The 72089-nt window shown below is 37.5% G+C and overlaps 1 long non-coding RNA gene across 1 annotated transcript; it reads right to left on the bottom strand.

Moving 5' to 3' along the window:
* Positions 1-50924: 50924 nt before the first annotated feature.
* LOC131611567 (uncharacterized) lies at positions 50925-52776 on the bottom strand. Its single transcript, XR_009286999.1, has 3 exons — positions 52358-52776; positions 51598-51717; positions 50925-51488 (listed from the first exon to the last, which is right to left on the bottom strand). It is a non-coding gene; the product is annotated as an uncharacterized LOC131611567 (long non-coding RNA).
* Positions 52777-72089: the final 19313 nt, after the last annotated feature.

Raw genomic sequence — 72089 nt, 5'->3', positions numbered from 1 at the left:
CACCATCCACTCAATGGTCATGAATCAACCAGTTTTGACTTTCCGGACGAGGACGTCATGTACCTCAAGATGAAAGACTACGACAAGCCACTACCAGACGAAGGACCTGAGATAGGATCACAGTGGGGCTTAATTTTTGACGGAGCTGTCAATGCTTATGGACGAGGAATTGGGGCAATCATTGTTACACCTCAGGGTACCCACATTCCATTTACCACCAGATTAACTTTCAAATGCACAAACAATGAGGCCGAATATGAAGCTTGCATCATGGGTCTCGAAGAAGCCATGGATCTAAGGATCAAACACTTGGATGTATACGGAGATTCTGCTTTGGTCATCAATCAAATCAAAGGAGAATGGGAAACACGCCAACCAGGGCTAATCCCTTACAAAGACTACGCAAGAAGATTGTTACCATTCTTCGACAGGGGTGATTTTCATCACATTCCTCGTGAAGAAAATAACTTGGCTGATGCATTAGCCACACTCTCTTCCATGATTAGGATTAATCATTGGAATGACATTCCTCAGATCGACGTCATGCGCCTGGATAGGCCTGCTCATGTTTTCACAGCAGAAGCAATTATCGACGACAAACCGTGGTATCACGACATTAGGAACTTTCTTCAAAGACAAGAGTACCCTCTTGGGGCATCAAAGAAAGATAGAAAGACTTTGAGAAGGTTAACTGGAAGATTCTTCCTGAATGAAGATGTTCTGTACAAGAGAAATTTCGACATGGTTCTGCTCAGATGCGTTGACAAGAAAGAAGCAGAAACACTAATGAGAGAGATACATGAAGGTTCCTTTGGTATTCACACCAATGGACATACCATGACAAGGAAAATACTAAGAGCAGGATATTATTGGCTGACGATGGAGTCAGATTGCTACTAGTATGCAAAGAGGTGTCACAAATGCCAGATCTACGCCGATAGAATTCACGTGCCACCATCTCTTCTCAACATACTCTCTTCCCCTTGGCCTTTCTCCATGTGGGGAATCGACATGATTGGAATGATCGAGCCAAAAGCGTCCAACGGACATCGCTTCATCCTGATAGCCATAGACTATTTCACCAAGTGGTTTGAAGCAGCTTGTATGCAAACGTCACAAGACAAGTTGTCGTCAGGTTTATCAAGAATCACATCATATGTCGCTACGGCATTCCTAGCAGGATAATCACTGACAATGGGTCAAATTTGATTAACAAAATGATGAAGGAGCTTTGTGAAGAATTCAAGATTGAGCATCAAAACTCATCTCCTTACAGACCAAAGATGAATGGGGCTGTAGAAGCAGCTAACAAAAACATCAAGAAAATCATTCAGAAGATGGTCATCACTTACAAAGATTGGCATGAAATGCTCCCATTTGCTCTTCATGGTTACCGTACATCTGTACGTACTTCGACTGGGCAACTTCTTTCTCCCTTGTATATGGCATGGAGGCAGTCCTACCTATAGAGGTTGAGATCCCATCAATGAGAGTCTTGATGGAGACAAAATTAACAGAAGCCGAGTGGTGTCAAAACATATTCGATGAGTTGAACTTAATCGAAGAAAAGCGCATGACAGCTTTATGCCACGGACAGCTATATCAACAAAGAATGAAGAAAGCTTTCGACAAAAAGGTCCGACCTCGCATAATCAAAGAAGGCGACCTTGTACTCAAAAAGATTCAATCTTTTCTTACAAAATCGAGAGGGAAATGGACTCCGAATTATGACGGCCCATACGTGGTCAAGAGAGCTTTCTCTGGAGGAGCCTTAATACTCACGACTATGGATGGATAAGAATTCACCCGTCCTGTGAACGTCGTCGCAGTAAAGAAATACTTCTCCTAAATAAAAAAAACAGCTCGCTAAGTTGAAAACTCGCAAAGAGCGGCTTAGGCAAAAAAGAGCGTCTCGGTGAATCGAAAACCCGAAAGGACGATTCAGGCAAAAATTAGAGACATAAAAAATATATAATCAATCCCGGTAGACTTAAAACCTGAAAGGGGTAGTTTACGCAAAAGTTAGGGATATATGGCAAGTAACTGTGTTCAGGACAAACTTGATCATTCGAAATCCATAACGGAGTATTCATCATCAGTAGGTCATCTTCTATGAAGCACGAATGCAGCGCAATTCAGAGTGGAAGGGAGAGATAATGGTCGTCACGTTTCATCGTAGCCCTTTTCCCAAAAATTACCAATTTCCAACTTTGTAAATACTCTATGGAATCAAGCGTTTGGCTGGTTACCATTCCATATATAGTAATTCGAGCCTTGTGCTTTTCTTTGCAATCAAGTCTTATTCAGTTTCTTGAAATGCATTTTAAGTTTAAACAGTCATTTTCTTGAAACAAATGTTTTCATAAAATAAAATGAATTTACTTGCAAAAATAAAGGTGAAATTTCTTTCTAAGGTTTACAAACAATAGGGAGAATGCAAATAGTTGCTCCAAGAATGGTTGAGACTCCGGGAACCCAGATTTCCCCATGAGGTCGCTTTGCGAACATATCCCGATGATGGATCTTCATTTAAAATCATGTCACTCACTTCCAAACAGCGGTCAGTTGATAACCAGATATCCCCAATGGATTGCATCTCTCAAGAAGAAGACATCCTCTGATCATCACAAAATTCAAGTCGTATCCCAGGATTTCACATCCGCGACAATTCTATTCACATTCACTCTACATTTTATAATTATCATGATTTTCATGCATACATCATAATTGCATAGTCTAGTTAGTGCCCAAGTCATTAAGGCATGTACTCGAGTTTCCCCTGCAAGTTGTGGAGAAACTTTCCTCTTCGAGAGGACGTTTCATACACAAGAATCTCCCTGAGCCGGTCAACAAATGGCAATCTCCTTTAAAAATATAGTTTGTTCACTTTTGGAGTTCCCTAGTTGAGATTCACCCGCAGAGCGACACTCGACATTTTTCTTCGGATAAGATAGTTTGTTTCGCATTTGCCATTCCTCACAGAGTCGTTGAATATACCCAATAAGGTCAATGGATGATAGTTTGCATCGGGAAAATAACTTTGATTTCCCGGCAAAGTTGACAAGCGACAAGTTTTTCTCCCAGGAGGATGTTTTAACAAATCCCCAGTGGAGTCAATAAATGATGATCTTCTTCAAGAAGATAGTTCAGATTCCTCAGCACGAGTCAATAAACGACAGTTTTCTACCTCGGAAAACGACTTGTTTCCACCCCTGCGGATCGACAAATGATCCCCAGCGGAGTCAGCAAATGGCAGTCTCTTTCAGCAGAAGACATTTTGTTCACTTTCTTTTCACGGCAGGGTCAGCAAATGGCAGTCTCTCCTAGTAGAGGACAGTTTGTTCCCCTAGCAATTGGCAAATGAAAGTCTTTCCCCAAGGAAAGACAGTTTGTCTGTTAAATACTCAAGAGATCGACAAATGGCAGTTTCTTTAAACAGTTTGTCTGTTTCTGAGATGTTTCATCCCCTTCAGAGTCGACAAATGGCAGTTTTCCTCTTAGGAAAACAGTTTGTTGATTCCCCGGCATAAGTCAACAAATGGTGGTTTTCATCCCGAAAACAGTTCGCCCGCTTTCAAGCAAAGTCATTAGCCCCTCAAAAGATCATGAGGCCGTATGACATTCTTTCAAAGACGTCAAGTCGAAAGGAAAGATGGTGAAGTTTCTTTATTACCATCAAATGGCGTCTCATCTCCAAGTGCTGATGAGAAGTTTGGTGAGGAAACAAACCTTTGGAAATTTTCTCTTTATCTGAGATATTGTCCAAATATAACTGAGACCAGTTCCGAGATACAGACATCCGGATCGAGGGGAGGTTATCACAACTGAGACCAGTTTTAGGATATGGACATCCGAAACGAGGGGAGGTTGTTTATCGTCATTATAACTGAGACCAGTTCCGAGATACAGACATCCAGATCGAGGGGAGGTTATCACAACTGAGACCAGTTTCAGGATATCGACATCCGAAATGAGGGGAGGTTGTTTATCGTCATTATAACCGAGACCAGTTCCGAGATACAGACATCCGGATCGAGGGGAGGTTATCACAACTTAGACCAGTTTCAGGATATGGACATCCGAAACGAGGGGAGGTTGTTTATTGTCATTATAACTGAGACCAGTTCCAAGATACAGACATCCGGATCGAGGGGAGGTTATCACAACTGAGACCAGTTTCAGGATATGGACATCCGAAACGAGGGGAGGTTGTTTATCGTCATTATAACTGAGACCAGTTCCGAGATACAGACATCCGGATCTAGGGGAGGTTATCACAACTGAGACCAGTTTCGAGATATGGACATCCGAAACGAGGGGAGGTTGTTTATCGTCATTATAACTAGGACCAGTTTCGAGATACAGACATCCGGATCGAGGGGAGGTTATCACAACTGAGACCAGTTTCAGGATATGGACATCCGAAATAAGGAGAGGTTGTTTATCGTTCACAACTGAGACCAGTTTCGTGATATGGACATCCGAAACGAGGGGAGGTTGCTTACCTTTTTCTAAGTATCTACAATTAGTTGAAGAAGATGGATTGCGCATGTTACTTTGCCATCCATTCACCCGAATCCACATTACGTGTTTCTACAGGAGTTTGTCTCCCTATCCCTCGCCCAGTGCGACAACAGGATCAAGTCATACAAAGATTTTCATCATTGCAACATCTCAGGAACGCCCAAAATTCGGGCATTCTTTGGTATTTAAGTCTCTTTCCCTCTGAAGCAATCGAGATATTAATCTCTCTCCCTCCAGATGAAAGAAACTTAAATAGGGGCATCTGTCATACCCTAATTTTTGACTCCCTGAGATGTCATATCTTTTAGACTTTTCATCAAAGACAAAATAAATACTCAGAGCAGTCACTTGTTCATCTGATACTCAGTCTAGGGTTTTGAGCCCCATCAAGGACTAAAATCAGGGATTACATTTGGGAAACCCCAGAAAACCCCAGGGGATCATCCAAAGACATCAATCATCTTCAAATAGCTCATATGACAATATCCATTGGGCATTACACTCCAAGCCAAGATCCACAGTCATCAATTTCATCTGGTCGACAATTAGGGTTTTTGACCTAATTCACCAAAAAAGTTGACTTTTAATCAGGACATGGATCCAAAACTCAAGACATGGTTCAAGGACTTCTACTACCTCAATATAATCCATTTACATCACCCATTTGAGGAGAAGATCTTGATTCTACACAAAAGTCCAAAATTTTACTTTATCAGGAAAAAGTCAACTGTATGGGGTCACCCTTGACTTTTAAGATTTTTGGTCAAAACATGACTTCTAAAGATCAATATAATCAATATATGGTTATTAAAGTCATTTGACCAAAGAAATTCAAAGAGATTCATCAAGGAGCAAAAAGTCGGGAATTAGGGTTTTTGAGGGCATTGTGGGAACTCAAAATTTCACCTACACAATCAAAAAACTTCCAACATGAAAGTTGTAGATCTTGCAAAATAAAACAACATCTTACAATGCATTTTTTTTAAGAAATCAATCATTTAAGAGATTTGGAAATTTTGAAGTTTTAGGTCATAAAAACTTAGAAAATTTTCTAAGTATTTTTAACCTAGTTTTCTTCCAACTTTGGCCTCATTTTTCACAAACTTGCCAAAGGATTCTGAAGGAACCATAAACTAATAATTTTAAGTAGATGTTTAGGGCTTTCCAAATTGTGCTCAACCTTCTCCAAATTCATTTTGAGCTAGGAGTTATGCTTGTTCAAAGTTGGCCTCATGAAGTGAAATTATAGTTCATGCCTCATTTTTGAACTTTGCAATTTTGTGCACATGACCTCACTTATGGATGCTACACGACCCATAACACATCTGAAAACATGCCATGCATTCATTTTCACCATAGCATAAGAATTGAGGAAGATTCCCAAAACAAGAACATGTGATTATGTAATGATTACATTTGGGAATTAATGGCAAATTGATGAATCACCCAAGGAATCTTCTCACCAACCAATTAGAGCTCATTTCTGTCTCAGAATTGTCCCCTAAGATCAAGCAAAATCGAGGACTAGGCGATTGATCAAATGGAATCAAAATTCCAATCATTGCATTTTGGATATTTTTGAAATTCCTTCATAGCCAAGAAACCAAATCAACCTCATTAAGCAAGCTCACTCTCTCAATCAGTACTGAACCATTTGCCTATAAATAGAGGGCTCTTTCTCATTCAGAAAACACACCAAAGCAACCATATTCCTTGCTTTCTCTTTCTCTTCTCATGCTTATGGTTTTTCAAAGTTCTTTGGCAAGAAGAATCGTTTTCTTCAAACCAGAGCTTCTCTTTGGAAAGTAAGCATTCTAACATCTCAAGGGGGCTCATTTGAGGTGATCCAAGCACCTGGATCTTTTCTGTAGGTGGAAGAACACCATTGTTGCTCTCACTTTGGAGTTGTTGCAGTTGGAGGTCCATAGAGCAATTCAGAAGTTTTCCAACAAAGCCAAGCATCCAGACACGTTCCTTAGGTCATAGTGAAGCTCTTCAGATGGCTGCAGCTCATTTGTAACTCAAGATTCATCACCCTCCATGTCCACTTGAAGCTCAAATCGAAGGTGTCTGGTAGAGCAATTCAGAAGGATTGAAGTCACAATAAGCATTTAGTTAGCATCACTGAGTCCCAAGGAAGCTTTTAGGATCACTCATACAAGCCCAGGTGTTCTCTATCATCCTCACGACCTCCATTTTCAGAGGTAAGTTTCTCAACTCCACCTCTTTAATTCGTGTACCTTTTTGGTTAAAGCTCGATACCATTTCATTCAGCATCATCAGAGGATTAAAAACCCTCTATCATCAGTCATTTATACTTCAGTATGGTCATTTAATTTAAATTTCAAATTTTAGGGTTCTTCACGTATTTTAGATAATTCAGTAGATGTAGTTAATATAAATTCATGTTAGTTACATATTTGAAATCGTGAGAGAATTTAGAGCAAGTTTGGTCTTTACATCTTTGCAAATGGTTGAGAGTTGAGAGAGTTCAGAATTTCAAAAATCCAAAAGCTAGAGGTTGAAGATGACAATAGTGGTGGCGCGCAAAATTCAAATCCATTGCTAAAGTTTATTTTATTTTGAATGGTAGTTGTTTCATAAACGACTAAATCGTTATAGCCCAGTGGTAAAGAGTGTTTGTGTGTTGCGCGTGCCCAAGGTCTGGGGTTCGAATCCCCCTCGCCCCAGACCTTTTGATTTTATTTCTTTTTTTTCTTCTATGCACTTGAGTAATATATGAATTGCAATGGAACCATTCATTTCTCACCAAGCGCGCGTTGGCTCAGTGGTGTTGTTTTGGACTGGTAACATAAAGGGCGTGGGTTCAAACCTGGTTGGTGACAAAACCCTATTTTTATCACTTTTTCCACTTGATTTCTTCACAACTTTAAACAATTATTTAACCTATCAAATTAATTCATTTTGATTTCATTTTTTACACACTTGTCATTTAATATATCTATTTTGTGAATAATAAAAAAAATCATAAAAATATTATTTATTTCATGTGTTTTTATTAAGTTTAAAATAGTATGTTTTAAGTGTTTTCTTAAATACTTTAAATATATATTTTTATCTTTTTTTGACCAAACTACTTTGTGAATAATTTTATGATAAAATCTTAATCATATAGGTCTTAGTGAGGTTAGATTTTGTCTTTACCTTATTTAAGTTGAATTTTATCAATTTTCAAAACTGTTTCCAATCTCCGATTAGACGGATGATTAAGGTTTTCAAACAACCAAACCTTATATCATTTCAATCATTTTCCTAATGTTTTCATAAACAGTAAATCATTTTTTTCATTGGGCCTCTATTAGAATGTAAGACCCAACACCTTTTTCTTTTCATAGTTTGTTTTCAAAAACTGTATTTACAAAATCTCCTCTCTGTTTTCAAAACATTCTTCTGGTATTTGAAGGGCATTATTCCCGGTGAAACTCTTCAGATACCTATGTGACCTTTGTCCATATTCACTTCTTCTGTTTTCAAAAACCTTTAACTATTTATAATAAATACACAAGTGTTATCAATAAAACAACACAAATTACTGGTAAGGCTTTGTACATACATCTTCAAAGGCCTCCACTCCATCCAGGTTAGGCTTTACAAGCTTTCCATTTACAGTCTTTATTTAAATTACTGTCAAATATAGAACTGTTTATATATATTAGAACTACGTTTGAGTGTAAACCCTAGAACAGTTAAACTATATATATATTATAGGAATATGGCCTAGGATTGAGAATGTCTTCCCGGTGAAGGCTCTTTCCTAATTAGAGATCTGTAGTTCAAACCCCCAAGATGAATTATTCCCGGTGAAACATCTTGGCAAAAATCTTAGAACCCAAAATAGGGCACATCCACCCAAAGAGGAATTATTCCCGGTGAAACCTCTTACCCATTTGCTTAAAGCCAAAATAAGTTCAAAACCACATAGCTTTCTCTTGTGCTATAACAAGGACCCTCGATTAGCCTCCTCTTGGTCTTTGTACAAGGACCCACAAGCTTCTTAAAAGCATTCCCAGCTTCCTCTTGAGCTTGTATACAAGGACCCATCAGGTTTCTTATAAACATAGGAACAGGTCTTTAGTTACCTTTTAGCCTATCCTGGTGAGTTTCTTCCATTCTTTAAACCAGACTTTAAACAAGCTAAGATTGTCTCAATCTCATATTGAGTACACTTTTTGGAATGAGAGACATGGACAGTCTCTGTCACCCTTATCTTCATCAATCTTCCTTAGCAGAGTCTAGGATCCATATTTGCTTGTCCTCAGCAAGTGTCAGCCTTAATCTTGGGCTTTAAAACAAGAAGTCTCCACTAGATAATCTTTTTGCCATTCATTTTTAACAAAACCCCTGGAAAGGGTTAGCCTCCATACCTTCCTTCATTTCAATAAAAACCCCTGAAAAGGGTCAACCTCCAAAATTACTCCTTCAAATCCAAATATTTATTCCTTTAAAAGATAGATCCCCCAAAAGAGTCAAAACCCCTGGGAAGGGCCAGCCTCCAAAAAAACATGAAAAAAAATCAGTCTTTTAACAGACAACTTCTCCAGCTAAGTCAAAATCCCTGGAAAGGGTTAGCTTCCAAAAAACATAAAAATAAATCAGTTTGTTAGAACCTCTAGCAGAATAAAACTCCCTCAGTGAGTCCTTCATTTTTAGTAGCCACAACCTTGGGCTTTGTACAAGGAAGATAAACCATATTTCCCTGTGTCAAAGATTCCTAATCTCAAGGATCTTTTCCCCATAGAGTCTTCCATACTCAGTTTCTTTAAGAGTCCGCCACAACCTTGGGCTTTGTACAAGGTAGAAAATAATCTTTCCCCTAGCTAGAGTAGCCACAACCTTGGGCTTCATACAAGGCACAAATTAATAACTTCCTCAGTTAAGAGTCAGCAACAACCTTGGGCTTTGTACAATGCACACAAAATAGAGTCATCCATAGTCTTAAAAGTTCAGTTATCCTCAGCAGTTAGCCACAACCTTGGGCTTTGTACAAGGCACACAAATAGAGTCTCCCTAAGATAGAGTCAGCCTCAATTCTGGGCTTTGTACAGAACACAAAAACTCTTTAGTTTGAATTCTCCTCAGTAGAGTTATCTTTCAATAAGTCAATAAATTAATCAAAAAGCCTCAAGCTTGGGCCTCATGCAAGCCAGCTAAAAAATCAAATCTTTCAAACAATAGATAGACATAGCTCATCTTCATAGGTAGATATTTCTCTTATCTCACCATAAACAATCATCATTTCAAACAATCATCATTTTAAACAATCATCATTTCAAACAAATCATTATTTCTCCCATTTAGGACACTGAAAGGCATGCTCTAGCAACACACCCAGACTTGTACGACCCTTTCCCTAATTTGGTTGAGAATCTTTCATTTTAGAGGCATGACGGCTGTCATACTTGATCAACCAAGTAGACTCCCCTCTTAATGAAACTTTATTTTTTAGCTTTTCTGTCACTTTTAAAATGTTTGTGGTGGAATAGTAGAAATACCTCTCTATAAAGATGATTTCATGTCTCTTTACTGTAAACAGAGATTTAATTCAAAGCTTCAACCTTGAGCTTCAAGCAAGGCACAAAAAAATAATTAATTTCCCTAGTTAGTTCCCCGAACAACATTAAGCTCTGACTTCCACTAGGGATATGTAGGCATGAGGTTCACAAGGAATCTCAGCGAGCTAATAAAATACCAAAAATAGTCAGTTTGTCTATCTGTCTTTTTTTAAATCAAATCAATTCTCTCTCCTAACACAAAGGAGAAACTTTCCCAATCATTAGCAATAAACACAATCACAATGACACAGAGAAGGTTCCCGTAGAGTACTACGGATATGTAGGGTGCTTAAACTCTTCCCTATGTATAACCGACCCCCCGAACTCCAGAATTTCTAGTCTAGGTGAAATCCCCACACTTAGCAAACTCCTAGGGTTTAGTTGAGATCTTTTTTTTTCCTTTCCTACTCGTAGGACAAATAAGAAAGTTTCTGTGATATTGTAGGAAGAACTGAAACAAAATTCATCCCATCCCGGGCGCATTCTCCTTCCAAATTTCGCGTGAAGGGTCTAGCGTGCCGTCCTCCCAAGTGAAACGGGGAGGTAAGAAAACGACACCACAATGACGAAGTCTTTACCGTATCTCCTCAAATTAATCAAGGTGAACCAATGCAAGTTAAGTATGACAGCAGGAAGACAGCAATTGCTCCGTTAGTCATCTACTTACAAGGTCCTGTACCGTATAAGTCTAACAAGGCTATACCATATAAGTACAACGCTACAATCATTGAAAATGGTAAGAAGATACCATTAGCATCTGTTGTCAACATTGCTGATGTTAGTCGAGTCACCAGAAGTGGACGAGTGATCTGCTGCGCGCGGATCAAAACGAGTTGTTTTGAATAAAACCGTAGAAAGCGACAAGTGACTCGCGTATCGTATCACAAAGATTCTTGTTGATTATTAACCAAAGGTAAATCGAATTGGGGGGGGGGGTTGGTTTGGTTTTTGATTATCAAAAAGTGCTTAAAATAAGTGATTCTAAAAATAAGTTGTTTATAAAAAAGTGATTATAAAATTAAGCCAATCTACTGTTATCGGTTCCGGCTTATCATAGGTTTCTACCTTACCAACTCCCTAAGCGGATTCGATCTCTATTCGATTTCAATACCAAATGACAAGCGCAAAAGATATTAAACAGATTGGATTCCTATTCCGAATTAAGCAAACGGATTAATACAATCGGGAATTAAGCAAACACGATATAAAAATGCAATTTAACGATGAAGTGACGTAAACAACGATTAACAGTTAGGAATACAATCATACGAAATTAATTAAAATATTCCACGAAATAACAGATTAAGCAAATGCAAGTTCATTGAATATAATTGAAAGAGAAACGAAATTGAATTTATAAAATAAAAACCTCAAAGCATTTGGAATTCGATTACAGTAGATCGACTCTGGATGTTTAGTTCTCCATTCAAGCGTACAAAGCCAAAAAAAGTCGTGAATAGTGAAAAACGTGAACAGTGTTTTTGGGGCTGCTAGACCTATTAGGAATCAGCCAAAAATTATTTATGACCCAACTGGGTCGAATTACAAAACCCGACCCACTACTAGTGACCCGAAACAGAAAATATAGAGTGCTGCAGCTTCAAATGCAAAACTGGGAATTATAGGCTCCGAATCTGAATTTGGCTCCAACATGAAAGTCGTAGCTCTCTCTCTTAGCTTTCCGGTGATTATTAGAACGCCTCAATCGGACTCATGGAACTCCAGTTATGATCGTTTCCGTGCAGACTACTAAAGCTGAAAAATAAAGTGCGAAAATTAAATAAAGATAAAAATAAAATAAATTATAAAAACATATTAAAACATAAAAATAATTAAAGCAAATGGAAGAAATGCTTTAGTACAAACATGGAAGAACGTGCATCAAAATGCACTGATCAACGAGTCTTCAAAAGAGCAACAGAAAATGTGGAGAAGCCTTCTAAAGAAGCACAACATAAGCAAGACAATCATCCGACTAATCCCGTTCAAGCGAAAGAAAATGATGAGATCTTGAAATTAATCCAGAGGAGTGAATACAACATTGTAGACCAATTGCTACATACTCCGTCTAGGATATCTGTTCTCTCCCTACTATTGAGTTCTGAAGCTCATAGGGAAGCCCTACAGAAAGTTTTGGAACAAGCTTTCGTAGAACCAAGTGTTACTGTAGGACAATTCAACAGTATCATTGCAAACATCTCTGCATGAACTAATCTGAGTTTCTGTGACAAAGATCTTCCTAAAGAAGGAATGGACCATAACCTTCCAATTTACATCTCAGTTGGCTGCATGAATGATGTACTCACAGGAGTCCTAATAGACAATGGATCCTCTCTCAACGTCACGCCTAAATCAACATTATCAAGATTACCCTTCAAAGATTACCCACTGAGGGACAGTCACGTCATCGTCAAAGCATTTGATGGATCGAGAAAGTCAGTTTTTGGAGAAATATATCTTCCCATAACTATTGGACCTCAGACGTTCAAGACCACTTTCCAAGTTATGGATATCCCAGCACAATACAGTTGTTTGCTAGGTCGCCCATGGATTCATGAGGCTGGGGAAATTACTTCGACACTTCATCACAAACTGAAGTTCATAAGAAATGACAAACTGGTAACCGTATGTGGAGAACGAGCTTTGTTGTCAGTAACCTGTCATCATTCTCCGACATATAACCAAAAGAAGTCAATGGAACTAAATTCCAAGCACTTTCCTTGGACAAGGAAAAAGGAAAGGAGAAAGCAGCGGCTATTTCTTCCTACCAAGATGCAATCCAAGTTGTGAAGGATGGCACTACCAGTGGATGGGGGCATATTGATATTCCTACCAACAACAAGAACAGAACAGGAGTTGGATTCTTTCCAACATCATCAAAGGCTATTCCAGGAATTGAGGTAGTTCTTCCAATCCAAGAAACTTTTCGCAGTGGAGGTTTTCTTCAACCTGTTCAACAAATAGTCAATACCATCGGCACGGAAAACACCGATGAAGAGGAATGGCTATCCTATCTCCTTGGAGCAGGATACATCTCCCTACCAGAGTCTGATTCACCTTGCTGTTATCCGACTAAGGGATCTGAAAGTAAGACTCAACCAAGCAGTGATGAAGTTACTAACAGGTTTACCACCAGAAGTCATGGTTCATCAGAGGAAGTTCCTCTTATCCCCGAAGAAACTTGGGACACATTAGGAGAACCAAGCGGAAAATTCGACTACATGGTGAAATACTCCGCCCCTGAAAGTTCAAAAATCTCTCTTGAAGACATTGTTCCAACTGGATGGAACATTGATTACGAGTACCTTACTCAGCCAAAAGAGATATATAACCCTTTCTATTCATCATCATCGACTGGTGAAGTCATCATTGAGGATTATATCCCCAAGTCACCTTCCGAGGCTACAGATTTAGAGTTCACATACCTAGTCAATGCCATTTTGGGAGAAGAGCAAGACCAAAATGCAGAAGAGGATGATCTCGAAAGTGTCTCCGAAAATGAGTCTCTCCATTCAAAAGATTGGAAGTTTCCTCAAAAGAAAGTCCGACATACTCCACTTGGAAATGGGTATGCTCACACCGCTCAGTCTGCTGAAGTAGAAAAAGATCGTCTGAGTGTTGCGAAGACAGTGGTTGGTAAATCAAGACCTACCACAGGCCAGCTTAAGCCTAAGGTTCCAGATTACTTAGTGCACAATGGGGTTCGCCACTATTGGACAGTTGTTGAAGTTTCAACTGTTGTTCTCACTCCTAAGTAGGAACTTTCACCGTTATTTTGTCCTCTCACCATAGCCTTGGGTGAAGAGTTGTTTCATAGGGCTTTGCATTTTACTATTTCTTAGGAAAATGTTCCTCTTTGCTTCGCCCAAAGCAATAGAGTTTTGTTTTATAGGGTCTTTGTTTCAAGAAATGACTGTCAATAAATAAAAATGTCATTTTGTTCCTTCGTTAGTTTTTCCGTTTTCTTTTTTTTTTCCGGAAATTGGTAATCCTAAAAAAAACCCTTAAAAAACATCAAAAAAAAATTTCCATTAACTGCATACACCAAGTCTTCCCTCGTTGTCTAAATAAAATTTATCACACATATGCAGATTAATCATAAAATACCCCGTTGAAACATAAGATCGTATGACTTCTCCAAGCTTTGGGTTTCCTGTATTCGAGGCAGAGGAAAAAGAAGACGAAGAAATATCAAAGGAAATTTCATGGTTACTTCAACAAAAGGAAGAGGCCATTCAGCCAACGAATGAGCCTCTAGAGATCATTAACCTTGGTTCCGATGGAAACAGAAAAGAGGTTAAGATTGGAGCTTCGCTCAGTTCAGGAATCAGAGAGAGTTTGATACAGCTACTCTGAGAATTCTGAGATGTCTTCGCTTGGTCTTATCAGGATATTCTAGGGTTGGATACCAGTATAGTGGAGCATTACTTACCATTAAAAGAAGAGTGCTCTACGGTCAAGCAAAAATTGAGAAGAACTCATCCGGAGATGGCTATGAAAATCAAAGAGGAAGTTCAAAAGCAAATCAACGCTGGTTTCCTCGTCACTTCAGAATACCCTCTGTGGTTAGCTAACATTGTTCCCGTTCCTAAGAAAGACGGAAAAGTCCGCACGTGCGTCGACTACAGAGATTTGAATAACGCTAGCCATAAGGATGATTTTCCTTTACAACATATTGACATGTTGGTTGACAGTACAGCAAAATTCAAAGTTTTCTCATTCATGGACGGATTTTCAGGATACATCCAGATCAAGATGGCACCTAAAGACATGGAGAAAACAGCTTTCATCACCCCCTGGGGCACGTTCTGCTACCGCGTTATGCCTTTTGGACTAAAGAACGCATGGGAAACATATCAAAGAGCCATGACTACACTTTTCCATGACATGATGCATAAGGCAGTGGAAGTGTATGTGGATGACATGATTGCCAAGTCAAAAAATGAGGAAGATCACATACAGAATATGACAAAGTTATTTCAACGCTTACGGAAGTTTCAGCTTCGCCTGAATCCCAACAAGTGTACCTTTGGTGTCTACTCAAGAAAACTTCTTGGTTTCATCGTTAGCAAACGAGGAATTGAAGTGGATCCAGACAAAGTCAAGGAAATTCAAGAAATGCCTTCACCCAGAACCGAGAAACAAGTTAGAGGATTTCTTGGACGTCTGAATTATATCTCGAGATTCATATATCTCATGACAGCAACTTGTGCTCTAATTTTAAAACTTCTACGGAAAAATCAAAGTTGCGTCTGGAGAGACGATTGTCCGAAAGCGTTCGACAGCATTAAGGAATATCTGCTCGAACCACTCATTTTGTCTCCTCCAGTGGAAGGAAGACCTTTGATAATGTACTTAACCGTCTTAGAAGATTCCATGGGTTGTGTCCTTGGACAGCAAGACGAGACAATGAGAAAAGAGCATGCCATCTACTACTTGAGCAAGAAATTCACTGACTGTGAATCTCGCTACTCCATGCTCGAGAAAACCTGTTGTGCTTTAGCCTGGGCTGCCAAGCGTCTCCGCCAGTACATGATTCGACATACTACTTGTTTGATCTCCCATATGGATCCAATCAAGTACATTTTGAAAAGCCTGCCTTAACCGGGAGAATTGCACGTTGGCAGATGCCGTTCGCACAGAAAGCCGTAAAAGGAAGCATCTTAGCTGAGCACCTGGCTCACCACCCACTCAATGGTCATGAATCAACCAGTTTTGACTTTCCGGACGAGGACGTCATGTACCTCAAGATGAAAGATTACAATGAGCCACTACCAGACGTAGGACATGAGATAGGATCCCAGTGGGGCTTGATCTTTGACGGAGCTGTCAATGCTTATGGACGAGGAATTGGGGTAATCATTGTTACACCTCAGGGTACCCATATTCCATTTACTGCCAGATTAACTTCCAAATGCACAAACAATGAGGTCGAGTATGAAGCTTGCATCCTGGGTCTCGAAGAAGCCGTGGATCTAAGAATCAAACACTTTGATCTATACGGAGATTCTGCTTTGGTCATCAATCAAATCAAAGGAGAATGGGAAACACGCCAACCTGGGCTAATCCCTTACAAAGACTACGCGAGAAGATTGTTGCCATTCTTCGATAGGGTAGATTTTCATCACATTCATCGTGAAGAAAATAACTTGGCTGATGCATTAGCCACACTCTCTTCCATGATTAGGATAAATCATTAGAATGACATTCCTCAGATCGATGTTATGCGCCTCGATAGGCCCGCTCATGTGTTCACAGTAGCAGCAATCATCGACGACAAACCGTGGTATCACGACATCAAAAACTTTCTTCAAAGACAAGAGTACCCTCTTGGGGCATCAAAGAAAGATAGAAAAACTTTGAGAAAGTTAGTTGGCAGATTCTTCCTGAATGAAGATGTTCTGTACAATAGAAATTTTGACATGGTTCTGCTCAGATGCATTAACAAGAAAGAAGCAGAAACACTCATGAGAGAAATACATGAAGGTTCATTTGGTACTCACACCAATGGACACACCATGAAAAGGAAAATACTGAGAGCAGGATATTATTGGCTGACAATGGAGTCAGATTGCTACCAGTATGCAAAGAGGTGTCACAAATGCCAGATCTACGCCGATAGAATTCACGTGCCACCATCTTTTCTCAACATACTTTCTTCCCCTTGGCCATTCTCCATGTGGGGAATCGACATGATTGGAATGATCAAACCGAAAGCGTCCAACGCACATCGCTTCATCTTGGTAGCCATAGACTATTTCATCAAGTGGGTTGAAGTAGCTTCATATGCAAATGTCACTAGACAAGTTGTCGTCAGGTTTGTCAAGAATCACATCATATGTCTCTACGACATTCCTAGAAGGATAATCACTCACAATGGGTCAAATATGAATAACAAAATGATGAAGGAACTTTGTGAAGAATTCAAGATTGATAATCACAGTTCATCTTCTTACAGAACAAAGATGAATGGGGCTGTAAAAGCAGCTAACAAAAACATCAAGAAAATCATTCAGAAAATGGTCATCACTTACAAAAATTGGCATGAAATGCTCCCGTTTGCTCTTCATGGTTACCGTACATCTATACGTACTTCGACTGGAGCAACTCCTTTCTCCCTTGTATATGGCATGGAGGTAGTCCTACCTATAGAGGTTGAGATCCCATCAATGAGAGTCTTGATGGAAGCAAAATTAACATAAGCCGAGTGGTTTCAAAGCAGATTCGATGAATTGAACTTAATCGAAGAAAAACGCATGACAGCTTTATGCCACGGACAGCTATATCAACAAAGAATGAAGAAAGCTTTCGACAAAAAGGTCCGACCTCGCACAATCAAAGAAGGCGACCTTGTACTAAAAAAGATTCAATCTTTTCTCACAAATTCGAGAGGGAAATGGACTCCCAATTATAACGGCCCATACGTGGTCAAGAGAGCTTTCTCGGCAGGTGCCTTAATACTCACGACTATGGATGGAGAAGAATTCACCCGTCCTGTGAACGTCGTCGCAGTCAAGAAATACTTCGCCTAAATAAAAAAAAGAACAACTCGCTAAGTTGAAAACTCGCAAAGCGCGGCTTTGGAAAAAAAGAGCGTCTCGGTGAATCGAAAAACCCGAAAGGGCGATTCAGGCAAAAACTAGAGACATAAAAATATATATTCAATCCTGGTAGACTTAAAACCCGAAAGGGGTAGTTTATGCAAAATTTAGGGATATATGGCAAGTAACTGTGTTCAGGACAAACTTAATCATTCGAAGTCCATAGCGGAGTATCCATCATCAGTAGGTCATCTTTTACAAAGCACGAGTACAGCGCAATTCAGAGTGGAAGGGAAAGATAACGACGGTCGTCACGTTTCATCGTAGCCCTTTTCCCGAAAATTACCAATTTCCAACTTTGTAAATATTCCATGGGATCAAGCCTTTGGCTGGTCACCATTCCATAAATAATAATTTGAGCTTTGTGCCTTTTCTTTGCAATCGAGTCTTATTCAGTTTCTTAAAATGCATTTTAAGTTTAAACAGTCATTTTCTTGAAACAAATGTTTTCATAAATTAAATGAATTTACTCGCAAAAATAAAGGTGAAATTTCTTTCTAAAGGTTTACAAACAATAGGAAGAATGTAAACAGTTGCTCCGAAAATGGTTGAGACTCTGGGAACAATTTTCCCATGAGATCGCTTTGCGGACATCTCCCGATGACGGATATTCACTTCATTTCATGTCACTTAAGACAGCGGGCAACTAATAATGAGGTATCCCCGACAGAGTGCAAAGTACAAATTGCAAGGAGAAGACATCTTCTGATCAACAAAAATTCAAGTCGTATCATAGGATTTTACATCTGCGACAATTCTATTCACATTCCCTTTACGTTTTATAATCATCATATTCATGCATGCTTTGCACCTAATAACTTCATAATTAGCATAGCCTAGATAGGCTTTGGTCATGTTCATGCCCGGGTCACTGAGGCATATGCTCGGGATTCCCCAGCAAGTCAGCAAGAAGAAATCTCCCTCAAAGAGATAGTTTGTTCACTATTGTTGTTATCCCCAACGGGTCAGTAGACGACAATCTTCTCCGGAAGATAGTTTGTCCGCTTTTGGACTTCCTCACCAGGTCGACAGTTGACAATCTTCTCCGGAATATAGTTTGTCCGCTTTCGAATTTCCCCACCAGAGTCAGCAAATGGCAGTCTCCCTCAGTAGAAGACAGTTTGCTCACTCTTTCCTAAGACGGGTCAACGAATGGCAGTCTCTTTCAGTAGAAGACAGTTCGTTCCGCTAAAGGATTTCTCGACAGGGTCGGAAAATGGCAGTCTCTTTCAACAGAAGATAGTTTGTTCCCTTAGAGATAACGAATGGAAGTCTTCTTCATGAAGACAGTTCGTTTAAGAATTCTTATTTCAGAGTAAGCAAATGGCAGTCTCTTTCAACAGATGACAGTTTGCTCACTCTCTCCTAAGAAGGTTCAACGAATGGCAGTCTCTTTCAGCAGAAGACAGTTCGTTCCGCTTAAGGATTTCTCGACAGGGTCGGCAAATGGCAGTCTCTTTCAACAGAAGACAGTTTGTTCCCTTAGAGATAACAAATGGCAGTCTTCTTAATGAAGACAGTTTGTTTAAGAATTCTTTATTTAAAGTCAGCAATTGGCAGTCTCCTTCAGCAGAAGATAGTTTGCTCACTTTTTCCTAAGACAGGTCAACGAATGGCAGTCTCTTTCAGCAGAAGACAGTTCGTTCCTCTTAAGGATTTCTCGACAGGGTCGGCAAATGGCAGTCTCTTTCAAAAGAAGACAGGTTGTTCCCTTAGAGATAACGAATGGCAGTCTTCTTCATGAAGACAGCTCGTTTAAGAATTCTTTATTTCAGAGTTAGCAAATGGAAGTCTCTTTCAATAGAAGACAATTTGCTCACTCTCTCCTAAGACGGGTCAACGAATGGCAGTCTCTTTTAGCAAAAGACAGTTCGTTCCGCTTAAGGATCTCTCGATAGGGTCGGTAAATGGCAGTCTCTTTCAGCAGAAGACAGTTTGTTCCCTTTGAGATAACGAATGGCAGTCTTCTTCATGAAGACAGTTCGTTTCAGGATTCTTTATTAAAGTTGAGCGAATGGCAGTCTCTTTCAGCATAAGACAGTTCACTCACTTTTTCAGGAAGAGATAACAAATAGTAGCCTTCTTCATGAAGACAGTTTGTTTCGCTTAAAGATTCCTCAGCAAAGTCAGCAAATGGCAGTCTCTCACCGCAGAAGACAGTTTGATCACTTTCTTTTCCACAACAGGGTCAACAAATGGCAGTCTCTTTCAGCAGAAGACAGTTTCATCGCCTAGCAATTGGCAAATGGCAGTCTTTTCCCAAGGAAAGACAGTTTGTCTGTTTAATACCCAAGAAATCGACAAATGGCAGTTTTTTTTCAATAAACAGTTTGTCTGCTTCTGAGATGTTCCATCCCAATTGGAGTCAACAAATGGCAGTTTTCCTCCTAGGAAAATAGTTTGTTAAATTCCAGCGGAGTCAACAAATGTCAGTTCTCCTCCTAGGAAAACAGTTTGTTAATTCCCCCAGCAAAAGTCGATGTATGGCAGTTTTTGTCCCAAAAACAGTTCGTCTACTTTCAAGCAAAGTCATTAGCTACTCAAAAGGATGCATGATCATATGGCACTCCTTGGAAGACGTCACATTGAAGAAAAGTATGATAAAGTTTCTTGTCATCCGTCAAATGGCATCTCTCCAACGAGCGCTGGTGAGAAGTTTGATGAAGAAACAGACCTTTGGAGATTTTTCTCTTTATCTAAGATATCGTCCAAGATCACAACTAAGACCAGTTTCGCGATAGGACATCCGAAACAAAGGGAAGTTGTTTACCTTTTTCTAAGTATCAACACTTAGTCAAAGAAGATGGATTGAGCATGTTACATTGCCGTCCATTCACCAGAATTCGCATAAGCACGTTTCTACAGGAGTTTTTCTCCTTATTTCCCGCAGAGTGCGACAACGGGATCAAGCCATGCAAGAATTTTATTATCACCACAACATCTCAAGGATGCCCAAAATTCGGGCATTCTTTGGTATTTAAGTCTCTTTCACGCAGGAGAGATCGAGATATCAATATCTTTCCCTCCAGATGAAAGAAACTTAAATAGGGGCATCTGTCATACCCTAATTTTTGACCCCCCTGAGATGTTATACTTTCAGGCTTTTCATCAGAATCATAGCAGTTGCTCAAGAACAGTCACTTGTTCATTTGATGTTTAATCAAGGGTGTTCAAGAACAAAGAGCTCAGGCAAAGGATCAGTCAATAAAAGGGATGGTCTCCAATAAAAAAATAGAATTAAAAAAAATTCAATCTATTCACCTATGATTGATTAAGACACCCATTACTTGAACCAAGTTTTACTTACTTCACTAGTCTAGGGTTTTGAGCCCCATTAAGGACTGAAATAAAGGATCACATTTGGGAAACCCTAGAAAGCCCCAGGGTATCACTCAAAGGCATCAATCATCTTCAAATAGCTCATATGACAATATCCATAAGACATTACACTTCAATTCAAGATCTACAGTCATCAATTTCATCTGGTCGACAGTTAGGGTTTTTGACCTAATTCACCTAGATAATTGACTTTTAATCAGGACATAGTACCACAACTCAAAGCATAGCTCAACATCCTCCAACAATTCAATATGATCCATTCATATCATTCATTTGATGAGGATAGCTTAATTCACTAGAAATCTCCCGAAACACAATTCACTTGAAAAAAGTCAATTGTACAAGATCACCTTTGACTTTTTGGAAATTTTGGTCAACCATGACTTTTGAAGTTTCAAATTATCAATATATGATATTTGAAGTCATTTAATCAAGAAAATCAATTAAGAATCAAAAAGTCAAAGTTGACTTTTCACAAAATTTCACCTACAAACTGAAAAAAACTTCCAACATGAAAGTTGTAGATTTTGATCTAATGAACAACTTTGTCACATATAGTTTTTTTGCTAAAAATCAACCATTGAAGAGATATAGAGCTTCAAAGTGACTGCCTTCACAAAACTTGCAAGAAAACCCTAGTTTTCTTCAAACTTTATGGGACTTTTTCACTAATTTCCCTAAAGATTTTGGGCAAACACCAAACTAATGAATTGAAGTACATGTTAAGGGCTTTCCAAATTGTGCTCAACCTTCTCCAAATTCATTTTGAGCTAAGAGATATGATTGATCAAAGTTAGGCATTTGAAGTGAAATTATAGGTCATGCCTAAGTGTGAAATTTGCAATTTTGTACAAATGCTTACACTAAATGATGCCGCTAAACTTCAGAAACATTGCAAGGATAGAAGAGAATCATTTGCATCATTGCACAAATTTTTGAAGGGAATATTCCAAAACCAAAACATGTGATTATGTAATGATTGCATTTTGAGAATTTATGGCCAAGTGGTGATTCATCAAAGGAATCTTCTCCCAACCAATTGGAGCTCATTTCTACAGCAAATTTGTCCCCTAAGATCAAGCAAAACCGATGGCTAGGGAGTGGTATCAAAGAACTCATCATTGCATATGGATCTTACTCACATTTCTTCATGACCAAGGAAACCAAACTCACTTCACTAAGCAAGCTTACTATCTCCAATTGCTCTGCATCATTTGCCTATAAATAAGAGAGCATACCTCAATAATTAAACACACCAAAGCAACAGAATTCTTGCTTTCTCTCTTCTTTCTTCATACTTAAGTTTTTCAAAGGTTCTTTGGCAAGAAGACTCGGATTCTTCAAACCAAAACTCTTCCTTTGGAATTAAGTATTCAAACACCTTAGGGGAGGCATTTAGAGGTGATCCAAACCTCTGAAACACTTCTGTACGTGGAGAATCATCATCTTCACCTCTCACTTGGAGCTGTTGCAGTTGGGGTCGAGCAAGAGGTTCTGGGCACTTTCAATCCAAGTTAAGCATCTCAACACCTTCCAGGAGGATCACTGAAGCTATCTGGATCGTTGCAACAACTCTGCAACACACTTTGATCAGAGCCAGATCTTCATTTTTAAGGTAAGTTTCAAAAGCTTCAAACTCTATGATTCACGCATGATAAATCTAAAATGAAGTTACCATTTGGTTTCTGCACCTTCATAGATCATTAACCCTCAATCAATTGCATCAAATCATGTATATAGAGTATTTCATGTTTAATTTTAGTTTTAGGGTTCTTAGTGTTCATGCTTGCGAATTTTAAGTTACACTCAGAATAAATGAAATTAAAGGATACTATCATGATCCTCGTCCAAAAACGAGCAAAATCCATCTTTACATCTTTGAATTTCGTTGAGAATTGAGAGAGATACGATTTCCAGAAATTCAAAAGCTTGAGGTTGAAGATGAAGATGGTGAAGCGCGCCATTTTCAAATTCTCAGGGATGAGTTTAAAATATATTTATTGCAAGGTGTATTCTAAACAAATACATCGTCTAGCTCACATGGTCACATGCGCTTCTTGCTTCTCTTGCCACAAGGTCCGGGGTTCGATCCCACCCTCAGACCTTTTGTTTTTATTTTTCATTTTAACGCGCGTGTTTCACATATAATCAAATGGAATCCCTCTTTAGTCACACTGAGCGTGTAGCTCAGTTGGCTTTGTTTTGTGTGGTAACCATGAGAGCGTGAGTTCAAGTCTTGGTGGAGACAAATCCTTGTTTTTTTATCACCTTTCTCACATATTTTCTTCACAACTTCACACAATTATTACACCTATCAAATTAAATCATTTTCACTTCATTTTTCACACACTTATCATTTAATATATCTATTTTATGAATAATCAAAAAAATCACAAAAATATTATTTATTTCATGTATTTTTATTAGGTTTAAAATGGTATATTTTTAAATATTTCTAAATACTTTTAAATACATTTTCATTTGATTTTAAACCTAATCATTTTAGTGAATAATTTTATGATAAAACCTTAATCATTTAGGTCTTAATTAGGTATAGATTTTGTCTTTACCTTAATTAGGTTGACGTTTGTCAATTTTCAAAACTGCTTTTCAAATCTCCGAATAAACAGACGATCAAGGTTTTCAGACGACAAAACCTTGTATCATTTCATTTTCAACTGTTTTTTTTTTCATAAATAGTAATTCAAGTTCAATGGGCCTCTAATAGAGTGTAAGTCCCAACACCATTTTCTTTTCTTAGTTTGTTTTCAAAAACTGTATTTTTAAAATCTTCTTTCTATTTTCAAAACATTCTTCTGGTATTTGAAGGGCATTATTCCCGGTGAAACTCTTCAGATACCTATGTGACCTTTGTCCATCTTCACTTCTTCTATTTTCAAAAAACCCTTGACAGTTTATAATAAGTATTCAACTGTTATGAATAAAACAACAAAAATTGATGTTGAGGCTTTGTACATACTTCCTCAAATGCCTCCACTCCATCCAGGTTAGGCTATACAAGCTTTCAATTTACAGTCTTTATTTAAATTACTGTCAAATATAGAACTGTTTGTATATTATAACTACGTTTTAGTGTAAACCCTAGGACAGTTAAAACTAAGTATATATTATAGGAATATGGCCTAGGATTGAGAATGTCTTCTTAATGAAGGCTATTTCCTAATTAGAAATCTTTAGTTAAAACTCTCAAGATGAATTATTCCCAGTGAAACATCTTGAAAAAGCCTTAGAACAAAAATAGGACACATCCACCCAAAGAGGAGTTATTCCCGGTGAAACCTCTTACCCATTTGCTTAGAGCCAAAATAAGTTCAAAACCACATAGTTTCCTCTTGTGCTATAACAAGAACCCTCGATGACCCTCAATTAGCCTCCTCTTGGGCTTTGTACAAGGACCCACTGGCTTCTTAAAAGCATTCCCAGCTTCCTCTTGAGCTTGTATACAAGGACCCATTAGGTTTCTTATAAACATAGGAATAGGTCTTTAGTTACCTTTTAGCCTATCCTGGTGAGTTTCTTCCATTCTTTAAACCAGACTTAAAACAAGCTAAGATTGTCTCAATCTCATATTGAGTACACCTTTTTGAATGAGAGACATGGACAGTCTCTGTCACCCTTATCTTCATCAATCTTCCTTAGCAGAGTCTAGGATCCATATTTGCTTATCCTCAGCAAGAGTCAGCCTTAATCTTGGGCTTTAAACAAGAAGTCTCAATTAGATAATCTTTCTGCCATAACCCAAAACCCCTGGTAAGGGTTAGCCTCCACACATTCCTTCATTTTAACAAAACTCTTGGAAAGGGTCACCTTCCAAAAATTCATTCTTTCAAAAGATATTTTTCTCCAGCTGAGTCAAAAATCCCTGGAAAGGGTTAGCTTCCAAAAAATCAGTCTTTTAATAAATAAATCCTCCAATAGAGTAAAACTCCCCCAGTGAGTCCTTCATCATTAAGTAGCCACAACCTCGGGCTTTGTACAAGGCAGGTAAACCATATTTCCTGTGTCAAAGATTCCAAATCTCTAGGATCTTTCCCCCCATAGAGTCTTCCATACCTAGTTACTTTAATAGTCCGCCACAACCTTGGGCTTTGTACAAGGCAGAAAATAGTGTTTTCCCTAGCCAAAATAGCCACAACCTTGGGCTTTATACAAGGCACAAATTAATAAATTCCCAGTTTAAAGTCAGACACAACCTTGGGCTTCATACAAGGCACAAAATAGAGTCATCCATAGTCTTCAAAAATTCCGTTTCCTCAGCAGTTAGCCACAACCTTGGGCTTCATACAAGGCACAAAATAGAGTCTCCCTAAGTAGAGTCAGCCACAATTCTGGGCTTTGTACAGAACACCAAATAAAATCCATCAAATAAATACTTTCCAACTAGAGTCAGCTTCAATTCTGGGCTTTGTACAAAACACAAATTCCCTGTAATTAATCCCCAGTGGAGTTATCTCCCAGAGTCAATAAAAACAATCAAAAAGCCTCAAGCTTGGGCCTCATAAAAGCCAGCTAAAAATCAAATCTTTCAAACGATAGATAGGCATAACTTATCTCTATAAAGAGATCTTTTTCCTATATCACCACATTCAAACAAACATTTTAATTTCAATTTCAATTTCAATTTTCAATTTCAAACATTTCAATTTCAATTTCAATTTGTGGTGGAATAGTAGAAATACCTCTCTATAAAGATGATTTCATGTCTCTTTACTGTAGACAGATTTAATTCAAGCTTCAACCTTGAGCTTCAAGCAAGGCACCAAAAATATTTTAATTTCCCTAATTAGTTTGTCACACCCCAATTTTTGACCTAAGATACCACCTCATATCATTTGCATATGCATCATTTGCATCTCTAACAAATTGCATAGCTTGTGTTTGCTACTTGTGACTCAGCAGGGTTTAATCAAGAAATCACTCATCAGTACAAGTAACAATCAATTAGGGTTTTGTTCTCCTTTCATTCCAAATGAATCATCTTCATCAACAATCAACATTTGGTTCCCAGAGATTCATTTCAGCAAACTCAAAAGCTCTGAATAAACCAAATTAGGGTTTTGACTGAAGATAGCACATCCCTGACTTTTGCTCAGGATTTGACCTAATGAGTTGGGAAATGACCTCAAGACCCCAAGTGCATCATTTTGACTTAATCCATTGGCTCAGAACATCTCCTACACAAAGATTGATCAACAGTGAAATCTCAAATCATCAGATTAGGGTTTTGAACTATCAGGGACTGAAATCAGGGATCACATTTGGGAAACCCTAAAGATCCCCAGGAAGTCAATCAAAGGCCTCAATCATCTTCAAATAATCCCTATGACAATATACAATGGAAATTGTATCTCAATTCAAGATCCACAGTCATCAATCTCATCAGGTCGACAATTAGGGTTTTTGACCTAATTCATCTGAACAACTGACTTTTTAATCAGGACATGGTGTCACAACTCAAACTATGATTCAATATCCTCCAATACCTCAATATGATCGATTCATACCACTCATTTGATGAGGATAGCTTGATTCATTTGAAATCTCCAGAAACGCGATTCGTCTGAAAAAATCAACTGTACAAGATCCCCATTGACTTTTGGGGAATTTTGGTCAACCATGACTTTTGAAGTTTCAAATCATCAATATATGATATATGAAGTCATTTGATCAAGGAAAATCAAGAAAATCAATCAAGAATCAAAAAGTCAAAAGTTTGACTTTCCATACTTAGAAAAATTCTAAGTGTTTTTCAATGGTTTTTTCCAAACTTTGGAAGGGAATTTCTCAAAATTTCACCTACAAATTGAAAAAAACTTCCAACATGAAAGTTGTAGATTTTGATCCAATGAACAACTTTGTCACATATAATTTTTTTTCATAAGATCAACCATTTAAGAGATATGGAGCTTCAAAGTTGGCATCTTTTGAAAATCTCACTTGAAATCTCATTTTTCTCAAAGTTCATGAATCTTTTTCACCCATTTCCTTAAAGGTCTTGAAGAAACTTTCAACTAGGGTTTTGAAGTATGTAACATGAGCTTTCCAAAATGTCCAAGAGCATGAAAAAATATGGAGTGTAGCTATGGTTTTGAATTTTGCCATTAGTAACCATTTCACTTGAAATTTCAAGTCATTTTGCCAAAGTTATGAACTACATGACCTATAATCCAAGTGATGACACACCAATGCAATAATTGGAAGATATTTTTCTGGTTTGAGATCAGAATGGAAGAGGATAAGAAGCTTGAGATTTAACCATGGTTTAGTCACTTTTAACCATTTGCATTTAATGTGAAAGATTCCATTTTATCTCTTAAGCCAAATCATCATTCTTGGATCAACTTGCAAGGGCTTTGTATTCAGAAAGCTTGGCCTATAAATAGAGGTTCAAATCACTTCCAAAATCACACCAAAACCTCACAAAAGATAGGTTTTCTCTTTCTTTCTTGAATTGCAAGTTTCTTAAGTTTCAAAGAGGTAGAAATCTCAACCTCTAAACCCTTGAAGTTCTGGCCAAAGTAATGCTTCCAACAACTCATAAACATCATATGGGATGTGTTTTATCCATCCACACACCCCAAAAACACCTAAACCTCAAAATCAGTACCTCACTTCCCAAATATGCATAACACTAGCCTTATCATGCCAAAATCCATTCTAGCTCATCTCTGTCCAAACTACCACTTCCAACACCTCATATATATCACATATGAACTGTTCAAACACTCGCATATGATCTGTAACATCAGAATTTTCAAATTCGATCCTCACTCCAAGGCTCTGCAGATCGGGTTCCATAGCTTTGCACAGGTGAATTCAAATTGATCCAAGCATCCAGGCACCTTCCATAATCATCATTGAAGCTATCCAGATCATCACAAAGCATCTGTAACACCTCCAGATCAAAATTCAATTCTTAGTTTGGCCGTTTTTGAGGTAAGTACACTTGAACTTCAAACTCTATTCTCCATGCATCATAAATCAAATATGAACATACCATCTTGTTTCTGCACACATGAGGATCATTAACCCTCAATCAATTGCATCATAACTTGCACATACACGATTTCAGATTGAATCATAAGATTAGGGTTCTTCGTGTTCATCAGAAAATTAATGATCTTAGAATGAAAATAAATGAAATTAAATGGTACCATCATGTTCCTTGTTAAAATTCGAGTGAGTTAGACTATCCACTTGATCAAAACAATCCAGTTTCAAGAATTTTCAAAATCAAATGGGGATGGTGTTCTTGGCGCCATTTTCTGTTCAGAAATTTCAAATATTAGTTTTCAAATATAATTAAATGAGTGTGTGTCATTAACAAGCTGCGCGCGCAGCTCAGTTGGTTGTTGTTTTGAGTGGTGAACCTTAGGGCGTGGGTTCAAACCCTGGCAGGGCCAAAACCATTTTTTTTTAACACTTTTTTCCTTCATTTTCTTAACAACTTCATTCAATTAATTGACCAATCAAATTAACTCATTTTAATTTCATTTTTTACACACTTCTCATTTAATATATATATTTTATGAATACTAAAAAAAATCACCAAAAAATATTTATTTAATACATTTTTAAATAGGTTTAAAATGACATGTTTTTAAGTGTTTTTTAATACTTTAAATATTGTTTTTCATTTGATTTTTCAAACCTAATCACTTGTAAATATTTTTGTGATCAAACCCTAATTTTTTAGGTCTTAATTAAGCTTTAAAATTTGTTTTTTAACTTAATTAAGTTGGCTTTTGTCAAAATTCAAACCGTTTTAAACAAGCGATCACGATTCTTTTCAAAACGATAAACCATTTCTTTTTGATTTTTCTTTTCAAAAGAAACTATTGATTAAATCTCTTTGATTGATCAATTGATTTTCAAAACGATGTGGGGCCTCTCGAATATTAGAGAGCGTAAGTCCCATTTCTTTTCTTTTTGTACAGTTTTTTTTAAAAAAAAAACAATAAACTTCTTCAAAACAAAACCTTTTCAAACAGTTTTCAAATCATTTTCAAAACAACAAAACTTCAAAAAAACAATCAACCATGTTTTATGTAAATAAAACATGGGCCTTCACATAGGTATAAGTCCCATTCCTGTACATGAAATTAGGTATTTCATTGTACACACACCTTTTTTGTACATATCTCGATCAGTTTGATTTTTAACTTTGAACAACAAATCAAAAAATGAAGGTTTTCTTTAAATCTTCCCAAAAATACCATGGGCCTCCATGTAGGTATAAGTCCCAAGCCCCTTGTAAATACCTGTTTACATAGCTTTGAATAAACTCAGTGGGTCTCTCCCCGAGTATAAGTCCCGAGCCCCCTTGTATACAAACGGATCATGCTTACAGGTATATTTCCTTCATAAACTCCATTGTATACACACACCTTGTCATATATATGTGCTTGTTCATACTTGTTCACATTTGTTCATGTACTTGTTCATATTTGCTCGTACTTGTTCATATTTGTGTTTGTGTTATATACTTGTTTAACTTAGTACAACACTAGGTTCCCCATAGCCTCCTATTGGGCTTCGCGCAAAGAATCTCCCTAGTTTAGGTTAGGACATAGAGTATGGTTTCCCGGTGAAATCGCTCTAAGACCTCAAACCAACTATACCATGCCTCCCCTTGGGCTTTGTACAAACGAGTGACCCTCCCATAGCCTCCTCTTGGGCTTACAATGCAAGGACCCTCGATAGTCCCTCCCATAGCCTCCTCTTGGGCTTACAATGCAAGGACCCTCGGATAGCCTCCTCTTGGGCTTCGTACAAGGACCCACGGGCTTCTTATAAGCATCCCCAATATCCAAATCAAATACCCTAGGAGATTAGACATTTATCATCTCTATGATAGGAGTATCTCTTCTATATCATCACAAACAATCAATCAATCAATCAATCAACTTAACTTTTTTTGCCACAAGGCTGGCTAATCAATCAAACCTTTTTGCCACCATACTGGCTGATTAATCAAAGTTTTTATCACAAGGCTGACTTCATTGAAACTTTTGCCACAAGGCTGGCTGATTAATCAAAACTTTTTGTCACAAGGCTGACTTCATTGAAAGTTTTTGCCACAAGGCTGGCTAAAAAGCATCTTTATCATTCTAAGCACCATAAGTGGCATGGCCCAGGGCTTATAATGAAAAGATTTTCAAACAAAAACAAACAGATGTATGTGATGATATAGATTAGATACATCGAACATGTAGATGACATTTGTCTCTTATCCTTTGCTTCCACTAGCATAAGTGGGAACTACGATTGCTCTGACTTTCTCAACATCCGTTTGAGAATACGTAGGCACAAGGTCGTATCCTTGGCGAGCAAAACTTCTCCCTCAAACCATTCAAACCTTAGCACCCGTAGACCCCGAGCTACAGATGCTCTGATTCCCTCTAAGGGATATGTATGCAGAGGATCGCGATGATCTTTGCGAGCATAATCAAACAAACACCTTAGGTCCCACCTATTTCACAAGAACCTCTCAATAACATGGAATGAAAAACATAGAAAAGAAACCTATAGAGTACTATAGATACGTTGGGTGCTAATACCTTCCCTTCGTATAACCAATCCTCTTACCCAAGATCTCTCCCCCACTTTTAAGGTTATTGCAGCTTTTTTCCTTTTCCTACTTTGGAAACAATAAAAAGTTTGGTCAAAACAAAAGAAAAATCATTTTTTTTAGCACTCGAGCCCAAAGAAGGCATCAGGTGTCTCATCCACAAAAAGATACGATTTTTCCCCGCGACATAGTTCCCCGAACTACATTAAGCTCTGACTTCCATTAGGGATATGTAGGCATGAGGTTCACAAGGAATCTCAGCGAGCTAATAAAATACCAAAAATAGTCTGTCTGTCTGTCTTTCTTAATCAATTCAATTCTCTCTCCTAACACAAAGGAGAAACTTTCCCAATCATTAGCAGTAAGCACAATAACAATGACACAGAGAAGGTTCCCATAGAGTACTACGGATATGTAGGGTGCTTAAACTCTTCCCTATGTATAACCGACCCCCCGAACTCCAGAATTTCTAGTCTAGGTGAATCCCGACACTTAGCAAACTCCTAGGGTTAATTTGAGATCTTTTTCCCGTCTCCTACTCGTTAGGACAATTAAAAAGTTCGTGTGATATCGTAGGAAGAACTGAAACAAAATTCATCCCGCCACGAGCGCATTCTCCTTCCAAATTTCGCGTGAAGGGTCTAGCGTGCTGTCCTCCCAAGTGAAACGGAGAGGTAAAAAAACGACACCACATCTGGATTTGTTTCTTACAACTTCTCCTTTTTCGCTTTGCTTGTTTATGAAGACCCACTTCGTACCAATGATGTTAAATCCTTTTGGTCTAGGTACAAGATCCCACACATCATTACTTGTAAACTGATTTAGTTCTTCTTGCATGGCAATTATCCAGTGTGCATCTTCTAGAGCTTGATCAACAGAAGTTGGCTCGATTAGAGAAACAAGACCTAATTGACATTCTGAATTGTTCTTAAGGAATGCTCTTGTTCTAATAGGATCATCCTTCTTTGCAAGAATGACATCTTCTGAGTGAGTAGAGATGAGTCTAGAAGATCTTCTGACAGTTGGTTCTTCAGAAATTCTGAGATTCTCTAAAGAAGCAGCAACTTGATCTTCTGATCCTTTGCTTTTGGGTTCTTCAGCTTCTGATACTTTTCTTCTTGGTTCTTCAGCTTCTGAAATTGAGATATCTATATCTGCAAAATTCTCAAACTGCTTTGGCTTTTCAAGACCAAGCTTATCATCAAATCTGATATTGATTGATTCTTCAACAATCAATGTTTCAGTATTGTATACTCCGTAGCCTTTAGAGCATTTAGAATATCCAAGAAGGAAACACTTCTGTGCCTTAGAATCAAACTTACTCAGATGATATTTAGTATTCAGAATAAAACAAACACATCCAAAAGGATGAAAATATGAAATCTTGGGCTCTCTGTTCTTCCACAATTCATAAGGAGTCTTATTAAGAATAGGTCTTATAGAGATTCTATTCTGAATATGACATGCATTGTTTATTGCTTCTGCCCAGAAATGCTTAGCCATATTGGTTTCGTTGATCATGGTTCTGGATATTTCTTGTAGAGTCCTATTCTTTCGCTCTACAACTCCATTTTGCTGTGGAGTTCTAGGACAAGAGAAATCATGGGCAATACCAATATCTTTGAAGTAAACCTCAAAGATTATGTTCTCAAATTCGCCACCATGATTATTTCTGACCTTTATGATTTTACAGTCTTTCTCAGATTGGATCTGAGTGCAGAATTCAAAGAACACTGAATGAGACTCATCCTTGTGTTTCAAGAACTTTACCCATGTCCAGCGACTATAATCATCTACGATGACCAATCCATATTTCTTCCCTGTGACAAATGTTATTTTGACTGGGCCAAACAGATCAATGTGTAGAAGTTCTAGCGGCCTAGAGGAAGAAACAACATTCTTAGACTTAAATGCAGGTTTGGAAAACTTCCCTTTCTGACATGCTTCGCAAAGAGCATCTGATTTGTAATTCAGATTAGGGAGTTCTTTGACCAGATTTAGTTTGTTAATATGAGAAATCTTTCTCAAACTAGCATGGCCTAATCTTCTGTGCCAGACCCATTGCTCTTCGCTAACAGACATAAGACAAGTTACCTTCTGATTCTTAAGATCCTGAAGATCAATCTTGTAAATGTTGTTATTTCTCTTGCCTGTAAATAAGATTGAGCCATCCTTCTGACTTACAGCCTTACAATACTTTTGATCAAAGATTATGTCATAACCACTGTCACTTAATTGACTTATGGACAATAAGTTATGAGCTAATCCATCTACCCGAAGAACATTAGTTATAGAAGGAGAGTTACTAGTACTTATTGTTCCTGAGCCAATTATCTTTCCCTTCTGATCACCTCCAAACTTAACTTCTCCAGAAGATTTAAGCATCAGGTATTAGAACATAAACCTTCTTCCCGTCATGTGTCGAGAGCACCCAGAGTCCAGGTACCATGACATGCTTTCCTTTTTCTTTTTGCAGCCAAGAATATCTGCAACAGGAATAATCTTTTCCTTAGGTAACCACATTTTCTGGGGTCCTTTCCTGTTAGTTCTCTTTAAGTTCTGATTGAATTTGGGTTTAGATTATAATTAACAGGAGGTACATCATGATATTCCTTAGGTTGAGCAACATGATATTTTCTAGATTGTGTCACATGCTTCTTAGTGTGTGTAATGTGAAAGCTTTTAGCATGTGATGTGAGCCTAATATCATAGGAGTGGCCATACTTGAACTGATCATACAATGTCTTGTATGTGATTTTCATATCATCTACAGGTTCAAGTTTGTATGGGTATCACCCTCATAGCCTATGCCAACTCTCTTGTTTCCACTAACAGCATATATCATAGAGGGAAGTTGACTTCTTCCAATACCTCTAGATAAAAACTTCCTAAAGCTCAAGTCATATTCTTTAAGAATATGGTTGAGACTAGGAATACATTTTCTGAGTCGGAAGGATATCCAACATCATTGGATAATTTTAAAGCTTTTTCCTTCAGTTCAGAATTTTCTATTTCCAGCTTCTTAGTTTCAGATTCAAATAGCTTTTTCAGCTTGTTGTATTTGATACTAAGATGAGCCTTGAGTTCCAGAAGTTCTGTTAAACTGGAAACTAACTCTTCTCTAGATAGTTTAGAAAATACCTCTTTAGAATCTGATTCTGATGTAGATTCTGATCCATCATCAACTGTGGCCATCAGCGTAATGTTTGCCTGCTCGCCTTCAGAGTCTGATTCTGATTCTCGTGAATCTGAATCATCCTAAGTTGCCATAAGACCTTTCTTCTTATGAAACTTCTTCTTGGGCTTCTCCTTCTGAATCTTTGGACACTCACTCTTGTAATGTCCTGGCTCATTGCATTCAAAGCATGTGACCTTCTTCTTGTCATATCTTCTGCTTCCAGAAGATTCTCCTTTTTCAAGCTTCTTAGAACTTTTGAAGTTCTTTAACTTCCTATGCTTGCTCTTCCAGAGTTGGTTTACCCTTTTTAAGATCATGGACAATTCATCTTATTCTTCTGATTCTGATTATTCAGAATCTTCTTCTTCAGCCTGAAAAGCGTTAGTGCATTTTTTATAATTAGGTTTTAATGCAATAGACTTACCTTTCTTCTGAGCTTCATTAGCATCCAACTCTATTTCATGACTGCTCATAGCACTGATCAACTCTTCAAGAGAGACATCATTCAGGTTCTTGGCAATTTTGAATGCAGTCACCATAGGACCCCATCTTCTTGGCAAGCTTCTGATGATCTTCTTGACGTGATCATTCGTTGTGTATCCCTTGTCAAGAACTCTTAATCTAGCAGTTAGAGTTTCAAATGTTGAGAACATTAATTCAATGTTTTCATCATCCTCCATCTTGAAGGCTTCATATTTTTGGATTAGGGCAAGAGCTTTAGTCTCCTTGACTTGGGAATTTCCTTCATGAGTCATTTTCAATGATTCATATATGTCATGGGCAGTTTCCCTGTTAGATATCTTCTCATATTGAGCGTGAGAGATAGCATTCAGCAAAACAGTCCTTGACTTGTGATGATTTTTTAATTGTTTCTTCTGATCATTACTCATTTCTTGTCTTGTCAGCTTTACTCCACCAGAAGATCCCATAAGTCACCATCAAATCCAAGAAAGTAACTTTTGAGTTTATCTTTCCAATATTCAAAGTTTTCACCATCGAATACAGGTGGTCTAGTGTAGCCATTGTTACCATTTCCATTGTATTGCTCAGCAGAGCCAGATGTAGATGTAGGTGGTGGAGTTTCAACCATCTTGACTTAGTGTTTTTCTCTTCCTTAATCTTTTCTAAACACGGTTAAGTACTTGCACCTTAAAACCGGCGCTCTGATGCCAAATGAAGGATAGAAAAACACTTAGAAAGGGGGAGGGGGGTTGAATAAGTGTGACTTTAAAAATTCTTAAGATAAAAACAATTGCACAATGATTTTTATCCTGGTTCGTTGTTAACGAAACTACTCCAGTCCACCCTCTTAGAGTGATTTACCTCACCTGAGGATTTAATCCACTAATCAACCTTGATTACAATGGTTTTCCACTTAGATACCTTCTAAGTCTTCTAGAGTATTCTGATCACACCTTGATCACTCTAGGAACCTTTCACAATTTAATGTAAACAAATTCTTACAGGATTATTACAATGCTTCTTAATAAGCTATAATCACAACTGTGATATTTCTCTTAAGTTCTAAGCTTAAATCTCACTAAGATATTACAAAAGTAATGTGAGGTTGAAGATGAAGTTTGATAGCTTTTGATTCAGCAGCGTTTCAGCAAGATTGAAAGAGTTGTTCGTAAATTGGTAACCTTGCTTCTGATAAGAACTTCACTATTTATAGGCATTTTGAGAAGATGACCGTTGGGAGCATTTAATGCGCTCCGTGATCCGTACAGCATTGCATTTAATGTTTCACTCTTTTGTCAACTACCTCGAGCCTTGCTTTTCCTTCTTTAACTGACTTTTCCTTTAATAGCTTCTAACGTTCCTTTTGTCATTCCGCATAGCCTGCCATCTTGTACTGTCTTCTGATTTGATCTTTGTAGATACAACGTTTGAATTAATTAGAGTCAAATAGCTTGGTGCAGATCATCTTCTTGTCTTTTGACTTTGAAGTGCTTCTAGCGTGATACCATAAGAACTTCAGTGCTTCTGCTTTTGAACTCAAGTTATTCTATACTTCAATAGACCATGTTTTGATTTTGCTTGACCATCTTCTGATGTCTTGCGAGAGCATGTTCTGATGTTGCATACTTGAACCTTCTGAGTCAGTGCTTCTTGCGCTGAATTTTGCATACTCATCATATATTTCCTGAAATGGAAAGTGCATAGGATTAGAGTACCACATTGTCTTATACAAAATTCATATACATTGTTATCATCAAAACTAAAAATATTGATTAGAATAATTTTTGTTCTAACACGAACCCTGGACCCTTGGAATACCAAACACGCCTTCTCCATCCCAACTAAACCAACCAAGCGTTTGTTAAATGTTTATAATATATAATGTATAAAATCAAGAAATTAAGATGGAAACGCGCGCCAATTTTTAAACCAGCCAGTAAGCAAGGCTCGAGGTAGTTGACAAACCTCCAATTTTTAATATGTTCCCCACTCAACATGTAAAAAACCTGCATATTTTTGCTACGATTTTACTACAAAATCCTTCGTAGCAGTTTTAACCTGGCAACACAAAAATCACATACAAGCACAAAAATGTTTCCCGAACCCCCCAGTTCCTTCGTTCAAGCCCCCTGAGCATAATGGCACCCCTAATTTCTCCTAATTTTACCTCTAGTGAAAAACCCCAATTTCAAGCTCAAGAACCCTAACCCGGCTATCAATGGTGAAACTCGTTTAAATCATGCAAACTCCAATTAAACAACCCAGGAACGTTCATAGCATTAAGACAAAGTATAATATGCAATCAAATTCCCATGAAGATGCGTGAATTGCTTTAATCGATCTTGAGTTTAAAACGACATACCTTGCCTTGGTGGATGTTATTTTGGGAGTGTTGATGCAACGTGATGATCCACAAAGCTTCAGAATTCTCCAAGGAAGATTTTGCAATCTTCAAACCTCTTTGAAACGCCCTAATTATCCAAAACTGAATTCAAGTTTGTGAAGAAATTTTATGGTCTTGAATGTGCTCTTCTGCCCCGAAAGATCGACCCCTAATGCCTTGCCCTATGTTCCCTACTTATAGTGGAACAAATTAGGTCAAAGAATTGAATCCAATCTCCATGATTTATGTAATTGAAATTTGATTGAAAATTGATTTCCAATCTTTCTAAATTTGGCCAAAATGCTCTTTCTCTTTCCAATCTCCTTGCACACAAAATAATATTGAAAATATGGAGTAAATGCTGATTGAAATTGATTCTTATAAGGCTCATTTTGAAATATTTGATTTTCCTTTCATTTATATAACTTTAAATCATTATTAAAATGAATGAAAATCATATAAAATCAAATAAAAATCCTATAATTCGTGGCAAGTGAATTTCATAGCTTGGATAACTTGTGGATCAAGATTAAACCTTAAAAAGTTAGGCCCATTTGCATGAAACTCCAATTTGAACCACTTTTATTTCACATTTTTCCTTCCAAATTGCCCAACTTTGACAAGGCATATATCTCCCTCAATTTTTAAGATATGGAGGAGTTCTAGGACTTTTTGGAAACCTCAAAATATCCTCTACAAGCCACTGAGGAAGATATTTTTCATTTGAAGATTTTATCTTGATGATATGCCCTTTGACAAAAAACTGCTTTTGGTTGACATTTGAAAATGACCTATAATCTTTTCTACCATATCTCCTAAATGAAACATTTATGGCCTTGGCATGTCAGAGACAAAATTGTAGAGAATCCAATTTCCTTCAAGATAGGCTTTGAGTGAGAAATTTTTGATGTTCCGTATGAAAGTTATGCCTGTTCAAAGTACAGTTGACTTTTTAGACCAAAACCCTAATTTAATAACTATGCCCTTTGTTGAATTTGAAGCTTTTCCTTGATGAATCATGATCAACCTTTGATCACAGGATGAATAATACCTCATAATATTGATGTTAACTAAAAATCAGGAGTTTTGACTACACTTTGACCATAGTTGACTTTTAGGTCAAACTAGTCGACTGTGAATCATCTGAGCCATTGAATGAGAAATCCTTGGAATTGAAGCTTGACTTTTGACATGGAGATAGTTTGGAATCTAATAAGCCATATAAAATACAGTGGAGACCTTGACTCATCCATTTTCTTGGGAGAATTCCTTGAGTAAACCCTTGAGCCTTGAGTCATTGAAGATGAAATGAGGTGGGAAAATTTTGGGGTATGACAGCTGCCCCTATTGAATCTTCTTAAACTTGAGGATGTAGATTGGCTTGAACGCCTGTTGGAATCTGAAGGTGGAAGAGGATTGAACACTAGAATACCCAGAAATTTGCGCTTGCTGGTGCAGGTAACAATGGTGGAGATGGGCCTAAAGATGCCATCCAGTTGTTTGACAAGATGTGTGTCTAAAGCATACGCTTTTCATTCCTGGATCATATGCATTTATTATATCTGAGGAGAGATAAAGTAATATCTTACATAAGACTACCTGAAGAGGTTCCCGAATAGGGTATATCAATGACTGATGTAAAGAAGATTAGGCTTTATACAAAGCTCGGGAAAAAAATGTCTTAGAGAAGACTAACTAAAGGCTCCCCTAAAGGGCGAGAGATATCTTAGGAAGGATTGGATAAGTGTTTTAAGAAGATTACATAGAAATGTATGATATGTCTTAAATAAGACTAACCTAGATAGGCTGAGATATGCCTTAAACAAGACTCACCTATAAAGGCTCTTAAAAAGGATATGAAATGTCTTAAACAAGACTAACCTAGAAAGGTTCCTGGAAAGGATATGATATGTCTTAAACAAAACTACCTAGAAAGGCTCCTAGAAAGGGTATTTTATGTCTTAAACAAGTTAACCTAGATATGTCTTAAACAAGAATGACCTAGAAAGGCTCCTAGAGAGGATAAGAAAGGTCTTAGAGAAGACTACCTAGAAAGGTTCCTATAAAGGATGATAAGCGTCTTGGAAAAGACTACCTAGAAAGGTTCCTAGAAAGGATAAGAAATTCTTTGGTTGTTTTTGAATTGCCTCTGAAGAAAGACTCGGAATGAAGCATCAGAATTGTATTTGTGAGCGTTAAGATTGAATCGTTGTCCTGATTGTCTCGGTATTATATCTTAGACGATAATATTCGTTTGATTGTAGAATGACCTGAAAAGGCAACATTAATTTTATGCGATGTCATGATGCATGTGTTATGTAATGAGATTCTCAAAATAAATAAGAATCTTGTATGTTATGTATGTATGTATTTTGAACAATGTATGCATGAGCTAGTTGGATGATGTATGGGCACCACTATATGGTTTAAGCGCATTAGTAATTCCGTTTAAGCATCTCTGATCAGGGAAAATAAATCCCTATTTGCTGTCGGGGATAATATTAATTAGCGTGAAGATTTGAAGGAGATCACTGCCGAGGGAGTAACATGATCAATAAACGTAGTTATCAGAAGTGAGGGCTCGCAGTTTGTTGTGTAGAAGGGATTCACTTGCTATAGTTCTAGCAAGTTTACGTGCATAAAAGGATTCGCTTGCCATGGTTCAAACAAGTTTACCTGCATAAAAGGATTCACTTGCCATGGTTCTGACAAGTTTACCTACATAAAGATTCACTTTCTATGGTTCTAGCAAATTCACCTGCGTAAAAGGGTTCACTTGTTATGGTTCTGACAAGTTTACCTCCGTAAAAGGATTCACTTGCCATGGTTCTAACAACTTCACCTGCGTAAAAGGATTCACTTGCTATGGTTCTAGCAAATTCACCTGCTTAAAAGGATTCACTTGCTATGGTTCTAGCAAATTCACCTGCGTAAAAGGATTCACTTTCCATGGTTCTCACAAGTTTACCTGCATAAAGTTCACTTCCTATGGTTCTAGCAAATTCACCTGCACCAAAGGGATCACTTGCTATGGTTCTAGGAAATTCAACTGCACCAAAGGGATCACTTGCTATGGTCCTAGCAAGCTTACATGCACCAAAAGGATCACTTGCTATGGTTCTAGCAAGCGTACCATCACCAAAGGGATTACTTGTTATGTTTCTATCAGGCTTACCAGCACCAAAAGGATCACTTGCTATGGTTCTAGCAAGCTTACCTGCACCAAATGGATCACTTGCTGTGGTTCTAGCAAGCTTACCCGCACCAAAGGGATCACTTGTTATGGTTCTAGAAAGCTTACATGCACCAATGGGATCACTTGCTATGGTTCTAGCAAGCTTACCTGCACCAAAGGGATCACTTGCTATGGTTCTAGAAAGCTTACCTGCACCAAAAGGATCACCTGCTATGGTTCTAGCAAGTTTTCCTGTATAAAGGCTTACTTGTTATAGTACTAGCAAGATCACCTGTGTAGGAGTTGTCTTGTAAATGCGTCTGCATCATGTATATGCATGTGATCCTGTTGTTTGTACAATGTAGATGTATGAACCGTTTGTATATGAATGATGTTTGATAGTGTGATGCTCGTATGCACATATCATCATTGCAGACGTTCAATGCTTGAGCGTAAATGTTGCGCGTATGTATGCTAATGCGTATGTATATATGGTGATCCCCAGATTTTATCTCCTTATAACCCATTGAATTTGTTTAAACCATGCAACATCTATGCTTATGCCAACTAGTAATGCTTATGCGTAGAATGTTTTCGGGCGGGACTTCAGGTTTCAGTCTCCTTCTAGACCATTAGGTCCTGAACCAATCCCCTGGTATCCTTTGTTTTTTTTTTTTGAATTGTCTAGGCGTTTCGATGTATGAGATGTAATATATTAACCAACGTATGCAATGTATGACTTATGATAGGTTGTTGATAACCAAAGCGTATATAGCTCGCTAACGTTGTAAGGATGTTTGATATGGTGGGGGTGTGGTGCTAGCGTGACTTCCCAATACATGCGTTTGAGCTTGAACGTATTCGTTCAGAGAAAGACTTGTGTGAGGATGCCTTTTCCTTATGTTGTGCGTTTTGCCTTGGTTTGTCTTTTTGAATTACTCCATGCCTTTGACTTTTTGAAATTCTCCATGTCTTAAACCTTTTGCAATTCTTCGCACCTTTAACCTTTTGAAATTCTCCACATCTTTAACCTTTTGATGTTCTCTACCATTTTAACCTTTCGAATTGTTCACCTTATGGATTTGATATCCACTGCCCCAATATTTTCGTGGAAAAAGATGCCTATGATCTCCAAGCCATGAAGGAAGTACCCCGAGAAATAACCTTGTCATACAAATGTGATACATATGCTTCAACGATTAGATTGAAGGGTATGCCCTTGATCTCCAGGATATGGAGGATTATCCATAGTGTTTTATCCATTTGAATTTCTCCCATGTTTGACATTCCCCTGATTGTTATTTCTTCGAGATGTAACCCAAGTCGATTGAACCTTAGGATGAATGCCCCTAGTTAATAGGATATTTGATTGTATGCCCCTGTAACCGTCGAAATTTTTCCCTAGATTAGGAGAACCCTCTGGACGTGGTTCCCCCATTCAAGAGTCTTTATAAGAAATGATCGCCTTTGATTAAACCAATTTCGATATTTCCTTGATGCTAAGTGTATATTCATAGATGACACCTTGCCCTTTTGAGACATAACTCCAATGCGATGCGCATGCAAGTTTTGAAATCGAAATCCGTTATGAATTAGAACTGAATGATCCGAGATGAATGTTTGAAGGAGCGTAGTGGTTAGGAACGGTTTTAACAACCCTAGGAGTCAGTATAACAAAATCCTGCTTAATATGTTTTCATAGTTAACCTTTCATCAATCAGGACTTTTGAATGTTGTAACTTGGCCTGGTTCATGGTTTAAGAAACAACGGATATAAGGCTCAAAATTTATTTAATCCACCCCTTTCTCCTTGATGTTCTCCAATTCTAAAGTTCATTTAATCCAATGAATGTGTTTCATTTGCAAGAGAATTGTTTCAAGCACCGATGAAAAATGTTGTAGAGAACCAAGCATTGATGGGAAGGTTCGATGATTTAGCAATCACAAGATTATCCTTTGTATTTTGCTTTTGTTTTTCTATCCCTTATTTTTGCATGATCCAATTTCTTTGAATTTGATCCATCGGGATGCCCTAATATTTGCCCAAGTCATTTTTTTGTTTTCTTTTATGGAATTTTCCATTTTGACTTAGAGGGCGCTTTCCTCCTCATTTTTTGAATGCTCCTTTTGAAATATCGATCCTTGGATTTTGAATATTGTGACTTCCATGTTGACTTTGATTTGTAAGCTTCGACTTTGATACGTCCTCGATGATGTGTTGAAGAAGAAGATGCTGTAAATATTGTTTCCATTGCCTCCTCAATTTTTTAATGAATGCAATTTCAACATGATACACACCTATTGATCCTAGGGACAATGTCCTTTGTTAATCCAATGGCTTGGTTTTACTTCTTAGTTCTGTGACTTGTAGAAGTAAATGGTGACCTCGAACTCTCCTCGGGAATGTCAAACCTGTCGGGGATAAATTGTTAGCGGTGAGTTTTCGTCGTCCGGAACTTCATGAGTTTCCTTTAACTGAACCTCTTTCACTTTTTCTAAGGGTAGTATCACACCATTTGCAACCTTCAGTATTTGTAAATTAGTATAGAAAACCTATGACCCTTTTGCCCCTTGGTGGGGAGTAAACTTATGTCGCCTTCCCTCCATCGTAATTATGCATCTTTGTTCAGGATATTTGTATGTACAAGCTTACACTCAGCAAGGAGTTTTTGACTCATGGCAAACACCACAAGTGAACAAATACAAAATCACAAGTGACTGACTCAAGGAAAAGCAAGTTTTGGCTATCTTTGCATCTGTTAGGTCGACCTAGCTCATCATCAGGTCGACTTAAACTGAAGCAAACAAAGTATGTTTCTATTAGGTCGACCTAGCTCATCATTAGGTCGATTCAAACTGAAGCAAACAAAGCATGTCTTTGTTAGGTCGACTCACCCACGCTCCTAGGTCGACCTAAACTGAAGAAAAGTCTCAAGAACGTGTTTTAACTGATTTTAGGTCGACCTAGGCTCCCAGCAGGTCGACCCAACTGGCAACAATTACAAACTGGCTTAATATACTCCATTTAGGTTGACCTAATCAATGAAGTAGGTCAACCTATCTCCTCAAAAATTGCCAAATTGTATGTTTGCTCTGCACCAACATACCAGCTCCTTTATATATCCTTTTATGTTAATTATTTCTTTTCAACACCAACAACTGAAAGAGACACAAAGGCTTCACATCTTCGTTCTTCTTCTCAACTCCAACACAAATATACACAATCATTTTTGCGTTGAGAGTTTGCGGTCAAGATCAATAACGTCCATGGAACGGAATTGAAGATTCCTAGTAGGTGAAGATTTGTGGGTTTTTGGTGAATAAAATCTGCGGATTTTGTCCTCCAAGATTGGCGAATTTTGGGGGTTTTTATCAAGAGACTTCATCAAGGATTCATCTGAGTGTGAAGATTGAAGAACAAGGGTTCAAGCAATTCAAAACCCTGCAAAAAGGGAATCAAAGTGAAGCTCTTGGAAGATACTTGATCTGGCTCAAGATCAAGGGGAAGAAGATTCAAAGGATCAACATATTCGGTTTATTGTTATCTCTTTGTTATCTTCTTTGAATAAACTGTTTTCAATCATAATGAAAGACATCCCAATTCCGGTTTGGAGTTGGAGGCAGATGTAGTCGTAGCGAGGACGAATGACGAACTTCCTGAACAAATATTGTGTTCCTATCGCTTTTATCTTTTCATTTACGTTTCTCTTAATTCTGGTCATAATTGCAAATTGATCAAAGGTTCAAGTGTTAAACTTGTGTGATAAGATTCTGCACAAACATCACAAGTTGTTAGAACAATATTTGTTCTGATCAATATTCTTAGTTTTGATGATAGCAAGTATATGAATTTTGTACGAGAAAATGTGAAACTCTAATACTATGCAATTTCCGTGTCAGGAATTATATAAAGAGTATGCTCAAAATCAGCGCAAGAAGCACTGACTCAGAAGGTTCAGCATACAACATCAGAACATGGTCTGGCAAGACATCAGAAGACGGTCAAGCAGAATCAGAACATGGGTCTATGGAAGCATCAGAAGAACTTGATATCAGAAGTAGAAGCACTGAAGTTCTTATGGTATCACGCTCAGAAGCACTTCAAGGTCAGAAGACAAGAAGATGCTCTGCACTAAGCTGTTTGACTCTGATGACATTCAAACGTTGTTTACACAAACATCAGATCAGAAGCAAGTACTAGACTGGCAGGCTACGCTGACTGACAAAAGGAACGTTATAAGCTATTAACGGTAACGTCAGTAGACACAGCGGAAACAAGGCTCGAGGTAGTTGACAAAAGAGTGAAACATTAAATGCAATGCTGTACGGATTACGCAAAGCATTAAATGCCCCCAACGGTCATCTTCTCAAGTGCCTATATATATGAAGTTCAGATGAGAAGCTCAACACAACACTTGCGCATTATACAGAAACGCTGTCAAATTCAAAAGCTTGAGACTTCATCATCAAGCTCACTACATTGCTGTTGTAATATCTTAGTGAGATTTAAGCTTAAACTTAAGAGAAAATCACAGTTGTGATAATAGCTTTATAAGAAGCATTGTAACTCTTAAAAGAATTTGTTTACATTAATTTGTAAGTTCTAGAGTGATCAGGTTGTTGATCAGAATACTCTAGCAAGTCTTAGAAGTTGTCTAAGCAGTTTGTTCCTAGAGTGATCAGGTTGTGATCAGGATACTCTAGAAGACTTAGCAGGTGTCTAAGTGGAAAACCATTGTAATCAAGTGTGATTAGTGGATTAAATCCTCAGGTGAGGTAAATCACTCCAAGGGGGTGGACTAGAGTAGTTTAGTTAACAACGAACCAGGATAAAAATCTTTGTGCAAATAGTTTTTATCTTACAAGTTTTAAAGCTACACTTATTCAAACCCCCCATTTCTAAGTGTTTTTCTATCCTTCAATTGGCATCAGAGCGCCGGTTCTAAGGTACAAGCACTTAACCGTGTTTAGAAAAGATTCAGGAAGAGAAAAATGCTTCAGTAAAAGATGGTTGGTGAAATTCCAACAAACACATCTACATCTACATCTACATCTGGCTCTGCTGAGCAATACAATGGAAATGGTAACAATGGTTATACTAGACCACCAGTATTTGATGCTGAAAACTTTGAATACTGGAAAGTTACCTCCTCGGTCTAGATGGTGAATTATGGGATCTTCTGGTGGATGGTTACAAACATCCAGTAAAAGCTACAAGCGTAAGGCTTACTAGACAAGAAATGGATGATGATCAAAAGAAGCTTTTCAAGAATCATCATAAATGTAGGACTGTTTTGCTGAATGCTATCTCTCATGCTGAGTGTGAGAAGATATCTAACAGGGAAACTGCCTATGATATATATGAGTCATTGAAAATGACTCATGAGGGAAATGCTCAAGTCAAGGAGACTAAATCTCTTGCTCTAATCCAGAAATATGAAGCCTTTAAGATGGAGGATGATGAAGATATTGAGAAGATGTTATCAAGATTTCAAACGCTAACTGCTGGATTGAGAGTTATGGACAAAGTCTACACCAAGGCTGATCATGTAAAGAAGATCATCAGAAGCTTTCCCAGAAGATGGGGCCCAATGGTGACTGCATTCAAGATTGCAAAGAATCTGAATGAGGTTTCTTTGGAAGAGCTAATAAGTGCCTTGAGAAGCCATGAGATAGAGCTGGATGCAAACGAGCCTCAGAAGAAAGGTAAGTCTATTGCATTAAAATCTAATTTTAAAAAATGCACTAACGCTTTTCAGGCTGAAGAAGTAGATTCTGAAGAATCAGAATCGGAAGAAGAAGATGAACTGTCCATGATCTCTAGAAGGGTAAACCAACTCTGGAAGAGCAAGCAAAGGAAGTTCAAGAGCTTCAGAAGTTCAAAGAAATTTGAACGAGGAGAATCTTCTGGTGGCAGAAGATCTGACAAGAAGAAGGTCGTCTGCTATGAGTGCAATGAGCCTGGACACTTCAAGAATGAATGTCCAAAACTTCAGAAGGAGAATCCCAAGAAGAAGTTTCATAAGAAGAAAGGTCTTATGGCAACATGGGATGATTCTGAATCAGAATCAGAATCAGATTCTGAAGGAGAGCAAGCCAATCTTGCACTGATGGCCACAGTGGATGATGGATCAGAATCTACATCAGAATCAGATTCTGAAGAGGTATTTTCTGAACTATCTAGAGATGAGTTAGTTTCCAGTTTGACTGAACTTCTGGAACTCAAGGCTCATCTTAGTATCAAATACAAAAAGCTGAAAAAGCAATTTGAATTTGAAACTAAGAAGCTGGAATTGGAAAATTCTGAACTGAAGGAAAAAATTTTAAAATTATCCAAAGATACTGGATCTCCTTCTGAATCGGAAAAATCCATTCCTAGTCTCAATCATATTCTGAAAGAATATGACTCGAGCTTCCTAAAGTTCTTATCTAGAAGTATTGGCAGAATTCATCTTGCTTATATGATATATGGTGTTTCTGGAAACAAAAAGTTTGGTTTTGGCTATGAGGGTGATACCTCACATAAATTTGAACCTGTTGATGATTTGAAAATCACATACAAACCATTGTATGATTAGTTCAAATATGGCCAGCACATGATATTAGGCTCACTTCACATTTACAGAGTTTTAACACTGTACACACCAAGAAGCATGTGACACAACCTAAGAAATATCATGTTGTCAAACCTAAAGAATATCATGTTGTTCCTCCTGTTAAGTATTATGCTAAACCCAAGTTCAATCAGAACTTGAGGAAGACTAACAAGAAAGGACCCAATAAATTGTGGGTACCTAAGGAGAAGATAATTTTTGTTGCAGATATCCTTAGCTGCAAAGAAGTCAAAGCACAAAATGTCATGGTACCTGGACTCTGGGTGCTCGCGACACATGACGGGAAGAAGGTCTATGTTCTAAGACCTGGTGTTTAAACCTGGTGGAGAAGTCAAGTTTGGAGGAGATCAGAAGGGAAAGATTATTGGCTCTAGAACCATAAGTATTGGTAACTCTCCTTCCATAACTAATGTACTTCTTGTAGAAGGATTAACGCATAACTTATTATCCATAAGTCAATTAAGTGACAATGGTTATGATATAATCTTCAATCAAAAGTCTTGCAAGGTTGTAAGTCAGAAGGATGGCTCAATCCTATTTACAGGCAAGAGAAAGAACAACATTTATAAGATTGATCTTTCAGATCTTGAGAAGCAAAAGGTGACTTGTCTTATGTCTGTTTCTGAAGAGCAATGGGTCTGGCACAGAAGATTAGGACATGCTAGTTTGAGAAATATTTCTCATATTAACAAACTAAATCTGGTCAGAGGACTCCCAAATCTGAAATATAAATCAGATGCTCTTTGTGAAGCATGTCAGAAGGGCAAGTTCTCCAAACCTGCATTCAAATCTAAGAATGTTGTCTCTTCCTCAAGGTCGTTAGAACTTCTGCATATTGATCTTTTTGGACTAGTCAAAACAGCATCTATCAGAGGGAAGAAATATGGATTAGTCATCGTAGATGATTATAGCCGCTGGACATGGGTAAAGTTCTTAAAACACAAGGATGAGTCTCATTCAGTGTTCTTTGAATTCTGCACTCAGATCCAATCTGAGAAGGAGTGCAAAATCATAAAGGTCAGAAGTGATCATGGTGGCGAATTTGAGAACGAATTCTTTGAGGAGTTCTTCAAAGAAAATGGTATTGCCCATGATTTCTCTTGCCCTATAACTCCACAGCAAAATGGAGTTGTATAGCGAAAGAATAGGACTCTGCAAGAAATGGCCAGAACCATGATCAATGAGACCAATATGGCTAAGCACTTCTAGGCAGAAGCAATAAACACTGCATGTTATATTCAGAATAGAATCTCTATAAGACCTATTCTAAATAAGACTCCTTATGAATTGTGGAAGAACAGAAAGCCCAACATTTCATATTTTCATCCTTTTGGATGTATGTGTTTTATTCTGAATACTAAAGATCATCTTGGTAAGTTTGATTCTAAGGCACAAAAATGTTTTCTTCTTGGATATTCTGAACGCTCTAAAGGCTACAGAGTATACAATACTGAAACATTGGTTGTAGAAGAATCAATCAATGTCAGGTTTAATGATAAGCTTGGTCTTGAAAAGCCAAAGCAGTTTGAGAATTTTGCAGATATAGATATTGACATATCAGAAGCTGTAGAACCAAGAAGCAAAGCTCCAGAAGCTGAAAGTCTCAGAAGCAATGGATCAGAAGATTAAGTTGCTGCATCTTTAAAGAATCTCAGAATTTCTGAAGAGCCAACAGTCAGAAGATCTTCTAGACTCTCCTTAGCTCATTCAGAAGATGTGATCCTTGGAAAGAAAGATGATCCTATCAGAACAAGATCATTTCTAAAGAATGACAATCAGAAGCAGTGATCAGAATCAGAAGGTGTAAAGTTGCTTCAGAACAACACAGCTGTCTTCAAGTAGTTTCTGATGGTGAACACGTGTCTGTATGGTTAGTAAAAAGCGTGAGGAATCTGATGGGACGCCGTCCTAGGTAACTGTGTTAAATCATTTCTTTTACCACGTTCTCTCACCTAACGTCACTCATCATTTAATGCAATTGATTTATTTTGATTATGTAACTGTTCATTCTCAAAATTTTATTGCATTCTTTTTCAAATCCGTCTCTATAAATACTTTTAAAATCATAACGTTAATCTTTTTTCGCTCCCATTCTCTCTTTCTTCTTGCATGCATTTTTGCAACCTTTTCAGTCTCTTCTCAAACCCTAAGCGCAAACCCAGATTTTGTTCTTCAAACTTAAGTTCTATTTCAATGGCCGCTTCATCATCTCACAATGTTGACTCATCTGTCCCTCTCCATCTTCAAGAAGAAGATCAGCAAATCACTCTGGTTGTTGCCTGTTCTATTCCCAAGAAGGATCTGGAAGTTATCTGTGAACTAATGGTAGACCTTGATAGTCTAGAAGAGCATAACTTTTGTCTTAAGGAAGACATCATTTTTCAAGGATGGGCCTCATTATTTTCTGAGTTTTGTGGACCAGTTTACCCAGATCTTGTAAAGGAATTTTGGGTGCATGCAGTTGTTGCTCCTAAATCCATTTTGTCCTTCATCCATGGGAAGTTCGTGGTCGTTACTGAGAACATCCTTAGAATGGTGTTCGATCTGAGAAACCCTGAGGGTGCTTTTGAAATTGATCAAAGGGTTGATTGGGATGTTGTGTTGTCTACTCTCTACACAGACGTTAATGAGACAAAGCGTGTCAAGGACATGAGGGATCTTTATAAAATCTGGACCAAGATTCTTCTTGGTTGTTTCTATCACAGGAAAGGAACACATGCTGCAGATTTCGTCAACAATGAGTAGAAATACATCCTGTATTGTATTGCTACTCAGAAGAAGGTTGATGTTATCTTCATTATCTTCAATCACCTGTGGAATACTGTGAGGGATTCCAGAAATTCCTTCGGAATGAAGAAGTGTACTATCATTCCTTTTGGAAGGATCATTACAAACCTTCTGGTTCACTCCAAGATTGTTGAGAACCTGGAAGCTGAAGGTAAAATCAGCGATCTTGTCGTTACCACTGGAAGTTGCTTGAATGCTCTCTGTCACACCCTAATTTTGCCCATGCTTTTATCCTATATTCGAAGTCTCATCATATCATTACCATATAATGGCTCTCTCATTTCAGGTGTTTGAATTTGAGATTTCTGTCGCCTTTAAGAGTTAGAGTTCACTTGAGTTTTGTTGTAAGTTGCAATTAGGGTAGCTTAGCAAGTACTATAATTTTGATTCACTAGGTAGTCATTCATTAGTTGTTACCTTGTCTCATATATTGCATTTAGTTTTGATTAGTCCATAGGACTAGTGATTTCATTTTCATTCATTTTTGCATAAATTCAAGTGTGAAGGCTTCTTTGATAAGAAACCAATATCATTTTTTGAGATGATTCGAGTTAAGGTTTTAATGGAACAATTATATTCCAAATTGGAAACCTTGTTTCTTTACAAGAATGTTTGAATGTAAGTTACAATCATTTGGAGAGTAATGTTCCTAAAAGTGGTTTTTTTTTCAAATTCAATACTTCTCATGCACATGATTTAAGCAACAATAAAGGCATACGTGGTAATTTCTAAGGTGACAAGAAAAAGTGATACAAATCCATTTTCAATTTGGTTCTTCAATGGAAAAGCTGTATATAATGACATAATTGAAGCTACCAACAATTTTGACAATTTGAAACGTGATGAAGAGAATTTAAATACTGAGTATAGAAGCATTTGAAAGTAAGGTTGAAACTTAGACAAATACAAGGCCAAAAGCATTGATACAATATTCAACCGTTAGATTCAAAGGGACAATAAAGTGAACAAACAAAAGGAATGCCTATTTGAATCTCTATTACAAGTTCAAGTCATGGGGAAATAGTACGAAATTGAGTTTTCATTACAAACTCTTTGAATTAATTTATTGCATTGAGCTACATGGACTTCAAAATAAATATTTGAATCAATTTCATTACAGCTTGTTACACTGAATCAATTTCTTACAAATTTGAATAAGTTGTTACACTACACATTCCTTGAGTCATTTGGTTACATTGGTAGCTATCTTTGAGTTAATCTAAAGAAAAAGTTCCAAGGATGCGCATCCCGTATGATATTTCCTTCGGTTATTACGTCTCGTAAGCCATGCACTTTTTTAAGTGTTGAGTTTGTTGCCTTGCATTGAAATCTTTTTGTTCTTTTAGAAAAGAGGTAAATAAAAATCAATTTTATGTTATAAACAAAAATGAGATGTTTTCAATTAGATTTGATTATGCATGATTAGTATGAGGTCACCTTTTTTTCAATCATTTGTGATGAGTCAAGCATCATTTAATTTGTTTACTTGCTGGCAAAAAGAGTAATTTAAATCTAAGACAAAGAGTGATTTCAATGTTGCAATTAACCTCTTTCCCATACATATGCACTTCATCACTCTTTTAATGAAATTATCATCATCATCCATCATGGCCAATTGAAATTGAAAACAATTAAGGTGAAGTTTTCATTCAAGGTGTATAAAACTCACGGCTTTGGAATACAAATGAATAAAAGGTGGAGATTGAAACTTTTAATTAAATTTGATTTCACACTTTTTGTTATTATTACAAAGTTACATGGATTCTACAATATATCACATGGTTTTATCACCATTCCATATAAAGCTAGTCAACACAAATTGTTGAGATTCAAAAGCATTTGGGAGCAGCAGAAAAAGAATTCCGTTTAAAGTTTCATAGAAGCTGTACTTAGAAGCTTATAATTTCAACTTGTAAACACAAGTCTCAAACTCAGTACAGAGAAATGAGTTCTGAAGGTTCTGTCATGTGAAAAAAGAAAGACGCAATTAGGAAGAGAATTTAAAGTTGCAAAATATTTGAATTGTGAAGCAGTATAGATAGATTCATTCGGCATCAGTTATAAGGCCTGGAGCTTTGCACTTTGAGGCTTCATGAAACTTGAGTGATCACGCCCATAAATTCGACCTTCTTCGTACTATCTTGGGAGTGGCTTGATAAGACTTCTAAAAAGACCTGTCACAGTGGAGCTTGCAAGAAATGTAATTGACTGCGGATTCAATTGATTCACCAGAGACCTCACGCTCATATGGACGGACGTCCTGAAGTTTGACAGAACATATAAAGCATGTCAACATCATTTCAAAGACAAGTTTAGGCCAAGAAGGCAAAAAAAATGATTCAACATCAAGTTAGTGCAATCTTACGAACCTATGAACATCAACCTTCTGAATTCCCGAGCTCGTCGCATCCTTTGAATTTAAGAAGTTCCAAGTTCCAAAGCCTTCAAAGCAGCGTTCTTACATTGTGTACTCCAAGTTGAATTTGAATCTGTCAATGCAACAAAGATAATTCAAATCTAGCTATGAGTAAAATTTGGATCAAACATGTGTCCGTTAGAAAAATCTCACAAAATGCGTATCAGAAAGATTTGAATTTCACAGCCACGATTCACATTCAAAACTCCTGAAAAATAGGGGATTTTAATCCACCTCACTAAAGTTTTCGAGTCAAACTTCCATTCCTAATTTCTCTCTAACTCTGAGGCACTCCAAAGTCAGTCACGATTCATTCAGTTTCCTCATTCCAAACTGAACTCCCTAAATTCACTCAGTCCACCCTCAACTCCTGATTTCTGAGTCAAATCACTCCCTAAATTTTCTCTAAACCTATCACACGTACAAGGCTAAACCTCCACTATATATAAGGTGCTCTAACTCACTCATCGGGCACGGAAAAAAGTTGGCTCACAGATACATAGCACTCAAAAGAAATCCCCCAAAACCTATTCACTTAAAGCTCTCACTACCGAGTAATTGAGGCTTCACTCTGAAGCTCCGAATTGCTCAGGGCTCAGCCCCTGTGTACCGACAATTGCCGAAAGCTACAATACAACTACTAACGGCAGAGGGATTCGCAGAAGAGAAAGAAAAGCAGATTAGCAAAAACAAAAAGAGCAAAAGAAACTCACCGAAGGGGCTCGCCGGCGCCGTCGAACCAGGTACTTCGAATCATTCTCTTCACGTTTTTTTTTCATGCCATGTAGTGTGTAACTGTATGTATAATCGTAGATCCAATATGATTTGGTAATTAGCTTCAAGAATAGTGTCCGATTTAGGATTTTGTTGAAATTTAGGGTTCAAAGTTTAGTCTGATTTGAAGGGTTTAGGCTTGAAATTAGGAGAATCCAATGCCATATTTGGGTTTAGAAGATAGTAATTAGTAGGGAAGGTGTCCAATTTTGGGTGGTCGAACATAGATCGCCGCCGCCGGCACCATGGAGTGATTCCCGACGCGGCGGCTGATTTGTTTTCCAACGAGTGCTGTGAGAGAGGAAGAATACGAAAGAGGAAGAAGAAGCCGTGTGGTGTTTTCTTTTGGTTTCTTGTATGTTTCATCCATGTTGCTTTTATTCTTATTTTTTTAATTGTTATAATGCATTGCCACATGTCTTCATACAATTGGTTAGGTCATATTTTTAAAAGTCAAATAATTTGTTTTTTTAGGATTAGTAATGTTAATTCATAATTTAGAAAAAGTTGAAAAAGCATTTGGCATGCTGCAACGTTAGTTCCAATGTCTCTATAATTTTAGTTTCATTTCTTTACTATTTTCATCATTTTTGTTATTATTACTAGTCTATAATTTAATTTTAGAAAGAAAAAAGGGGAGATTAGTGTTTTGGTTTGGTTTACTTTTTTGGATTTAAGTTTACTAGTTTTAATTTAGTTATTTATTTAGGTTAGTTTTGTTAGAAAAAATAAATAATCAAAAACAAAAAGAATGTGATATACATATGATCAATCCTTTTTTCATAATTAAAATAAAAAAAGCAAAAGTCACTTTCATAATCAAAAACTTCAAACTTCGATCGGATGTCGAGTTGTATTTTCAAAGCATTTACATAATAAACTTGGATGTGAAAAAGGTTGGTTGAGCACCGCTTGCTCCTCTAACTCCGAGTATTTAGATCGTTGGTTGTTAGACCTATTGTCTAAGACTCGTCCTCAATGTGTAAGAGACCTAATAGGTGAATCTTGTTTCACATCATATTTTCATAAGAAAACTTTTGGGATGAACATGATTGGTTGAACATATTTTGTTCCTCTGATTCCTAGTATTTGGATCGTTTGTTGTTCAAGACTTGTGGTCCAATACTTGTCACCCACATAAAAAACAACTTCAATCCATCAAACTACCTTTTCGCCCTTGTGCGACTTTCCGAAAACCTTTTCAAAATGAATGTGCCTTAGCAATTTCAATACGAAACGAACACAAAGACTTAGCCTCTCAGACGAGCAAACAAGTCAAAGTTCAATCGTTTCAAATGTCTAATGCATCTTCTTATAAAATCAACCAACAAACCCGTGGTTTTTCTACCCCGAACTACGGAGCTCTGACTTTCTCTTTCCTAAGTAGAAGATTGCAAACATTTTATGATAGTACTCGAACGCGACATTAACTAAATGGGTCCCGTTGAGTACAACGGACGTGAGGGGTGCTAACACCTTCCCCTTGCGTAACCGACTCCCGAACCCGATATGGTTGCGATGACCATTCCCTTTTCTTTATAGGTTTTATTCGACGTTTTACCCGTTCTTTAGGAACAAATAAATATCGATGGCGACTCTGTTAATTTTTGCCGGCCGCGACACTCTCACCTTGAGAAAGATGAGTGCCATTGATGCTGTTATCAAAACCCCTCAACCTCTTCCTGGAGCAAGAAGCAGAAGAGATCCTATTCTTGCTGACTTTGAACCCTTCTTCATAAGTGAGGTACCAGGAGTCAGAACTAGATACCTGAAGTCACTCAAGGAAGATGAAGGAGTAAAAGATCAAGAAAAAGGTGCTCCTGCTAAAGTAGGCCGCAAGAAAACTTCTACTTCTAGGGCTGCTGCCTCGGAAGATGTTTCAGAAGCTGCTCCTGAAACTGCTGAAAAGAAGGAAAGAAGGACCAAAACAAAATTTGATCATCCTTCTGATAATCAGGTGAAGGTAGTTCAGAATGTAGCTGCTGCTACTGTTAAAGAGGTTGTTCCAGAAGAAGTTATTGCTGAAGTCGTTCAGGCTGTTTCAATTGAATTTGAAAAGAATAAGAAGGAGGCTGCTGAAAAGAAGAAGAAGAAGAAGAAGAAGTCGAATAAAAATGTTGAAAATGTTAAAGCTGTTGAGAAGAAGAAGATCAGAAAAAGGAAGTTAATAATTAATGACTCCGATGAAGATGAGGAGGATGTACAAGAAGCTATGAATCAGCAAGCAGAAGCTGTGAATCAGCAGGTAGAAATCTCGCAAGGACCAACAACTCAAGCAGTTGACGGTCAGAATGTTGCTGAAAATGAGAAGGAAGCTCTAGAATCTGCCAGAAGACGAGAAATTTCTCGAGGAAAGGCAAAGATTGTAGTAGAACAGAAGAGTAAGAAGCAGAAGAAGCTTGAAGCGGTGTTTGAAGCTGTTCAGAAGGTATCTAAAGGTATACATCTCTCTGAACCTGATTTTGTTCCTGCTTTACGTTCAGAAGTTGCACCAATAGTTGTTGCCCAAATTCATGAACCAGTAAATCAACCAGATAAAGCCCCATCAGAATCACCCATCAAAATCCATGTTCTTACACCTCCCACTTCTCCTGTAACAAAAATCCTTACTCCTCCTCCTTCACCCATTCCAAATGTTCCCATCCCTTCTCCTCCACCCGCAACCAACCTCGCTTCTGACCAAGCCCTTGATAATCCTGTTCTTGATATACCACCCCTACAAACTCTCTTTCCACCTCACACAAACATATCCACTTCTCAACCACCTCCCCATGCAAACTATGAACCTATTCCTTCCACCTCTCAAAACAACCCATGTGTTTCTGATCTTCCAAATTCTGCATCACATGAGCAATTGCTCCGTGATTGCAACTACACTCCCAAGCCTCGTCCTGAAGCTGAAATGGTAGTGTTAGATTCTGACAATGAAGCAGAATCTTCTTATCGGTTGGATAGAGAGCCTTAGCCATATTCTGTTCCTAACCCCGTCTCTCCTATAACCAAAATAAAATCCCGCCGAGTATACCCTATTGGTGTAATTTTTGAATTGGTAAAGAAGAATCTCAGAAGAGTCTTTGATACTCTCAGAATCGTTGAAAGTGCTGGCCTGAATGAAGTTGCTATGCGAAAGTTCTGGAGAATCTTCCGAAGGAAAGCAGATGCTTGTTTTGAAGAACTTCAGGAAGTTTGTGTAGAAGCTGCTCCACGGCCTTGTGGAATTCTGAGAAGTTATGAAGACTTCTGGTTCGCTCGTCTCGGAGGGAGATATATCTTTGAAGAGAAGAGGTTTGTGGATGAGTTGGAAGAAGCAAGAATTGCTGCTGCAATGGAAGCTAACCCTTGCAGGGAAATTTTGGTCTGGAGACCTCAATATCCTGTGCTTCTTGGAGACTTCAGGACACTCTTTGAATTTCAGAGGGAAAATCCTTCTGAGGAAGACCCAAGCTTGGTCATTCTAGAAGTTGTTGACCCACCAGAAGTTGAAGGTCCTTCTGCTCCACAGAATCTTGCTGCCATTCTTCAGGCTCTTGAGAATGGAGATTCTGAGGTTCCTGCTGCAGAGTATGGAGATACTTCTATGGAAGAAGCAGATGCTGAAGATCATGTTGCTGAAACTATTCCTGTTGAGGAAAATCCTGCAAATGATCTGACTATGGAAGCTACGGATCAGAATGCCATCCCTCTGGAAAGAAGTGGTGAAGCTTCTTCTAATGAACCTTCACGTCTTGCAAGGACTTTGGAAGTCATTCAGAAGAACCAGGATGAGCAGAGATCAATCACCGCTGAGTTTCGTGCTTTCTTGGAGAGGCAGAATGAGAGCAATAATGGGATTCATGATATGCTGGCTAAGATCGTGTCAAAGCTAGGGTCATCTTAGTCATTGAGTCTTAGATTGTGTTCTTTTGTTTTCCTGCATCTGTTTTTCTATGCATCTTTTCCTTTCCCTCCCTCTTGTACTTCTGACAATCTTTTTCCTGTGCTTAATGAAATTATCCTTTTCTTCTATGTGTTTGTCTTGTTTTTTCATCTGAATCTTTTATGTTTTTGATTTTATGACAAAAAGGGGGAGAAAAATGTGAAAAATGTGAAAAATGTTTTTGATCTTTTATCTTTTATCAGTTGCTGGGAGAAAGGCTCCACATTTCTAACACAACTTGCAAAGTTCTATGTCTTTAAGTGTTGTTTTGCAGGAATTGAAGATCCTCTTTAAAGCTCAACATGAGAAGCAAAGAGATGAGGAAAAGAAATTCTATAAAGAAGCAAGCTGAGTGCTATAAAGCTTCAAGATCAGAAGCAAGAAGGAAGAATGTTCTGATATTCTGATGATAGAATATACTTTCATTCTTATTCCTTATATGTTCTGATGCATGTTTTTAGTTACAAAATATGCTATGAAACATTATGATTGTTTGATCTGATACATACTATATGTTCTGAAACATATTCTATGTTCTGAATCATTCATGTTGACTTTTGTCGTTTAGTTTGTTCTATAACATTTCAGGATGTAGAGATGCTCTAATGATGCCCCGGTACATTCAACAATGTTCTGATACAATCTAGCATGCAATGACTCAAGAAGAAATTCAAGCTCTGAAGCTGTCTAATGGAAGCAAGAATCAGAAACTATGAATATTCTGAAGATCTAGGAAATTCAAGTTCTGAAGCTGTCCTATGAAAGCAAGAATCAGAAGTTGTGAATGTTCTGAAGATCTAAGCATATGTGGACGTCTCAACTGAAATACTCAGGGAAGTCTTTTATTTATAAAACTCTTCTAGTATTTATTTCAGGGGGAGATTATTTATCTAAGGGGGAGATTGTTAATCTCAGGGGGAGACATATTCACACAATGTCTATATGCTTATGCTATAGCTATGTAATTGTCCTAAGCCGTCTGTCTTTTCTGATTGCAAATTCATATCATTTATGTATGTTTTTGTCATCATCAAAAAGGGGGAGTTTGTTAGATCAAGATTTGTTCTGATCAATATTCTTAGTTTTGATGATAACAAGATTATGAATTTTGTATGAGAAAATGTGGTACTCTAATACTATGCAATTTCCGTGTCAGGAATTATATAAAGAGTATGCTCAAAATCAGCGCAAGAAGCACTGACTCAGAAGGTTCAACATGCAACATCAGAACATAGTCTGGCAAGACATCAGAAGATGGTCAAGCAGAATCAGAACATGGGTCTATGGAAGCATCAAAAGAACTTGAGATCAGAAGCAGAAGCACTGAAGTTCTCATGGTATCACGCTCAGAAGCACTTCAAGGTCAGAAGACAAGAAGATGCTCTGCACCAAGCTGTTTGACTCTGATGACATTCAAACGTTGTTTACACAAACATCAGATCAGAAGCAAGTACTAGACTGCGCTGACTGACAAAAGGAACGTTAGAAGCTATTAACGGCAACGTTAGTAGACACGGCAGAAACAAGGCTCGAGGTAGTTGACAAAAGAGTGAAACATTAAATGCAATGCTGTACGGATTACGCAAAGCATTAAATGCTCCCAACGGTCATCTTCTCAAGTGCCTATATATATGAAGTTCTGATGAGAAGCTCAACACAACACTTGCGCATTATACAGAAACGCTGTCAAATTCAAAAGCTCTCAAACTTCATCATCAAGCTCACTACATTGCGGTTGTAATATCTTAGTGAGATTTAAGCTTAACCTTAAGAGAAAATCATAGTTGTGATAATAGCTTTATAAGAAGCATTGTAACTCTTAAAAGAATTTGTTTACATTAATTTGTAAGTTCTAGAGTGATCAGGTTGTTGATCAGAATACTCTAGCAAGTCTTAGAAGTTGTGTAAGCAGTTTGTTCCTAGAGTGATCAGGTTGTGATCAGGATACTCTAGAAGACTTAGCAGTTGTCTAAGTAGAAAACCATTGTAATCAAGTGTGATTAGTGGATTAAATCCTCAGGTGAGGTAAATCACTCCAAGGGGGTGGACTAGAGTAGTTTAGTTAACAACGAACCAGGATAAAAATCTTTGTGCAAAAAGTTTTTATCTTACAAGTTTTAAAGCTACACTTATTCAAACCCCCCCTTTCTAAGTGTTTTTCTATCCTTCACAAGTCACCACACATTGAATCATAATCAATTTGGACATTATTACCAAGTGTTTGATATATTGCTTCAACCATTATCAAGTCATTACAAACAAAGTTAATCAAGGAAGTAGTTAAACGATTTACATTAGCTTAACTGATTGATTCTATAAGCAGTCTTTTCATCGTCAACTCTTAGCTATTTTGTGATTTCATCACATATCCGATCCTTTCAATAGTGGTTCGGAATAGACGCGAGTCGATCCCGAAACGCTTTCACCTAAACTTGAAATAAGTCCAAAAAATTCCGAGGCATCTATTCACCCCCCTCTAGATCCTCAAGCCTAGCGTCTAACAATATTGCCCCAGTCGGGCTGACCCTTGCCCCCTAAGTTATCATAGAGCATCCTTGTAAACTTTGCTATGTTCTAAGACGAACCCCTTTATGCCTAGATATCTCTTGAATGTTTCTATGGGGGAACTTCTTTGTTGAACTGATCCTTGCTCGATGATAACCTTTATTGTATTTACAATCTTGTTACGAAAAGGCCTGGACATGTGGCTGGCATGGTGAAAGGCATCCCTTTTCTCTTGGTAAGACCGAGCACAGTTTTATCTCCTAATAATTTATCCTTCTCTCTCCGTAGTTTGTGATCCTTTTGATTTTCTTCGTGAGTCTCAGGAAATCGGTTGGCACGGTAAGTATGGATGCGTGCGAAGATAGAAATGCAAATGTAAATGTATGAATGTATGGAAATGCAAATGCATGTGTAGCAACCTGCCCTAAAAAATAAGCTTTTTAGAGTCGCCACCTATTCTACTAGGGCGAATAGGAAACCCCATGCATTATAAAGATTCGGGGTAAGATTATTATAATCAGGTCAAGGGAAGGTGTTAGGCACCCTTAACCCTTTCCTAAGGTTTTCATATAAGGTAAAGGCTTATGGCTAAAATTGTTAAGGTTTAATAGCTAAGGAAATGAATCGGGAGAAAATGAGATTTATGGGGAAGGGGACTCGCCTTGTTACCAAGTGCATACGTACCTCCTTATGGAGGATTAGAGTCTACGTTGTTCGGGGTAGGGTTGTACGCCTTAGATTTTAGTATGGGGTTGCTTAAAGGTAGTTTGAGTTACCTTATCTTAGTTTTGAAATGTGAAGTTCGTAAGGTATTTTGAATTACCTTATCGTAGTTGTTTTGAAAATCGTAGTATTGAAGAGATGAAAATCCGTAGTTTGAAGGAGTGTTTTAATATTTGGGCGTACAACCCTAGTTTTAATTTGTATTATTTATCGCAATGATCAATAGGTTTGATCATCATAATTAATAGATTAGTAGAAAATTGCTGGCAATTCTAATCGATTGATTCAATTATCACTTTTAGCAAATTGAATGTATTTTAATTATTTAATTTTATCGTTATCCCTCAAAATCAATAGCTTTGATTAAAAATGATAACGAGTTTTTAAAGGGGAATATGCTAATCATCGTAACCAATAAGATGGTTAAAACCATTTAGCAAAATATGTTTGTTGGATTTCTATTATCTAAATAAATTGATTATTAACCATTGCAACCAATAGATTTAATCTGAATGAATAATAGATTATTAACAATTTGGCCAAATGGCCAGTGGGATTGGGAAAACCCTAATGCCTCGATAACAATTTCCTAGGGTTTTTGTGAGTTTTATAATTAAAGTTAAATTAATTAATTAAATCAAATAATCAGGAAAATAATCGAGAAAATAATCGGGAATAACTATAGTCCTAATCCTAATTATATCATTAATCCTAATTGAGTAATCTAAAGATAATTAATTAAATTTAACATCTAGTCTAATTAAGAAACAAAACAAAAAAAAAAACAAATAAAACAAAAACCTAGGGCCTTATTGTATGTGGGTGTATCCCGAGGCTCCATGATGGAGGCACATCTTGGTCCTTCAGATCCTGATCATTGGGAATCCAAGGGCTGACTTATGGGGGGATCATGAAAAGGGCGTGCGTGCCTATCTATTGGATCTACAGGTAAGAAAAGGCAAGAAAAATATTTGTGGAGGCATGGGTTCGAACCCAGGTCATTGGATTTAACGGCAAAACACCCTTGCCATGCGCGCTGGCTGTAGTTGATGACATTAGTGCGCATTACATTCAAAATAACCGTGAAAGAAATGATGAAATTTTAAAATGGAAACAGACCGCGCCCGTTATTGTACGTTCTTCTTCTTCGTCTTATTCTGAAAAAAACTCAGGACCTATGCCCACGGTTTTCACTTGCGTAGCTATAACATGGCCACCATCCAAACTGCAAATTAGCGTTAATAAATACACAATACTAACCCAGATTAACTATAGAGAACCTTATGAGTCCACTGGGCTCATTGATTTGGCTTAATTTCTCCTCAAACCGAAAAACCCAATTTGAAACTTCCAAACCCTATCAATGGCGGATTGCTATGTTGATACCAAAACTCGAATTAAACACATTAGGAACATTCCATACATCAATATGAATCTAAATATATAGTTAAAATCGATCTACTATGAGCTGGTGAATGAAAACGAATTCAAAAATATTAAAGGACAAACCGTGACATAGAGACCATGTTTCTTGATGTTTCAGACCTGGGCTACGATTGGAAAATGATCAGTGATGCTCCAGGAAGGTGTTTGAATCTCGAAAAAGCCTTGAGTCGACCTCTAATTCTCGAGCCGATTTCACACTCTCCTTTAATTTTCAAGCTTCGTATCAATGCTCCTGGGCTGCAAAACCTTGTCCCCAAAACCCCCTCTCCACTGGCAAGAGTTGCTTGCATATATTAGAGGGAATTAGGTTAGCCACATTATTCCAAATCTCTTTGAATCAAAAGATTGAATCTTGATTGAAATCACCATTGAAACTTTCTTAAATTGGCCTAAATATGCCCTATCTCTCTCCAATCCCCTTTGAACGAAATTTGATCATATCTTGGCTTTAATGAGTGATTGAAATTGATCTAAAATAAACCTAAAATAATTCTTTTCATATTTTCCATATATTTGCCTTTAATTGGATTTTTAATGAATAAAAATTCAATAAAAATAAAATAAAAGTCAAATGGGCATGGCATTGGATTTGGAGACTCCTAGTACTTATGAGAAAGTTTGGATCATAAAAGAATAGGCCCGTTTGGAGAAAATCCAAGTTTAACCCTTATTTACACATTTTCCACCCTAAATCGACCGACTTTGACAAAGCATATCTCCCTCAATTTTTAAGGTATGGAAGAGTTCTAGGACTTTTTAGAAACCTCAAGATGTCCTCTACAAGCCACTTTAGAAAATATTTTTCATTTGGAGATTTTTTCTTGATAATATGGCCTTTGACAGAAAACTGCTTTTGGTTGACTTTTGAAAAGGACCTATAATCTTTTGCATCATATCTCTTAATTGAAGCATTTATGGCCTTGGCTTGTGAGAGACAAAGTTGTAGAAAATCCAATTTCCTTCAAAATAGGCTTTGGTTGGGAAATTTTTGATACTCCATGTGAAAGTTATGACCAGTCAAAGTTGAGTTGACTTTCTCCTATAAAAAACCCTAATTTGAACCTTTTGAATTTGTTCATTTATGAGTTTTTATTAACGGATCATGATCAATATTTGATCAAATGATGGATAAAACCTCACATACTTGATGTTGACCAGAAATCCTGAAGTTTGACTGTATTTCGACTATAGTTGACTTTTAGGTCAACATAGTCGAATATTGATCATCTGAGCCATTGAGTTAGCAATCCTTCGAATAGAAGCTTGACTTTTGACATGAATATTCCTTGAGACATATGAGATACCTTGATATCCATTTGAGGCCTTAGAGATTCAAACTCCTTTGATAAAATGCAAACCCTAACTTATGAGATGGGAAACTTTTGGGGTATGACAGCTGCCCTTGTTCAATCTTCTTACACCTAAAGAGTCAGATAGGCATGTATGCCTATCGGGATCTACAGGTAAAAGATGATTGAACACTGAAATGCCCTGAAATTTGTATTTGTTGGGAAGAAATTCCGTGGGAGATGGGCTTAAAGATGCCATCCAAGGTAAATACCCTTTTTTTGGAATGTGAGATGCTTTTTGGAAGGAACTACATGTTTTGATTGTAGCATGGCCTAAAAAGGCAACCTTGATTTTATGCGATGTTATGATGCATGTAGTATATGATGTAGTGAGCTTCTCAAAATAAATGAGAGCAATGTATGTATATGCATTATGTATGAATGAGGTATGTAATTGAATGATGTATGACTGTTAGTTATGTTATTTGAAGCATGTTAGTAACTTTGAAAAAGAAAGATAAAACCTTTGCTTGTTATTGGTGAAGGTTTTGAAGAAGATCATTGCCGAGGGACTAACGTGATTAATAACCGTAGCTAGCAATAGTGAGGGTTTGCCGTTTGCTATGTAGAAGATAGTTAACTTGCTATAGTGCTAACAAGGTTTTGTAGTTTGTAGGTAACCCACTTACTATAGTTCTAGTAAGTCGTCGTAGTTGGTATACCCACTCACTATCGTAGTTTGAGTAAGTTTATCGTAGATGGTGTGGCCCACTTACTATAGCTCTAGTAAGTCTTCGCAGTTAGCTATACCTACTTACTATCGTAGTTTCAGCAAGTTTATTGTAGATGGTATGGCCCACTTATTATAGCTCTAGTAAGTCGTCGCAGTTAGCCATACCTCCTTGCTATCGTAGTTTGAGTAAGCTAATCGTAGATGGTGTGGCCCACTTACTATTGTTCTAGTAAGTCATCACAGTTAGCCATACCTGCTTACTATCATAGTTCGAGTAATCCCAAAAGGAACACTTGCCATAGCTCTAGCAAGGTCACTTGCACCATTGGGATCCACCTGCCCCAGTTCAGACAAGCTTACCTGCATAGAAGATTATCTGCTATGATTCTAGCAAGTTTGCCTGCATGAACAAGATTCACTTGCCTGGAGACTCACGACTCGAGGGTCAGAGAAAATTAGCGTGTCAAATATTCACGACTCGAGGGTCGGAAAGGAAATGATAAGTTTAGAAACTCACGACTCGAGGGTCGGACATTCACGATTCGAGGGTCGGAAAACAAACCAATCACAACACGAGGGTTGGAATCTCACGACTCGAGGGTTGGAAAACAAACCAATCACAACACAAGGGTTGGAAACTCTCGACTCAAGGGTCGGAAACTGGGCTTTTCTAGATGATATGTATATGCTAATGCGTATGTATGTATTTTATGAGTGAAATAAACAACAAGGTTGCTATCATAAGTAAGGTTACCAGGATACATCAATCAAGTGATTGGGGATAAACAAACAGTAAGGTTACCGTTATCGGTAAGGTTACCGGGATACGTAAATCAGGTGATGGAAATAAACAAACAATAAGGTTATTGTCATCGGTAAGGTTAACAGGATACGTCAATCAGGTGATTGGAGATAAACAAATAATAAGTTTATTGTCATCGGTAAGGTTACCAGCAAGCAGGTGGACAATGTAGTTTAGCACCAGAGTAATGACTTGGATGTTTTGATATATGGGATAATGCCTATGCTCATGCATATGTTGATTGATGTATCAAGTGGAATGAAATAATGTCTTCTATAGGACTACCTGAAAAGGTTTCCGGAATGGATATGAACATTTGTCTTAAAGAAGACTACCTGAAAAGGTTCTTAGAAAGGATAATTTTTTTTAACGGCCACCTAAGAAGGTTTTTAGAAAAGGATAAGGAATGTCTTAAAGAAGAATATTTTAAGAGGTTCCTAGAAAGGATCGTAAGATTTGTCTTAAAGAAGACTACCTGAAGAGGTTCCTAGAGAGGATGATAAATGTCTTAGAAAAGACTACCTAGAAAGGTTCTTAGAAAAAGCATGTCTTAAAGAAGACTACCTGGAGAGGTTCCTAGAAAGGATGACAATTCGTCTTAAAGAAGACTACCTGAAAAGGTTCCTAGAAAGGATCGTAAGATTTGTCTTAAAGAAGACTACCTAAAAAGGTGTGGTGTAATGTATCGACCAATGTATGTAATGTGTGACTTATATGTATTTGTATGATGCTCCAATGATAGGTTGTTTATAACCGAAGTGTATATGGTCCGCTAATGTTGTAAGGTTGTTGGATGCTAGCGCGATTTCCCAATACCTGTTTTTTGAACTTTGAAGATCGTAGTTAGGAGAAAGATTGGTTCGATGTTGTAAAGTTTGAGAACTCCTTTTCCTTTTGTTGTGCGTCTTATGGATTTGATATCCATTGCCCCAATATTTTCGTGGGAAAAGATGCTTATGATCTCCAAGTCATGAGGGAAGTGCCCCGGGAAATAACCTTGTCATATGCTTCGACGTTTAGATTGAAGGGTATGCCCTTGATTTCTAGGATATGGAGGGTTATCCATAGTGTTTTATCCTTTTGGTTTAAACTCCTCCCATGTTTGACAGGCCCCTGTTTGGGATTGCTTCGAAATGTGACCCAGGTCGATTGAACCTTAAGGTGAATGCCCCTAGTTAATAGGATCCTTGATTGTATGCCCCCGTAATCCTTTGATATTTTGCCCCTGTTTAGGAAAACCCTCTAGGCGTGGTTTCCCCATGCAAGAGTCTTTATTAGAAGTGATCGCCTTTGATTAACCAATTTCGAGATCTCCTCGACGCTAAGTGTATATTCATAGATGACGTTGTACCCTTTGAGAAGTAACTCCAATGCGATGCGTATGTAAGTTTTGAAATCGAAGTTCGTTATGAATTAGGACTGGATGATTAGAAATGAATGCTTGAAGAAGCGCAGTGGTTAGAAATAGTTTTAACAAACTTAGGAGTCAGTATAACAAAATCCTGCTTAATATGCTTTCGTAGTTAACCTTTCCTCAATTACGACTTTTGAATGTTGTACTTTGGCCTGGTTTTCGGTTTTAAGAAACAATGGATATGAGGCTCAAAATTTATTTAACCCACCCCTTTCTCCTTGATGTTCTCCGAATCCTAGGAATTCTCCTAATCCAATGATTGCGCTTTGTTTGAATGAGAATCGTTTCAGTTTTGATGTTGAGCAGAAGCCTTAGTAGCTATCCAAGCACTGGTGAGAACTGTTGTGAAGATCCAAGCATTGACGGGAAGCTTCGATGATTTAGCAGTCACAAGATTATCCGTTATATTTAGCTGGTGTTAGAATCATCTTATCTATCCAAAAAATAATTCTCTTGAATTTTGAGAATCTGAGTAGGCCAGTATTTGTGGAGTGGGACTCCACTTAACCTTGTTTTTCCTCTTGTTATTTCAGGGTTCATCTTCCATCTCTAGTGCTGATCTTTTTGGTGACAATGGAGACTCCACCATTGATCTTTCTGCCAGCGATTTCATCAATCGATTATCCTTTCAGGTATTCCTTACATTATTAAAATAGAAACTTCATTCTCGGTTTATTTAGAGGAGGTTTAAAACCCCCTCAATCTAATGCGTTTTAAAATTTTTGCCAAGCTGTTTTCCATGTTGTGTGCCACGTCAGCTTCCGTTAATGAATGTTGACGGCATGGACTTAAATTAGAGACGGAAAATTTTATGAGGATCATTCTTTGAACAAAAATGTTATAGGGACTAAAACAAGATTTTGGGTTATTTATAGGGACCAAAAACATATTTAAACCTTTTTTTATCCCTTATTTTTGCATGAGCCAATTCCTTTGAATTTGACCCATCGGGATGCCCTAATATTTGCCTAAGTCATTTTGTTTTCTTTCATGGAATTTTCCGTTTTGACTTAGTGGGCGCTTTCCTCCTTTTTTCTTTTGAATGTTCCTTTGGAAATATTGATCTTTGGATTTTGAATATTGTGACTGCCATGTTGACTTTGATTTGTAAGCTTCGAATTTGATATTTCCTCGATGATGTATTGAGGAAGAAGTTGTGAGTATTGTTTTTATTGCTTCCTCATTTTTTGATGAACGCAAGGAGGAAGATATGCTCGAACCTTTGCTTTGCTTGATACTTTGCTTGAACATTTGCTTGAATCCTCTCTTGGATTGACTGATTCTCCTGACAACCAAAATACACCACTGAATTAGTCAAAATCTACCCTTCCCCTGGTTGAAATCAAGGTTTTTTTGAAAAGTAGAAACAAACTCCAACTTCTGGCTCGAGGGGGTGACGAGGGATTCACATCCTTATATCTCCATTGTTTAGGAATTGAAACAATGCTTGTACATCGTCGGCTCGGTCTTACCTTGAAAACATACGTTTAACGAGACTTAGTTATTTGCATTCGCCATTCTCCCTCAAGTTTGTTAATAATTGGTGTCGCGGGGAAAAATCGTTTGTCCTTTTTTTTCTGGATGAGACACCTGATGCCTTCTTTGGGCTCGAGTGCTCAAAAAAAAATGATTTTTCTTTTGTACCGACCAAACTTTTTATTGTTTCCAAAGTAGGAAAAGGAAAAAAGCTGCAATAACCTAAAAAGTGGGGGAGAGATTCCGGGTAAGAGGGTTGGTTATACGAAGGGAAGGTATTAGCACCCAACGTATCTATAGTACTCTATAGGTTTCTTTGTTTTGTTTATTCCATTCTTGTTGTGGTGGAGGTTCTTGTGAAATAGGTGGGACCTAAGGTGTTTGTTTGATTATGCTCGCAAAGATCATCGCGATCCTCTGCATACATATCCCTTAGAGGGAATCAGAGCATCTGTAGCTCGGGGTCTACGGGTGCTAAGGTTTGAATGGTTTTTTTTGTTTTGTTTTGCTCGCCAAGGATCGACCTTGTGCCTACGTATTCTCAAGGGATGTTGAGAAAGTCAGAGCAATCGTAGTTCCCACTTATGCTAGTGGAAGCAAAGGAAAAGAGACAAATGTCATCTAAATGTTCGATGTATCTAATCTATATCATCACATACATCTGTTTGTTTTTTGTTTGAAAATCTTTTCATTATAAGCCCGGGGCCATGCCACTTAGGGTGCTTAGAATGATAAAGATATTTTTGTTGTTTAACCAGCCTTGTGGCAAAAGTTTCAATGAAGTCAGCCTTGTGACAAAAACTTTGATTAATCAGCCAGCCTTGTGGCAAAAGTTTCAATGAAGTCAGCCTTGTGACAAAAACTTTGATTAATCAGCCAGTACGGTGGTAAAACAGTTTGATTGATTAGCCAGCCTTGTGGCAAAAAAGTTTGATTGATTGATTGATTGTTTGTGATGATATAGAAGAGATACTCCTATCATAGAGATGAAAAATGTCTAATCTCCTAGGGTATTTTGATTTGGATATTGGGGATGCTTATAAGAAGCCCGTGGGTCCTTGTACGAAGCCCAAGAGGAGGCTATCCGAGGGTCCTTGCATTGTAAGCCCAAGAGGAGGCTATGGGAGGGACAATCCAGGGTCCTTGCATTGTAAGCCCAAGAGGAGGCTATGGGAGGGACACTCGTTTGTACAAAGCCCAAGGGGAGGCATGGTATAGTTGGTTTGAGCTCTTAGAGCGATTTCACCGGGAAACCATACTCTATGTCCTAACCTAAACTAGTGGAGATTCTTTGCACGAAGCCCAATAGGAGGCTATGGGGAACCTAGTGTTGTACTAAGTTGAATAAGCACACATAACACAATCACAAGTATGAACAAGTACAAACAAATATGAACAAGTACATGAACAAATATGAACAGTTATATGAACAGTTATATATGACAAAGTGTGTGTATATAATGGAGTTTATGAAGGAAATATACCTGTAAGCATGATCCATTTGTATACACAGGGCTCGGGACTCACACTCGGGGAGAAGTCCACTTGAGTTTACTCAAAGCTATGTAAACAGGTATTTACAAAAGGGCTTGGGACTTATACCTACATGGAGGCCCATGGTATATTTTTGGGAAGATTTAAAGAAAACCTTCACTTTTGGTTTGTTATTCAAAGTTAAAAAAAAAAACAGATTGAGATATGTACAAAAGGCGTACAATGAAATACCTAATTTCATGTACTGGAATGGGTATGTACAAAAGGGGCTTGGGACTTATACCTACGTGGAGGCCCGTGTTTTATTTTATAAAACATGGTTGATTGTTTATTTACAGACGCGTCGTTTGTTGTTTTGAAAACAGTTTGAAAAGTATTGTTTTGAAAGAGTTTTCTGTTCAAAGAAAAAAATTGTATAAAAGGAAAAAAAAGAGTGGGTCTTATACTCTCTAATATTCGAGAGGCCCCACATCGTTTTGAAAATCAATTGATCAATTAAAAAAGATTTAATCAATAGTTTCAAAAAGAAATGGTTTATTGTTTTGAAAAGAATGATCGTTTGTTTTAAAACAATTTGAATTTGACAAAAGTAAAAATCAAATTTTAATGCTTAATTAAGACCTAAGTGATTAGGGTTTGATCACAAAAAATATTTACAAGTGATTAGGTTAAGAATCAAATGAAAAACAATATTTTAAAGTATTAAAAAACACTTAAAACATGTCATTTTAAACCTATTTAAAAATGTATTAAATAAATCTTTTTTGATGATTTTTTTTGGTATTCATAAAATATGTATATTAAACAAAGAGTATGCAAAAAATGAAGTGAAAATAATGAATTTTGATTGGTTAAATTAAATGATGAAGTTTGTTAAAAAATGAAAGAAAAATAGTGTCAAAAAAATTGTTTTGGTCCTGCCAGGGTTTGAACCCACGCCCTCTCTCTCACAACTCAAAACACTTGCCAACTGAGCTGCGCGCGCAGCTTGTTATTCACATGCTTTCATTTAATTATATTTGAAAACAAACATTTGAATTTTTCAAACCAAAAAACGCGCCAAGAACACACCTTCAACTGATTTTTGAAAATCTTTGAAACTGGATTGTTTTGATCAAGTAGATAGTCTATCTTGCTCGGTTTTGGACGAGGAACACAATGGTATCATTTAATTGCATTTATTTTCACTCTAAGATCATTGGTTTTCTGATGAACACGAAGAACCCTAATCTTATGATTCCATCTGAAATTGTGTATAATTGATGAATTGTGAAATTGATTGAGGGCTATTGATCAGTGATAGTGCAGAAACAAGATAGCAACTCAATTTTTCATTTATGATGCATGTATGTATGAGTTTGAAGTTCATAGCACTTACCTTCAAAAACGGCCAAGCTGGGATTCGAATTTTGCAATAGAGGTGTTACAGAAGTTGTTTGATGATCTGGATAGCTTCAATGGACCATATGGAAGGTGTCTGGATGCTTGGAGTGGATTGAAAACATCTGGATCAGTTGGTGGAACCCGATCTGCAGTTGCTTCAAGTATGAATCGAGCTTGGTGATTCTGAAGTTTTAGGTTGATGATGAGTGTTTGGATAGCTCATATGTGATATATGTGAGGTGTGGGAAGTGTTAATTTGGACAGAAATGATCTGGAATGAAAATTGGCATGATAAGGCTCTTCATGTGTTCATATGGAGGTTGAAGAGTGAATCTGAGTTTTGGGGTGATTTGGGGTGTGTGAGTGGTTCAAACACATCCCATATGATGTTTATGAGTTGCTAGAACCATCACTTTGGCCATAACTTCAAGGGTTTGGAGGTTGAGTTTTGTACCTCTTAGAAACTTAAGAAACTTGCATTCTAAGAAAGAAAGAGAAAGCCTATAATTTGTGAGACTTTGGTGTGATTTTGAATGGAGTTTGGACCTCTATTTATAGGCCAAAGAGTCTGAACTCAGAGCTTTGCAACTTGCTTCAAGGTTTGATGATTTGGCTTAAAGGATAGAAAGGAATCTTTCACATTTAATGCATATGGTTAAAAGTAACTAAACCATGGTTATTTCTCTAAGCTTCTTATCCTCTTCCATTCTGATCTCAAATCAGAAAAATATCTCCAATTATTGCCTCTATGCATCATTATTTGGATCATTTGGCAAATTGGCTCATAACTTAGTGAAAATGGCATGAAATTTCAAGTGAAAAGTTCACTAATGTCAAAATTCAAAACCATAGCTACACTTTAAATTTTTTCATGCTCTTGGACATTTTAGAAAGCTCATATTACACACTTCAAAATCCTAGTTGAAAGTTTCTTCAAGATCTTTAAGGAAGTGGGTGAAAAAGATCCATGAACTTTGAGAAAAATGAAGTTTTAAGTGAAGTTTTCAAAAAGTACCAACTTTGAAGCTCCATATCTCTTAAATGGTTGATCTTATGGAAAAAAATTATATGTGTCAAAGTTGTTCATTGGATCAAAATCTACAACTTTCATGTTGGAAGTTTTTTTCAGTTTGTAGGTGAAATTTTGAGTTATTCCCTTCCAAAGTTTGGAAAAAACCATGAAAAACACTTAGAAATTTTTCTAAGTATGGAAAGTCAAACTTTTGACTTTTTGATTCTTGATTGATTTTCTTGATTCTTCTTAATCAAATGACTTCTCATATCATATATTGATGATTTAAAACTTCAAAAGTCATGGTTGACCAAAAATTCCCCAAAAGTCAATGGTGATCTTGTACAGTTGACTTTTTCAGACGAATCGCGTTTCTGGAGATTTCAAATGAAACAGGCTATCCTCATCAAATGAATGGTATGAATGGATCATATTGAGGTATTGGAGGATATTGAATCATAGTTTGAGTTGTGGCACCATGTCCTGATTAAAAAGTCAGTTGTTCAGTGAATTAGGTCAAAAACCCTAATTGTCGACCTGATGAAATTGATGACTGTGGATCTTGAATTGAGATGTAATTCCCATTGGATATTGTCATAGGGATTATTTGAAGATGATTGAAACCTTTGATTGACTTCCTGGGGATTTTTAGGGTTTCCCAAATGTGATCCCTGATTTTGGTCCCTGATAGTTCAAAACCCTAATCTGATGAGTTGAACTTTCACTGTTGATCAATCCTTGTGTAGGAGATGTTCTGAGCCAATGGATTAGGTCAAAATGATGCACTTGGGGTCTTGAGGTCATGTCCCAAGTCATTAGGTCAAATCCTGAGCAAAAGTCAGGGGTATGCTATCTTCAGTCAAAACCCTAATCTGGTTGATTCAAAGCCTTTGAGCTTGTTGAAATGAATCTCTGAGGACCAAATGTTGATTGTTGATGAAGATGATTCATTTGAAATGAAGGGAGAACAAAACCCTAATTGATTGTTACTTGTACTGATGAGTGATCTCTTGATTAAACCCTGCTGAGCACAAGTAACAAACACAAGCTATGCAATTTGTTAGAGATGCAAATGATGCATATGCAAATGATATGAGGTGGTATCTTAGGTCAAAAATTGGGGTATGACAGATGCCCCTATTTAAGTTTCTTCAACCTGAGATATGGAGATTGGAAATCTTCATTTTGATAGGGTGGAAGAGACTTAAATATCAGAAGACGCGAATTTTGGACCTAAGATACCAAAATTGTGAATGATGCAAGGATATCTTTACCGAGGGAATATCAAAAACTGACTCCGCTGGGGACAAGAGATCGAGAAGGATGTCTCAATCCGTTTTAGGAAGAGAATCCGTTTTTTCTTTTCGGGAAAGCAAGTGTATGCTTCACCGGGGAATGATAGCTTTGTAAGAAAAGCTTACCTATCGGCATTATCGACTATCAGCATGGGGATAGACTTGTTTAATAATGCGAAGGTG

Source organism: Vicia villosa, linkage group LG6 (genome assembly GCF_029867415.1).
Source record: "Vicia villosa cultivar HV-30 ecotype Madison, WI linkage group LG6, Vvil1.0, whole genome shotgun sequence".
Classification (NCBI taxonomy): domain Eukaryota; kingdom Viridiplantae; phylum Streptophyta; class Magnoliopsida; order Fabales; family Fabaceae; genus Vicia; species Vicia villosa.
This window is presented reverse-complemented; position numbering and strand designations above follow the sequence as displayed.